Source organism: Rattus norvegicus, chromosome 20 (assembly GCF_021556685.1).
Source record: "Rattus norvegicus strain SHRSP/BbbUtx chromosome 20, alternate assembly SHRSP_T2T, whole genome shotgun sequence".
Classification (NCBI taxonomy): Eukaryota; Metazoa; Chordata; class Mammalia; order Rodentia; family Muridae; genus Rattus; species Rattus norvegicus.
The window spans coordinates 1953357-2014304 of NC_141553.1; the positions used below are offsets into that span (position 1 = coordinate 1953357).

Genomic DNA, 60948 nt, shown 5'->3' on the forward strand with positions numbered 1-60948 from the left:
TCTTTGACAGTTGAGTCAATGATTTCTATGGAATCTTCTGCTCCCGAGATTCTCTCTTCCATCTCTTGTATTCTGTTGGTGAAGCTTGTATCTACAGCTCCTTGTCTTTTCTTTTGATTTTCTATGTCCAGGGTTGTTTCCATGTGTTCTTTCTTGATTGCTTCTATTTCCATTTTTAATTCCTTTAACTGTTTGATTGTGTTTTCCTGGAATTCTTTCAGGGATTTTTGCGATTCCTCTCTGTAGGCTTCTACTTGTTCTCTAAGGGAGTTCTTTATGTCTTTCTTGAAGTCCTCCAGCATCATGATCAAATATGATTTTGAAACTAGATCTTGCTTTTCTGGTGTGTTTGGATATTCCGTGTTTGCTTTGGTGGGAGAATTGGGCTCCGATGATGCCATGTAGTCTTGGTTTCTGTTGCTTGGGTTCCTGCGCTTGCCTCCCGCCATCAGATTATCTCTAGTGTTACTTTGTTCTGCTATTTCTGACCGTGGCTAGACTGTCCTATAAGCCTGTGTGTCAAGAGTGCTGTAGACCTGTTTTCCTGTTTTCTTTCAGCCAGTTATGGGGACAGAGTGTTCTGCTTTCGGGCATGTAGTTTTTCCTCTCTACAGGTCTTCAGCTGTTCCTGTGGGCCTGTGTCTTGAGTTCACCAGGCAGGTTTCTTGCAGGGGAAAAGTTGGTCCTACCTGTGGTTCCAAGGCTCAAGTTTGCTCGTGGGGTACTGCCTAAGTCCTCTCCGCGGCGGCAGCCACCGGGAAGATCTGCGCCGCTCTTTCCGGGAGCCTCCATGCACCAGGGTTCCAGATGGCGTTTGGTGTTTTCCTCTGGCATCTGGATGTGCACAGAGTGCAGTCTCTTCTGGTTTCCCAGGCGTGTCTGCCTCTCTGAAGGTTCAGCTCTCCCTCCCACGGGATTTGGGTGCAGAGAACTGTTTATCCGGTCTGTTTCCTTCAGGTTCCGGCGGTGTCTCAGGCGCAGGGGTCCTGCCGCTCCTGGGCCCTCCCCTACGGGAACCCAGAGGCCTTATACAGTTTCCTCTTGGGCCAGGGATGTGGGCAGGGGTGGGCCGTGTTGGTGGTCTCCTCCGCTCTGCAGCCTCAGGAGTGCCCACCTGATCAGGCGGTGAGGTCTCTCTCCAACGGGGTTTGGCAGCAGAGAGCTGCTGCCAAGCACAGTGTTTTTAAGTCTTTCATCTCTACCCATTTAGAAAAAGAAATCCATATTCCTAGAGGGATATCCAGCATCTCTTCCTCTGTGCTGACTCACGCTGATTCTGGAACTTTCCAAGGAATAGACTACCCCATCCATATCCTGAGTTTAGCGTGCAATGTGCGGTAGGCACCTCTCCTTCAAGTTAACTCTCCTGACCATTCACACAAAGTTACATGAGCATCGATGAATGCCCAGGAAGAATGGCAAATGCCTTAAATTTCCAAGATTTTTTTCTCTCAGACACCCCTAAAATACATGTGACCTATAAAGTCAGACCTGACAAGAAAATCCCCCTGAAGTACTGGGAGAGTGTGGATTCCAGCAGATTTCCAGGACATGAAGGATTCTCCCAGCTAGGCTCCACATCAGGAAGTTTCATAACTCCCCCCCAAGTTCATGCAACTGCGTACAAATTGATCAAACACCTGAGCCTGTAGAGGACACATTTATTCAGACCATGCCATGCAGGTTGTTTGGTTTTGTCAATTTGACACCAGCTTTCTTTAAACAGGAAAATGGCTCCATCAGATCACCTCTAGGCTCTTTGATTATATATAAAATCAATCTGGTACATTCCAGATGTTTGGTACATTTCCAATCAATTGGAGATGCCTTTTTTAATCTGGAAGAAAGCATCTAATGCCATGGAGCTGGAATAACAGGAGGTTATGAGTGGCCCTTTGATGATGCATGGGAATGAACTCAGGTCCATTGCTCTTTTAAAAGCTAAGCCTTAATTCTAATCCTGGGGTAGTGATATTTACCTGCTTTCGTACACTACATTCCAGGGTTTGGAACAATTTGATTCCCCTGGCAGAATCCCAAATACCTGGGGAGTTATCTGAGAAGCGGTCTACTTAAACATGGACGAGGAAACATGGAATCTAAACATGGATTAGGAAAGGCAGGTTGCTTTTGGTTTAGATAGAGATCTTCTCAAGACCACAAGGTAACCAACCTTGAAGAAGTTGCCACGTGCAAATTTAGTGAAGTGCCAAATATAAAACACTACAAGGTGGCCAGTGTGCTGGGTCCTGCCATTTATCTTTAAGTTTTAACGTTTCTTACCATCCACATTTCTTACCTGTAGGACACCAATGAATACGAACCAAGCCTGCATGACGCCGGCCTCAGAGGTACCTGTATAGAACAGTATAGTTGGTAGAAGCCTAAAGCCAACATGTATTGGGACCCTCCTTGTTCCTGGAACATGACAAAGGTAACTTGGCTGGGTGGTGGATAGGGCACAGATATCTGGGCCTAGGAGATGTAGAAAGCCAGGCAGGGATAGCCTAAATGGAGATCCTTGATGGGCTGGCAAGGTTAGGAACAAGACTAGGTTTCCCTTGCCTATGATGGTGCTGTACATCGTCTTTCAACTTCAGAATAAAGTTCTTTTTCTGAAGAACTACACTCACCTGCCAGAGTCTGAAGCAAGGCCAGGGTGCCTGCCAGCAGAAAGAGGAGGGCTCGATGACATCTTCTTGATAGACGATGGTACTGATTTAGTCTAGAGTGGTTGTTATTCACAGTGCAAGTATAAGCTACCAGATGAGGCAGGCTGAATTCTCTAAAAATTCCCAGTGGGACGTACAGTGACCCAGTGTGTTGTGGAATGATTAACTACTAGGAGATAAGTCTCTAGAGCTGTTTCTCCAGCTTAAATTCAGCTCAGGGCCCTGGTATCCTGGGAGCATTGTCTGGGGACAATTTGCTTACCCTGATTCCTGTAAATCTCTGTTGACAAGATCCTTTCAAGTCTTAGACCAGGTGGTGATCTCGCTGACAGAATCAAGGTAAGAAAGAAAATCAAAGGCCCTATATCTCTCACTGTGTATCCAGTTCTGTTTCATCATCCTGTAGTTTCATTGTCTTACTGCTATGTGTTATAGGAGGTTCAGCCACCTATAGTAAGACTTGGCTTCCTGGTGCTTAGAGACTATAGATATTTGAAGAAATTTAGGAGAATGTATCTGCTCTGTCAGTGGCCATGTATATACCATGTTCCTAGGAGACCAAGTACAGAAGTGACAGAAGGTGAGAAATATAGTTTACTTCTCCTTCTCTGATCTCTGAAGATCTCCAACTCAAAAATCTCTTCAATGTCTCCCTTTGACAAAAGCCTGACCCTCTGTAGTCCTCAAGACTCAGAAATACAGCACATTCATTAAGAACCTTCTAAAATCATCAACCAAACATGTTATAGACATTTTAATTGCTGTAGAAACCAGGTGTTCTTGCCCTTATCCTTTTCTTGGTCCTATGTAGATGCACCCTTCTCTTGCCTTATCTTTGTTCACTTTGGCATCTCATATCTGATTTTATGTTGGTTCCTTAGTTTGGTATATGTCTTTGGGCAGATTCCTTGGCTTTATGGGTATTTCATGGCAATTTTCCATGGGTATAACAGTCTTAGTTGTCTAAATTTGCTCCCAAATTTAAAAGATGTTGGTTAAACAAAGTGGCTAAAGACAATTACTGGGAAGAATAGACGTGGGTAGGTTTTTGGAAACATGGGTGGGGGCCACATGGAGGGAACAGGAAGGAGAGGAGAGGGGAGAGAGAGAAAGGGAGAGAGAGAGAGAGAGAGAGAGAGAGAGAGAGAGAGAGAGAGAGAGAGAGAGAACAAGAAACAAGATGGAGAAAGGAGAAATTTGCCTTGAGGCCAGATGGATCCTGAGCATGTGTCCAGGAGAAGTGGAGCCTGAGCACAGGCTGATGGAGCAGACACAAACTGGGCAAAACTCAAGGAACAAGTATTTGGGCAGCGCAGCTGGGAGACTAACAGTCTAACACATAGAAAAATGGATTGGGGTGATTCACCCAGTAATTGTGCCAAGGCTGATTGAGTCATAAGACTCTACTTCAATTACCAAGGGGCCGTGGAGGTCATATTAACAACTAATAGAGTTTACTAAGATCCATTTACAACTTAGATTTCAAACTCTTCAGGCAAGGAAGTGACTCTCATGATTAATCTCAGACGCAACAACTGAACAGATTGGTTCTCAGCATGGGAGCAATAACAGAGGGTGACTAGAGCTGTCGCCAGAATTTACCCATGTGTCTGGAATTTAAGCTCTGATGGTAGAACCAGAGAGGTCTTTGAGACTAGTATGGTTATAAATCAGAAGCATCAGAATTCACAAACTCTGCATGTCCCCTTTAAAACTAACAAGTGTCCTTGGATCTGCAAGACCTATTTTGACCCTAGGTGGCCTTTACTACATATAGTCTTCAATGAAATGAGTCTCAAAATTCTGTTCCCGACATAGCCATTTTGGATGAATATAATACACAACACAAATTTACCTTGGAGATAAACAGAAATTTCAAATGTATACAGACATGTTGAAAGTGAAATGGTATAGAATGGCTAACTTATTGACTCCTGAGTTGAAACTCATTAGGAAGTTGTGACTCAGACCAAAAGCACATGGATGATGGTAAAGTAACTTGTTCCCAGACATTATTTCCTTGGGGATAGCAGGCCCAAGATCTTGGTTAGAGTGAAGCAGGAGCTTCTAGAGTTCCTGGATTCTAGAAGTTAATCCTTTCATTAGCAGAGTGGTTGTACGAGCTTGCAGTCCCACCAACAGTGGAGGAGTGTTCCTCTTTCTCCACATCCCCACCAGCATCTAATGTCATCTGTGCTTTTTATTTTAGCAGTTCTGACTGGTGTGAGGTAGAACCTCAGGGTTGTTTTGATTTGCATTTCCATGATGCCTAAGGATATTGAACATTTCTTTAGGTACTTCTCAGACACTCAATATTCCTGAGTTGAGGATTCTTTGTTTAGTTCTGTACCCTATTTTTAATAGGGCTATTTGATTCTCTCAAGTCTAACTTCTTGATTTTTTTTGTATATATTGGATATTAGCCCTCTATCAGATGTAGTATTGGTAAATATCTTTTCCCATTCTGTTGTTTGCTGTTTGGTCCTATTGACAGTGTCTTTTGCTTTGCAATTTTATGACATCCCATTTGTTGATTCTTGATCTTAGAGCATAAGTCATGGGTGCTCTGTTCAGGAAAATTTCCCCAGTGCCCATGTGTTCATGTGTTTGAGGCACTATCCTATTTTTTCTACTATTAGTTTAAATGTATCTGGTTTTATGTGTCAGTCCTTGGTCCACTTGAGCTTTTTAAAGGGTAATAAAGATGGATCGATTTGCATTCTCCTTTCAGATTGACCCAGGAGGATATTGTCGACATGACCAGGAGGACAAGCATCTAGGGTAAGCAACATGTCTTATCACACACTGCTCCTAGGTTCTAAGAGCAAGATCTGAGCTGGGGAGTCAGGGCCCTAGGGACTCCTCTTCCAGGAATTCATCTTTCCATGCCCCAAACTAAACACCCTTTATCACTACCATTGGGAATTCTTAAGAAGCCAATCAGACTCCTGCATATCATGAATATAAAGTAAACATTTATTAGCTTAGACTCAGTCTGCACTCTTGAGCAGGATGAAAACCTTTGTACACCAGGCTCTCCTCCTGCTGCTCATCGTCACTCTGGCTATCACAGGGCATCCAAAGGGTGAGTAATTTGAACTGAAAGTTTGAACAGAAAAGACATAACCAAGGGAATAAAAGGGACTCTATCCCTAAGGGTGCAGCACTTGGAAAGCATACCTTCTCCCTACCCCAGCAGGAACTTCTGTTCCCTTCTTCACTTTGCATGTAGCTCCCTGCCCCACTACCTTCTTTGTGAATTGGCTTGTGGACTGGCATTGCATCCCATGTGGAGAGTGGTGAACTAAAGACCCACTGTTCCTAGGTTTACACTCTCTGAATTATAAACAAACTCTCCTGGAATGGCCTGGCTTTTTGGAACTACAGTTTATCGCTGTTATCTATGCGGATGATATACAGTTCCTAGGACTCAACAGCATATGGGGGAGTTCGAGGGCAGAGAACAAAGTACCATGGATGGATGAGGATGAACCAGAGACTTCAGAGAAAGTAACACAGAGCATGCTGGATGAAAAAGATCTCTTGACAAAAATAATGAAGAAAGTGCTCCACATATACAATTACAGCATGACTGGTGAGTAACCCCCAAGCAGAAATCCCTAACATTAAGTTTCCTATGGGGTTGTCCCTATGTTCTGTATCAGGGCTTTATACTCAGATAATGTGACCCATGGTTACAAATCTATACACCTTGGAACTCTGACCCAGTTTTCTGCTCAGCTCAAATACAAATCTGGCCACAATGAAAGGCCTCATGATCTGGGTCAACCCACAGGAGAACCCCATCAAGGGACCTGGAATGGTGGAGGGACTGAGAGCAGGACTTTCTCCAGGTTATCACACAATCCAGAGGAGGCGTGGCTGTTATGTGGTGCCAGGAGGGCACTTCAGTCACGGATTCGTAGAATTAACCTTCAATAACCACGATTATATCATGCTGAATGAGGACCTGGAAACCTGGAGCGTGGTTGGCAAGGCCGCTGAGATGATCAGGCAAGACTTTGAGGAGGAAAATTTTGCAAAATACATGAGAGAATACCTGCGGGGTCCATGTGTGGAAGGGATCCTTGGACTCCTGCAATATGGTGAGAAGGCCTTGCTGAGAGCAGGTAAGTACAGAAACTGCCCCACTTTCCCTGAGATGAAGCTCCTATCCCATGAGGATTCCTCCTCTGCAGGGAGCAGCTGGACCACTAATCCATACAAAACAAGGTTATATGAGCATTGATAGATCACTAGGAAGAATGCAAAATGCCTTAAATATTTGATTGTTTACCTCAGGCACTCCTAAAACACATGTGACCCATAAGGTCACAGCTGATGGGAAAATAACCTTGAGGTGCTGGGCTTTGAACTTCTACCCTGCTGAAATCACCTTGATCTGGCAGAAGGATGGGAGCAACAAGACCCAGGATGTGGAGGTGATAGAGACCAGGCCTTCAGGGGATGGAAACTTCCAGAAGTGGGCAGCTGTGGTGGTGCCATCTGGGGAAGAGCAGAGATTCACATGTCATGTGGAGCATGAGCGTCTGCCTAAGCCCATCACCCTGAGATGGGGTAAGGACTGGGATTGAGCAAAAAGACCATTGAGAGAGAGAGAGAGAGAGAGAGAGAGAGAGAGAGAGAGAGAGAGAGAGAGAGAGAGACAGAGAGACAGAGAGACAGAGAGACAGAGAGAGACAGAGAGACAGAGAGACAGAGAGAAAGAGTTTTGGGAAGAATTGGATGTGGGTCTATACTAAGAGCTGGAGGTCAGAGTTCTCTTTCTTTTTTTTCTTTTTTCTTTTCTTTTTTTCGGAGCTGGGAACCGAACCCAGGGCCTTGCGCTTGCTAGGCAAGCGCTCTACCACTGAGCTAAATCCCCAACCCCTGAGGTCAGAGTTCTCACTGTTTCTCCCCTTCCTTTCCTTCTCAGAGTCTCCTCAGTCCATCAACTCTACCATGGCTATTGCTATTGCTGTGGTTCTTGGAGCTCTGCTTATGGGAGCAGTGTTGACTTTTTTTATATGGAAGAGGAGGACTAAAGGTAAGGAAAAGCAGAGTCTGAGTTCATGGCTTCATGGAAATATCAAGCCTAATCTGTAAGTTGCCCTCTCATATGCAAGCAGATTTTACCCAAACAGTTCCTAATTCAGCCTAAGGCTGATGTGCTGATTTCAGTTTATCGTGAAGCATAAAGAAAACAGTGAACCTATTCATCAAGGCAATGGCAGAGTTGACAGAGATCTGATTCTCAGCTCTCAGAGGTCACAGTGGAATTTCCTACTTAGATTAGAATTTCAGAAATCCTGCTAGCCCATTTCATGTGCAATCTTTCATCATGTTTTCTTGGATCTCCATTCAGGGTTCTGGACACTTATTTGAGATAAGTATCAAGATATTCCTCTAGAATCTGTACAGCCTGCTGCCTGCATGACCTATAGTAGGGTTTATTTTCAGGAATTTAAAAGGCAACTAGATTCAGTCTTGCCAGTAATAATAGTGGTGGTTCGTCCCTGAGAAACTTATAGTAATATGAAATGAAGCCTATGGAGGACTATCAGACATCCCGTATTTCTTTTTTAAATTTCATACTCAAAAACGTTGACCTGTTGTTGGTTTGCTTTCCACTGGGAGGTAAACTTCCTAGAATGCCTAGTGTTTTGTTACAACATTAAGAGTGACAACCTATAAGGCCTGATATGCAACAGGAAGGAGGTCACAGTATAGAACCCCATGGTGTGGGAATTCCTGGGATAGGGAGCATTTGAGTGAGTGGTGAGCTATTTATCATGTAATTATTAAAATGTGCATATCTAGGTTTATTCCTTGTTTTTTTTTGTATCTACAGGTTAAGCTAACCACCTTCATGTGGTATGGAGCCAGGGAGTATTTGGTATGGTTTCTCCTCTTACGGTACTTTCTCTTTCAACATCTATGATTATGTGTCTGTCTCCTCTAAGCACAATGTAAGCAGATTATGGGCAGCAGCAAAGTGCATGCCCTCTCTTACTGTGCCCAGTATCTCTCTTATTCCAACAGAGACATTGGAATTTAGCTTTCACTAACCTACCACTTCATGCTACTGTCCTTAACAGATCACTTGTATATGGTTTGTCAACATCTTGGCAGATTGTGTGATTGATTTATGTCCTAAAAATGAGTAAATCACAATGGAGAAAATTAAAGGATCAGAACCTTGTGAGATTTGTGTTTGTTATGCTAAATTCATTGCCTATCGGGAGGGCACTGGTTGCTCTATGAAGTCAAACGAGGCCTGGGCTGTGCACAGTTGTTGCTGGTCCACCTGTACTTTCACATGGTCCCTCACCACTGGAGTCCTATCTCCTCAATCTCATCCTTTCCATACACCTGTTCTTCTAGGTAATGGGATGAAAAGATGACAGGAATTCCATTGTCTGTGCTATTTTCTCATGTTGACAATCAGCCTGTTCAGACCTCTGTCTGATGATAAATGCAAGATATTTAGACCCATGTTACAGCAGAAATTATACTTGTTATCAGTTCTATATAAGAGTCTGGTGTCATTGTCCTCTGTTGTCAATTTCAGTGACAATATTTAAAAAATGATTTTGTCATTATCCCACAACCGATTCTGTACTATTCTATCAATGTTGTAAGAGTCAATGTATGGTTTCTTATAGCCCTGTATGTTATAACATGTCTGTCATACCATCACAGAAGAAGATTTGTTAACAGGATGTTTTAAAGTTCAAGAACAATCTGAGCTACACACGAAGGACTTGATCAAAAGTCAGACATTAGAAAAATAAATTAAATACTAAATGTTATATGTTTGAGAAAGCTCTACTATGCTAATGTCATTTTAAAGAAATTTCAAACAGTATTTGCTTTCCTTATAGAAAGTAGGTTTAATGCAAGGAAAGTCATGTGGAAGAAACCAATTGTGCAGTACTTGATGACAAAGTGCTTTAAATAGCTTAGGCATACATTGTAGTCACTAGGGTTTCCAAACACCTTTAATGAAATGAGAGGCACTTCAAAATGTGGTAAAATTATCCTGTGACAACCTAGGACTACAAATTGTGGCAAAGCAGATAGAAAAGAAGGAATGCTATAGCTGAAATCAAGAGCATTATCAGAAAACCTAACGTTGTGAACATATGTAGACTCTGTATGCAAAGTCTGCTGCTTAGAGATTCCAGTTCCCATAGAACATTCAGCAAGACAGTTCACACTTAAACACACTTGACTATTTTGTCTTTATTGGTTTGCTGTATTCCAGAAGTATGAATGGGGGACATGTACATGACAGCTCCTCTCACTTTTCTTAAGGAAAACATCCTAGGAGCAGAGAACTCTAAAGACCCAGGATTTTCTGAAGCATGTGATGTGTCCTACCAGCGTGGGTGTTAGTATGGACAATTTATCTGCCTCAGGCAAGGAACACATTTCCCTGTAAAACCTAGAGTTATGCAACAACAGGACACAGTAGCCATTCTTTACCCAAGAGATGACATGTGGTATCAGCTCTCCCATATTCCCTGATCTCAGTTGGGATGTCTTTGCTCTCCCTTCTCTACCCAAGGCCTCAGCCTACATAGCTCCATTCTCTATCCTGGTGCTTCTTTAAGTACCCATGCCTACCTAACCTCCTGGCCAGAGTACAACGTTGAGTATGACCAGGGTTCACATTCTCCCCGATTCACACCCCATGTGATATCTCCAAAACAATGTATTCCGGCATGCTGTCTGGGATGCCGTTTAGACATCAGGCACTTTAGTCAATAAAATGTCTCACAGGATGAAAATCAGATTCTATAAATGGGCCGTTTGTTCCTGAACTTGGGAGAAGTAACAGAGTTTTCCTTAGGGCTGTGGCCAGACTCTACCTATGTGCCTTGTATGCCAGCTCTGATATTAAAAAAAAAAAAAAGAAATGTCTTTGAAGAACTACTCACCCCTGAAAATCGTAAGTATAAAAATTCAAAAAACCATGCAAGTCCCCACTAATAGAGACAAGTGTCCTCAGATGCCAGATTATTTTGTTCCAGGTTGAGTTATTTTATAGTATTTTCATTAAAGGAAAGTCCTCAAAATACTGTTCTCGACATGTTCAGTATGAATGAACATAATCCATATAAGGAAATTCACCTTGGAGAAACACAAAGTTTAAGTATACACAGCAGTCTTTAGAATAAAATGACCTAGTATTGCTGACATATTGGTCCCTGTGGTTGGACTCAGAAGAACTTTGTTAGTCAGGACAAGATTGCATTGATCAGGGTAAAGCAACTTGTCCCCATACACTTCCCCCAGGATAGTATGCCTGAGAGTTAAGTTAAAGTCAAAGGGCAGGCTCTAGGTGGCCTAGTTCCCAGACTTAATCCTTCTGTTACTTGTCAGTGACACCTGTCACTCTATTGGTAATTCCTAGAGACACCAATCACCTAATGTACATGAAATTTATACAGTGAAGTCAGACCAGTCCTGACTCAGCCTGTACTCCTAAAGTAAAATTAGGACCCTTTCACCATAAACCCTTCTGATACCTGTACTTCACATCTAACCCTATGACTCAGTCCAGAGTATAGGAGGAAAGGAGCCTCACAGAGGACCCAACGCTCAGACTGGCTACAGTGCATTCTAGAAAACTACATTTCTTTAACTCATCTGGACTCACCCATTTCCCAATTGGAGGCTTGTGTTCTGCAGTGATCACCAAATCTAATTGGTATTTCCTGAGGTTTAGTATATGAGAATTAGGTGATGGTACCATGCAGAAATGACCAAAGAATTAGAAACAGGCTCAAAAGGCAAACTCAGTTTTGGTAGTATGAGTTGTGAGAAGAAGAAAGAGAAAGACATTCTTCATGGAGTCACAAGGGACAGCGTTCATTCGAGGGATGCAAGTAGTAGGTGAAATGTCATCTAGAATATGTGTGAAGGATAGACAATTCAGGCGATTCCTTATTAGGTGTATTAGCTTGTCCACAATGTGAGCTGTGCACTCTGAGAGAAGATTTGCAGGATGTGAAGGATTCCTCCAGTTAGTCTCCAGATCAAGAAGTTTCATAATTTTCCCCAAAGCCCTGTCAGCTGGAGATGAACTGAGGGAAGAACTGAGCCTATAGAGGACATTTATTATTCAGATTTTGTCTTTGGTGCTGTCTTGGTTTTGTAAATTTAACATAAGCTACATTTTTACAGGAAAAAAATTGTTGGAGAAAATACCTTCATCAGACTGCTTCTAGGCAAGTCTGTAAGGGCCAAAAGCACTGCTGGGAAGATGCTATAGGATTATACATGAAAGCAGGATGACCAAGCCAGTAAGCAGAAGTCCTCCATGGAGTACTCCTGCCTCTATTGTTCCTCCAATGAGTACCTAGGTTAACTACCTCATTGTAGAAATGTGACCTAGGACTTCTGAGGTGAAATAAACTCTTCCTCAGGTTATTTTTGGTCATGGTGCTTGTCACAGAAATAGAAAAGCAGACTAGAGCAATCAACCATTGGTCATGTATGGCAACTTTACAACAAACAAAACTTGGTTTTGGAAGTGCAATAGTTTAATAGTTAATTTCATTTTTTACTTCTCTCTCTCTCTCTCTCTCTCTGTGTGTGTGTGTGTGTGTGTGTGTGTGTGTGTGTGTGTGTGTGTGGTACATGCCAATTAGTTGGATAGGCCTTTGCAATCTAGAAGAGAGCATCTAGCAGGAAGTTTTGAGTGTCATTTTGATGATGCATGGAAATGAACTAAGGTCCTGCTCTTTTAAAAGTTAGGCCTTCCTTCCAATCCCAGGGTAATGATTTTTTTTGCCTGTTTTTCTTTGCTGGATTCCAGGGTCTGGAACAATTTGATTCCCCTGGAAAATTCTCAATCACTTACTGAGGACTAAATCTGAGAAGCAGACCTCCTAAACATGGCATTTAGATTAGGAAAGTCGGGGGAGAGGAGCTGATAACTAATTTCTATATTATGTCAATAAATGTGGCAGAAGCCAATCACTGGGTGAAGACAGAGAGGCAGGAGTTCTGGGTCTCAAGAGGAAGAGAAGACGTTAAGAGGGAGAAGAGACTCTATTGGCCAGGCTTTGGAGAGAGAGACATGGACACCATGTAGGACTAAGGGCTATAAGATAAATGATGAGTTTAGAACAGAAGATTCCTCACCCAGTAGTTGTACTATCTGGCTGGTTTTTAAATATTAAGGTTGTCTGGTGTTTCCCAGTGAAGGTGACTCAGATGGGCAGGAGAAAGGGTAGAGATGTGGGGTGATTGTTGGCAGTTGTTGAAGTCAGCTGGGACAGTTAGCCTGTAGCATGTGAACAGCAGCTCCCAACATTTCGGGGAAGGGCTGTTGGCATCTTAGCAAAGCCATCCTGAGAAACTGGTGGTCCTCTTGGGGAAATACTGGCAGGCAACACGGTGGTGGCGGTTGGTGAATCATAGCCAGGAAATTGGGGAGAGCTCTCAAGAAAGAGTGTGTTTTTAAAACTACATGCAACAAGGCTGCTTGTGGATTAGATAAAGAACTGTCTTATGTGTGTGTTGAGACGCCCTATCCATCCCCGTCCTGGAAGACTACCCTCAAACACAAGGGCAAGAACCCCACTATACCTGGGGTGCAGGATCAAGCTTCTGGCAAAAACATAAAATAAGAGCCACAGTTCAAATCAGAGAAAATCTTAGTTAGGGTTTCCATGGCTCTGAGGAGAAACCATGAGAAAGGTAACTTTTAGAAAGAGCAACATTCCATTGGGGTCGGCTTACATGTTCAGAGGTTCAGTCCATTATGTTCATGGTGGGAATCATGAGAGCACCCCAGTAGACATGATGCTGGACGATATGCTAGTTCTACCTCTGGATTTGAAAGCAAGCAGAGGGTTGGGGATTTAGCTCAGTGGTAGAGCGCTTGCCTAGCAAGCGCAAGGCCCTGGGTTCGGTCCCCAGCTCCGAAAAAAAAAAAAAAAAAAAAAAAAAAGAAAAGAAAAGAAAGCAAGCAGAAGAGACTGGTATCTTTAGGTGGCTAATAAGATGGTTCCATATCCTGTCCCACAAAGACAGTCTTACTCCTATAATTCAGCCATATCTACTGCATAAGGCCAAGCCTCCTAATAGTGTAATTCTCTGGGCCATGAATGTTCAAGCCACCATACAGAAATTGAGTTCAGCAGAGAGGGAACATGTGAGCTAGAAGAAGAATTCCTCATACTGCATGACCACTGCTATTCACTTCCCAATCTATCATCCAACAGCTACAGAGCCAAGGAAGCTGCCCCAAGAAACAGACACAAACTATGGCACCAAGATAAGATCAGGTGTATTAAATGACGGCTGTGAACACAGGTGTGCCAATGGGAGCCTACATCTGCATAGGGCCCATGAAAAGAATAATGGCAAGAACACCTGTGTTTTTAATCACATAAATGTTAAATGATGACCATAACATGGGTAGTTTGTGTTTTAAGAAATTTCTTCCATGGCTTCACTCCTTCTTTAAAAGGGGAACAAGAATACCCTTGGCAGGGAATAGGGAGGCAAAGATGAAAACAGACACAGAAGGAACACCCATTCAGAGCCTGCCCCACATGTGGCCCATGCATATACAGCCACCCAATTAGACAAGATGGATGAAGCAAAGAAGTGCAGGCTAACAGGAGCCGGATGTAGATCTCTCCCGAGAGACACAGCCAGAATACAGCAAACACAGAGGCGAATGCCAGCAGCAAACCACTGAACTGAGAACGGGACCCCCGTTGAAGGAATCAGAGAAAGAACTGGAAGAGCTTGAAGGGGCTCGAGACCCCATATGAACAACAATGCCAAGCAACCAGAGCTTCCAGGGACTAAGCCACTACCCAAAGACTATACATGGACTGACCCTGGGCTCCAACTGCATAGGTAGCAATGAATATTGTAGTAAGAGCACCAGTGGAAGGGGAAGCCCTGGGTCCTGTCAAGACTGAAGCCCCAGTGAATGTGATTGTTGGGGGCGGGCGGTAATGGGGGGAGGATGGGGAGGGGAACTCCCATATAGAAGGGGAAGGGGAGGGGTTAGGGGGATGTTGGCCTGGAAACCAGGAAAGGGAATAACAATCGAAAAAAATGAAAAAAAAAAAAAGAATGCATGAGTGTTTCTCTTGAATAAAGTATGGGCCATGTAGCAGAAAGAAAAAAAAAGAAATTTCTTCCATGAATATGAGGGTATTGAGCTGCTTGGTTATGTCTTGAGGGTCTCTGGAGGGTTGGACTAGTGAAATAGGGAGCCAATGGAGAGATATATGAACTGGAGATCATCATATATTTGTCAGTTGTAAGTTCTCATTCTCAGCTCCTGCCACATCTACACTTGACCTTCTCTAGGCCTGGTATGCATGGCCACTGACAGAGCAGCTGACTACATCCTGATATACTTCTTGATACCTCTTCAGTTCTCTAGTGATATCTGAATATTAGAAAGGCAAGGTTTAGTGCAGATGGCCTTAGCATACTGTGATGATTTGTATATGTTCGGTCCTGGGATTGGCACTCTTAGGAGGGATGGCCTTGTTGAGATAGGTGTGTCCCTATGGAAGTTTGGTTTTAGACCCTTTCCCTAGCTTCCTGGAATCTAGTATTCTTCTGATAGTCTTTGAAACAACATGCAGATCACTTACCTTTTCCTGCATCATGCACATGGTCAAATCATGCTCTCCTCTAAAAAGAACCTTTGTGGACACAACACATACTCAATGTACAAGACTGTCCTATAGAAATGGATGCAGCAAATTACAAAGGATTCAATGATGTCTCAAGTCCACAGGGTCACCATTTTTGAGGAAGAGCCACATGTGCAATTTTAATGAAGTACCAAATATAAACACTACAAAGCGGTCAATGTGGTGAATCCTCCCATATATTTTTAAATTTAATAATTTCCACAATCTGCATTTTTACATATAGCCCACCACTGAATATGAGCAAGGGCTTCAGGAGACCAGCCCCAGAGCAACTGGTCCAGAATAGCATATTTGGTAGCAGACTAAAGTCATCATATAATGGGACCCTTTCCTCCTCTGGGACCAGAGAGGCTACTTGGTGGACAAGGCACAGATCTCTGGACCTGGATGATGCAGAAAGCCAGGCATGGATAGCTTTCATGATCTTGCAAGGCTAGAGTCAAGGCTAGGCTTCCCTTGCCTGTGATGGTACTGAATATTTTCCTTGCAGCTTCAAGAATGAGGTTTCTCTAAGGACCTGCACTCCCCTACCAGAGTCTGAGGCAAGGTCAAGGTGCACTAGAAGAAAGATGAGGGCTAAGGGTGATGCCATCTTCCTCCTCAATGATGGTCCTGATTTAGTCCAGGATGGTTGTTATTCTCAATACAAGGATAAGCTACAGGATGAGGTTTCCTGGCTTCTCTAAGAATTCCCAATGGGAGATACAATGACCAGAAATGCTTTGGAAAGATTAACTACTAGGGGACAAATCTCAAGAGCCCTGCTTCCCCACCTCTAATTCAGCTCTGGGACCTTGTATACTTAGAGCAGTGTCTGGAGACAATTTGCCTACCCTAATTCCTGTAAATGTTTGTTTACACAATTCAGCTGAGTCCTATGCCAGATGATGATCTGACTGAAAGAATCAAGGTAGAGAAAGTGTAGGTGGCCTAGCCTCCTAGGAAAGACCATGGCATAACAGTGAGGCAATAAAACCCCAGGATCACCGTGGTCTTTCCTAGGAGGCTAGGCCACCTACACTAAGACTTGGCTTTATGGCGAATACAGATTATAGAGATTTGAAGAAATCAAGTTAGTGTACATGCACACCATGTCCTAGAATATCAAGTATAGAAGTTACAAAAGGTGAGAAATGTACTTACCTTTCTCTGATCTTTGATGATCTCCAACTCAAAAATCTCCCCAATGTCTCCCTTTGACATGAGCCTGATGTTCTGAAGTCCCTCAAGACCCACAAATACATCTCAATACTTTGCACATTCATTTAGAACCTCCTAAAATCATCACACAATCATGTTATAGACATTTTAATTAAGATGTAAGATAGAGGATCAAGGTTTGTCCTTTTATTGGGTTTTATGCAGAGGCAGAATCTTCTTGTTACTTTGTTCCCTTTGGCATCTTTTATTAGATATGATCTTATGTTGGTAACTTAGTTTGGTCATGTGTCCTCGGGCAGCTTCCTTTTTTTCTATAGGTATTACATGGCAAATTCCAGATATATCAGTTTTATTTGTAAAAATGTGCTCCCAAATTTAAAATACATTGGTTAAACAAAGTGACTACTGGTAATTACTGGGAAGAACAGAGTTGTGTAGGTTTTTCAAAACAGAGTTGGGGGTCACGTGGAGGGAACAGGAAAAGAGAGAGGTGGTGAAGGGAGGGAGAAAGGAAGATAAAGAGGATATTATAGGAATAAGAAGAGAACAAGAAAAAAGATGAAGAGAGGAGAAATTCTCCTTGAGGACACATGAATCCTGAGCATGTGGCCAGCAGAAATGGAAACTGAGGACAGGCTGATGGAGCAGACGTGAACTGGGCAAGACTCAAAGAACATAGCAGGGAGACTTATAGTCTAACACATAGAAAAATAGATAAGGGGTAATTTGCCCAGTAATTGTGCTAAAGCTGATTGAGAACTCCTTAAGACTCTGCCTCCATTATGGAGAGGCTGTCAAGGTCATATTAATAACTAATGTTGGAATGGGTGTGGTGAGATAAAATCTCTTCTCTGTATTTTTTTTTCGGAAGTGTTCTTTCTGCAAACTTCAAGAAGGAAAAATTCTTTGGTTTCACCAAACATTTTCTCTAAAGTATCTGCATGAGAACCAGCCAACAAAATATCATCCATACAAGATAAAAATATTTAAAGATCCTAGTGTACTGGCCCTGCATGTATGCCAGTATTGAGGAAGCGAAGTTTGTGCATGTCTGAGATTTCCTGGCGAGAATTTAAAAAATAAATAAATAAAATGATTTGCAGATGTTAATAAAAATTTTGCACTGTTGCTTAAGTGATAGCTATGCTCTGTAGATGACCAGAATTGGAGTCTTTCTGTCTGCCTGTCTGTCTCTCTGTAATTCTGTCTCCTCTCTCTTTCTCTTGACCGTGTCTCACTAGCTCTGCCTATCTTTGTCTCTGTCTCTTGTCTTTGTGTGTTTCTATCTCTGTCTATACGTAAGTATGTATGTACGTTTACCTAGAAACCTATCTATCATTCTATATTTCTCTCTCAATGAGAACTAGGGATGTAAGAGACCAGCTTCAGAGGAATTCACTTAGAATCAGCAGAACCAGACAGGATCCATGGAGATCCCTGTTTATGTTATAACTCTGATCTTTATCCTTCTTTAAGAATTCCCAGTAGGAGTGATAGAGACCTGGTACAACCACTCATGAAAAGATTAACTACTGGGTGAGGAATCCCTAGAGCCTTGCATGCCCACCTCAAATTCAGCTCTGGTCCTGGTATCCAGGGAGCCCTGTCTGAGGACAAGTTGTTTATCCTGATCCCTGTGCCTATCCTGTTGACATCTTTTAAGTCCTGGACCAGAAGTTGATGTGGCTGATGTAATCAATGAGAGAAAGAACAGCTAAGGCCTATGTCTCTTACCGAAGTGCCCAGCTTCATTTTTCACTTGCTGTTTCATTGTTTCTGTTAAGTCATGGTCCTTCCAAAGCCAACTGAGGCCACCAGTATTATCCTGATGCTCAGAAACCACATATACCTGAAGAAATTTAGGGTGGAGTTGGCTGCTCTACCAGTGGTCGTGCACACCATGTCCCTGGGAGGCCAATCAAAGTGGCCAGACCTGAGACAGACATGGTACTTCTGACAGATCCCTGATGATCTCCAACTCAAATATCTCTTTAGTGTCTCCCTAGGAAACGAGACTGATACCTCACAGACCCTCAAGACTGAGACACGCAGCACAACATTTTATGTTACAGCCACCATTTAAGATCTGTGAGATTCATAACCCAAATGCCCTTGCCCTAATCCGTGTCTTGGGTCCTATGAAGATGAAGGTACAGCCTCCTTCTGATACATCTATGTTCAAACTGGCAACTCTAACTAGGTTTCATCTTTCCTAGGTAACATAGTTTGGTTCCATGACCTGGGGAAGCATCTATGGTTCTCTAGCTGTCGCCTGGCAAGCTTGGAAATGGGAAGCAGTGGTCATGAAGAATGAGAAAGGCTTCCTCTACCTCAGTTGTTCCCTCCCTGCTGAGTTCAAGGAGTGTGATTCAGATGTTGCACAGCTTTTAGCTGATTGCCAGGAGTTATATGCTATGTCCCAGTTTTTGAGGGTCTCTGGCATTTTCTGGGGAAGGAAGGTCTCTAGTACTGGATGGACAAGATGTCTTAATATAGACATGAGAAAGAAGATCTCCATAAAATCCACTAGCAATCTGCCTTTTATTCAATAGACTCCACATTTAGGAGGGGTGATTTTCAGATTTATTCCTCAGTAAGTGGTAGAGAATTTTCCAGGTGAATCAAATTGTTCCAGTCCCTGAGATCTAGAAAAGGAGGGCAGGCAGAATTCATGACCCCAGGATTGGGAAGACGGCTTAGCTTTTAAACAGGCTTACTCTTCATGCAATCTACCTGAGTTAATTTCCAAGTTTCATCAAAATGGCCAGTCACAAATTCCTGTTACTACATCTCCATGGGACTATATGCTCTTTTCTGAATTTTACAATCATCTCCAATTTATTGGCATGCACCACACATGCACACAAAAGGGAAAACTAAAATTAACCATAAAAACTAGTACCTACTTCCCAAAACTATTTTGGGCTAGTTGTCAAAATGCTGTATATGCCCATTGGTTATTTGTATTTGTCTGGTTTACTATTGCTATGAAAAAAACCCACCATGACCAAAACTAACTTGTGAAAGACAGTGTTTATTTCATCTGACAAGTCCCAGGTCACATTTCATCAGTGAGTGAGTTAGCCCCGAATCTGAAGACATAGATATAGAGGTTGGAACACTCCATGGACAAGCCGGTTTAATAGTTCGATCTCACTGATTTCCTATATAATCCTGAAAAACCCGCCCATTAGGTGGTTGGGACCTCCCACATCAATCATTAATCTAGGAAACACCTTACTGCCTTGCCTTGAGACAATCTGATGGAGAAGGGTATGTTTTCTGTATAGAGGGAACTTTTGTCAAACAGAAAAAATTAAACCTCAGCCAGAACATGCTTTGTATGGTAAGTGTCCCCTAGAGGCTCAACTGCATGGTCACTTGGTTCATAGATGATGGGACTTTGGGGAAGTTGTGAAACTTTGTGATCCATAGCATAGCTGAAGGAATTCTTTCTGCCCTGCAAATACTTTCTTACCACTCTCAGCTCAACTTGACACTGAGACCAGGCCAAGCATTCTAGTATAGAGTGATCTGACCTATGCCTCTGAGTTTATGTCTCCCTGGGGATTTCAAGCCTGAGCTATGTACATTCCCTGCACCCTAAGTAGAAATAAATGTATCCTCAAATATCAGCTTTTTCAGCCTGAGTCTAATATGCCCATATTTACTCTCCTGTAAAGTGCATAGGAAATAATGGACAGATTCACTTCTGTGCTAATGGATGTGAGGGAGAACTAATTCCTAGTAGAGGACAAAGGATCACCTCTGAGAAAAGACTTCCATGGAGCTGGTTACTTCTTTCCACGCACTGTCTTCCATCATGTTTCCTCATCCACCGCTGTGTCAGCACTCACAGTTCTGCAGTGAACACTGGGCAAGAACTAACGTTTTCCTTCAGACCTTTCTGACCCTGCTTTCTTCCTAACCTCCACACAGGACAGAGTGGAGACCATGATGCCCTGACAATTAATATGGTCTAAGTTTGTCCCTGAGACCCCTGTGGTAAATTATGATTTATGAGCAAGCTCAACTATCTATCTCACAGCTCCTATTTTTTATCATCTCTAGTTTTCTTTCATTAGGTCCTATTTTGATTTCCTCCCAGTGTCAGATTGCTTTTGGAGCTTCTGTAACAGCTTTGAAAATTTTATATGCTACAAAGCCAGGTAGCAATTATTAGGGGAGCGTTAGACTGGGGAGGACAGAGGATAGGGTCCTAGGAGTTGAAGATTCTTGGATTGGAATATTTTGATTGTGTGAATGGCTGTGCAGTTAAAACTCACACACATTGATCTGAATCACTTCATATATCTTCTCTACTAAATGAACCAGCTGCCTCCTGTGATGTTGAGACATACGAGTATGGCCCTATTTCTGCTTCTCCTACAGTAACTCCAGTATCTGTTGAATTTACTGCCCATATCTGCCACCTGACTGTGACTTCACGTCTGCACATTATCCATATAGTGTCAAGAAGTGAGCAGATCAATCTTAACACCAAGCTCTCTCCCCACATTGACTTGAGTCTCTTCCACAATCATCTCTCTGGTTACAGCAGAGGCAGGAATAAAAATTCCCCCATCACTGACTGAACTTTTCTTGCTGCTGAGCTGCAAATTTAGGCTTCCTTCTTGTAACACATGTTGTATGTGTGAATTTGTTTTGCAATTTCTTGCATGGGAGTTGTAGTGATTTGAATAGGTTTGGATGGATAGACTCATGTGTTCAAGTGGGTGGCCCACTAAGAGTGATACTATTCAGAGATGTGCTTTTGTTGGAGTAGGTATGAACATGTTGTGTGTTCACTGTGATGGGTGGGCCTTTCTAGCCTTCTGTTTGTCTTCAGAACAAGATCTAAAAATCTTAGTTTCTCCATGGCCATCCATGCCTGCTGGGATGCTGCCATGTACCCCGCCATGATAATGGACTGAGCTTCTGAACCTGTAAGACAGGACCAATAAAATGTTGTCTTTTATAAGAGGTGTATTGGTCATGGTGTCCTTCATAGCAATGGAAAACCTAACTAAGACATCAGGAGGTTTATTAGTGTACTAAAAACTAGCCAAACTTAATGGAGAAAATAAGGTACAGGTCCTTATAGAATTTGGGTTTGCTGTGTTAATTCCATTGCTTCTGGAAACAGGAGGCTGTGGAAACAAGTGTAGCTAGGGCTGTGCTCCATTGTTCCTCTGTGAGACTGGGATTCTTCACAGTCACTCTCTGAGCTGTGTCAGTATCCTAGCTCAATCACTGTCCTTTCAGTAAAACTTGTTGCACCAAGACCTGTGATCACAAGGATTCAGATATGAGTATATCCCTGTCCATCATCAGAAGCAAGGCATTACACTCACCCTGTTCAGGCCAGTCTATGCTATAGGATAACACACAGAACTTATTTAGAGTTACCATTTTATTTTGAAAGATACTTTTGTTTTCATTTATGTGTTTCATATTATGAATGTTTTGCATGCATGTATTTCTGTGTACCCCATGAATACCACATTGACCTGAAATTCAGAGAAGCAAGAACACACCTGAGACCTCTGCAAGAGTACCAATAGTTCCTCAACACTGTCCTATCTCTAGAAAAATTAAAATTTCATATCTCCCTGTCTCTCTTTCTCTCCATCTCTCTCTCTCTCTCTCTCTCACACACACACACACACACACACACACACACACTTTTTGTTTCTAGTGAGTCCTTTCTGTTTCTGTTAGTCTATATGACTATCTGTATTCTCTCTCTCTCTCTCTCTCTCTCTCTCTCTCTCTCTCTCTCTCTCTGATTTCTTCTCTCCCAATGTTTTTCTTCCTTCCTTGCTCCCTCCTTCTTTCCTTCCTTTCTTTTTGTCTGTCTGACATTCTGCTCCTCGCTCTTTCTCTCTGTGTCTCACTGTTTTCTTCTCTGTCTCTTTTTCTCTCTGTCTCTGTGTGTTCCTATCTCTATCTGTCTTTCTGTGTGTCTGACTGATGTCTATGTGTCTAACTATCAGTTGATCATTCTATATTTCTCTCTCAATGAGAACTAGGGCAGCAGCAGTCCGACCTCAGAGGAAATCACTTAGAATCAGCAGACCAGGATAGGGTCCATACAGGTCCTTATTTATGTTATAACCCTGATCTTCAGCCTTCTCTAAGAATTCCCAGTGAGAGTGATAGAGGCCTGGTACAATCAGTCATGGAAAGACTAACTACTAGGTGAGGAATCCCTAGAGTCTTGCATCTCCACCTCAAATTCAGCTCTGGGCTTAGGGAGCCCTGTCTGGGGACAAGTTGTTTACCATGTCCCCTGCACCTGTCCTGTTGACAACATCCTTCAAATTCCTAGAACAGAAGCTGATGTGGCTGACAGAATCAAGGAAGGCGAGGAAAGAAAAATTATGTCTCTCACTGAGGTGTTCCACTCTGGTTTTTCACTTGTGCATTCATTGCCTACGTATTATGTCACAGTCCTTCCCAGGCCAGCTCAGTTGACCTGCATTAAGCCTTTATAGTCTGATGGTCAGAATTCACATATATCTGAAGAAATTTAGAATGGAGTTACCTGCTCTATCAGCGATCATGCACATCATGTCTCTGGGAGGCCAGTAAAAGTGCCAGACATGAGAAAGATAATGTACTACTGACAGATCTCTGATGATCTCCAACTGAAATATCAATCCAGTGTGTGACTCCCCACAAACCCTCAAGACTGAGACCTATAGCACAACACTCTATGTTATGACCACAGCTTAATATCTCTGAGATTACAAACCCAAGTGCCCTTGTTATTATCCATGTCTTGGGTACAGTAAAATGCAATCTCCATCTGACACATTTGTGTTCACACTGGTGTCTATTATTAGGTCTGATCCTTCCTAGGTGATATAGTTTGGGTCTGTGGTCTGGGGTAGCTTCCATGGCTCTATGGCTGTTTCATGGAAGGCATGGGATTGGAAAGAAGAGGTCATGCAGAAAGGGAAAAAATTTCGATACCTCAGTTGATCCCTCTCTGCTGAATCCAAGGGCTATGAGGTCAGATGTGGCTCGGATTCCAGCTGTTTGGCAGAGGTTAGGTGCTGCGTCTCAGTTTTTGAAGGTCTCTGGAATTTTCTGCAGAAGTAAATTATCTAGGACTGGGGTGGACATGATGTCTTAATACACACATGAGAGAGAAGATCTCCATCTAAGTCACAATCAATCTGCCTTTCCTTAACTAGACATGGAGTTTAGGAAGTTTTGCTTCTCAGATTTATTTTATTCTCACCAAATGGTTGAGAATCTGCCAGGTGAATCAAATTATTCTATTACTCTGAGATCCAGAAAAGAAAGGCAGGAAGAATTCATGACCCTGGGATTAGGAGGAAGGCTTAGCTTTTAAACCTACTTACTGATCATGCAGTTGGGCTGAGGTCATTTCCAAGCTTCATGAAGGGGCCACTCACAAATACCTGTTATTACAGCCCCATGGGATTAGATGCTCTCATGAATTCTACAGGCATCTCCAACTGATTGGCTTGTACCACGAACATACACTCAAATATACTCAGAAGGTAAAACTAAAGTTAACCATATAAATCAGTGCACATTCTCAAAAACAAGTTTAGGCTAATTGTGAAGACGCCGTAGGTGCCCAATGGTGATTTGTATAAGTCTGCTTTGCTATTGCTTTGACAGTACACCATGATAAAAGCTAACTTGTGGAAAACAGTGTTTATTACATCTGACAGTCCCAGGTCATATTTCATCAGTAAGATATTTATTCAGGAATCTGAAGACACAAACATGGAGGCAGGAGCACTCCATGGACACTGTGTGCTTAATGGCATGATGAACCCACTTCCATATCTAATCCTGCAACACCTGTCCTTCAGGTGGCTGGGCACACTTGTATCAATAATGAAACTAGAAAACAACTTACATGTACTCCTGCAGCCAATCTGATTGACATATTTTTCCAACTGAGGTTCCTTTTCCTGTACACTTGTAGTTTGTTGAAACTGACAAAATTAAACATCAGCTAGGACATGGTCTGAATAAAAATGTCGCATACAGACTCAATTGTTTGCTCACTTTGTGACTCGCTCCTGAGGTTTCGTGGGAAGTTATGATACTTCCGGGAGACTAGCCGAAGGAATCCCTCCTTCCTGTCTTTCACAGCTCACAGCTCAACTTATCTTTTCACCTATGGCGTGCTTTCCCAGCATGGACACTGTCTTTTGTGACTCTGAAAAGACAGTCTTCTCCCATTAGTCCGTACAACTCATACTACACAAGGTTGTTTTGCAGATTGAGCCTCTTTATGTTTCTCTGATGGTTCCCACATGGTCCCGTTTCCTAATTTTATTCAATAGCCCTCAACAAATGCCAGATAGATTTGGTGATCACTGAAGAGACCAGCTCTACAAAGGAGGAAAGGGAGAGTCAAGGCGAGTTAAGACAGAAATGCATATTACTGAATGACAAAGTCCAGCCAGTCTGACCCCTGGTTTCTCTGTGCAATGGCTCTTTCCCTTCTCAACTCTAGACTCATATATATGGTTCTGGGTCTAAGATATGGATCATAAAGGCTCAGGTTACCGGGGTCCTCATGTTGCTTTAGGAGGACAAATTGAGTCAGGACTGGTCTTCTTTCACTGTATAAACTTTATTTGCATTAGCTGACTGGTGTCTCTAGGAATTACTAACAGGAGGAACAGACATGGTGAGTTTGGTAACAAAAGGATTATCTCCTGGAACCTAGGAAGTCTTGAAACTGCTTCCTCCCTCTAACCAAGATCTTGGGCCTAGAATCCTGGGGAGTAATGACGGGGGACAAGGTGTTTTACCCTGATCCATGTGCTTTTGGTCTGAGTCACAACTTCCTAAAGAATTCCAACTCAGAGGCTATGAGTTAGTGATTCCAGACCATTTTCCTCTCAAGATGTCTGTATGTTTACATTTTCTGTGTATCTCCAAGGTAAATTTGCTTCTGTGGATTATGTCCATGTACAATGGCTGTGTTGAGAATGATTTTTTGAGACTCGTTTTATGGAAGATTATATGCAATAAAGGTCACCAGGGGTCAAAATAGAGCTTCTGGATCCAAGAACAATTGTTCATATTAGAGGGAACATGAAGGGCTTGCGAATTCTGATTCCTCTGATTTTTATCAGGCCAGTGGTTTCTCAGGGACCTCCTTTTGTTCTAACATCAGAGCTTGGATCACAGGCAAATGGGTAAAATCTGGTGATAGCCCTAGTTGACCCTTTGTTATTGCTCCCATGGGAAGAGCAAATCTGTGTATTCACTGCATCTGAGATTCATCCTGGGAGTAAATTCCTTGCCTGAAGGGCTTGAAGTTTGAGTTGTAAATGGATTTTAGCAAAATCAATTAGTTATTAATATGACCTCAACAGCCTCTCAATAATCCAGGCAAAGTCTTAAAGATTTCTAAATCAGTTTTAGCAAAATTACTGGGCAAATTACCCCTAATCTATTTTTCTATGTGTTAGGCTGTTAGTCTCCCAGCTGTGCTCCCAAAGTACTTGTTCTTTGAGTCTTGTCCTGTTTATGTCTGTTCCATCAGCCTGTCCTCAGGCTCCACTTCTCCTGGCCACATGCTTATGATCCATGTGGCCTCAAGTAAAATTCCTCCACTCTCCATCTTGTTTCTTCTCCTATTAGTCCTATCATCTCTCCCTCTCCCCTGCCCCTCTCATTTTCCTGGTCCCTCCATATGACCCCTAAACATTTTTCCAAAAACCTATAAAAGTCTATCCTTCTGAGTAATTGCCTGTAGCCACTCTGTTTAACCAGTGTCCTTTAAATTTGGAAGCAAGTTTATACAACTAAGACTGGTATACTGGGAATGTGCCATGTAATACCTATAGAATTATGCAAGATGCCCAAGGACACATACCCAAACTAAGGTACCAACATAAGATCAGATCTGATAACAGATGCCAAATCGAACAAAGCTATGGCAAGAAGAGGCTGCCTCAGCATAGGACTCAACAAGGATAAGGGCAAGGACACCTGGTTCTTCAATCCTACAGAAATTAAAATGTCTCTAACATGTTTGGTTGATGGTTTTAGAAGGTTCTTAGTGTCTGTGCAGAATATTGTGATGTATTTCTGGATCTTGAGGGACTGCAGAAGACCAGGCTGGTATCAACGGGAGACCGTGGAGAGATTTTTGAGATGGCGAACATCAGAGATCAGGAAAGATAAATACAATACATTCCTCACCTTCTGTAACTTCTGTACTTGATCTCCTAGGACATGGTATGCACACACAGTAGCAGAGCAGACAACCTCTTCATAAATTTCTTCAGATCTCTATAATCTCTAATCACCAGAAAGCCTAGTCTTAGTGTAGATGACCTGAGCATTCTAGGAAAGACCATAGCATAACTGTGAGACAGTGAAACCCCCAGAAACATGAACCAGAGCTGGACACTTCAGTGAAAGACATAAGGCCTTTGCATTTCTTTCCTACCTTGATTCTTTCGGCCAGATCAACTTCTGGCATAGGACTCAGAAGAATTGTGTCAACAAACATTTATAGGAATTAGGGTAAGATCATCTCCTAGGAAAGAATGGATTCCACAAAATAAAGCCCTCCAGGGAAGTGACCATGATAGAGGTTGGTTGGTAAATGAAAGATGAACTCCTGGGGTACTACATCTCTAGAGTCCTGTTTCTCACCACAGACCCATCTCTGAGGACTGGCATCCTGGAACCAGTGTCTGGGGACAAGTTATTTAACCTAATCCCTCTGCTGCTCCTGTTGATAAAGTACTTCTGAGTTCAGCTTGGGGGGAAGTAAGTCAGCAATTCCTAATCATTTTTATGTCAGGATCTCTGCACACTTAGAGAGTGATCGGACCTCAATGTAATTTCATATGTGCATTTTTATCCATTCATCATAACCATGCTATGACCTGAGATTTTGAGACACTTACTTTATTGAAGACATTGAAACAAATTTCATGGGATAATTATATTTTAAAAGAGAATGAAGTATTTTTTTTTGAAGCACAATTATGGTGGAAAGAAGAGACCTTTTTGGATGTTTACATTCTAGCAAGGCCCTTGCCCTTATCTTCTCCATCAAGAAATGGGGGGGGGGGTTATCTTTTAAAACATTCTTTTTAATTTATTAAAACACATTAAACAGACGAGTGTGGGTTATATATATATTTATTTGCGGCATTGTGTGTGTGTTTGTGTGTGTGCCTGCCTGTCTCTGTCTCTCTGTATTTGTGTGTGTTTGTGTGAGTTTCTATCTGTTGCTAATTCTCTCTTTGTCTATTTTTTCTCATTTCACTGTTTGTATGTGTCTGGGGAATCATAGGGTACTATTGCCTGTAAAGGCTAAAACAGGCCAGCACACACAATTGGAAGTGGTATTATAGAAGGGGTTGGGGATTTAGCTCAGTGGTAGAGCACTTGCCTAGCAAGCGCATGTCCCTGGGTTTGGTCCTCAGCTCTGAAAAAAAAAAAAAAAAAAGACCGTTGTGAGTGTCATAATGTCTATGCTGAGAATCCAGTTCTGGTCCTATGCAAGAACAGAACTGCTTTTCATTGCAGAGCCATCTCGGCAGCCACAGGAAGAATATTTTTATCAGTAATGAATAATTGCAATTATTTTGATAAACTTAAATTATTTTATATAATGATTAAATATTTTATTAATAGTATCAGAAAAGAGTTCTGGGAGATGGAGTGAAAGTATAAAAACTCCCCCACACTCCCACCCCCGGTTCTTGCTATGTAGATCATGCTGGTCTGGAACAAAAATATAGCATTTGCCTTCTGAATGCTAAGCTCAAAGTCAAAAGGTGTGAACCGGAGAGGTATCTCAGCAGTTGAGAGCACTGGCTGCTGCTCTTCCAGGGAAATTGTGTAGGATTCCTGTAGCTTAAGTTTTTCTCAATCCCAGTTGCAATAACTGTTCTTAAATGCTTTTACCTCTCTTCTGGCCTGCCACCGACTAGAGGTAGTGAAAATTAAAAGTCATTAGGATATGAGGGGAGTGAACTTATTTAGAATTTGTTCCTTATCGCTTCTCGGCATTTTGGCTAAGATCAAGTGTAGAATTTGTTCCTTAAAGCAAATCCCACCCGAAAATCACCTGAAATTGTCAGCAGTTCAGTTCACACAAAATAGCAGCAGCTAGATCCACTGGCAAATGCTTCACAAATAAACCAGCAGTAGGTTCAGTAGCACTGGGATAAAAAAAAATATGTATCAGCGGGGATGTCAAGACCTAGCAGAAACGGCTAGGCCTCAGCAGAATCAGCAGAAGTCAGCAGGAAGGACCTGGACCAGCATGAATGCCAGGGCAAGTTCCTTGCCTTGCCTCTCTCAATGAAGCAGAGATCAGCAAAGACACAAGACCAAGAAAAATTGCAAAGATAGCTGTGAAGGAATCCTAGATCCCCATCTCTGTCCTTGAATCCTATTTATACTCACTCCACACACCACATGTCCTCCATGGGTCTTCCCTCGGCATGTGTCTTGTCTCGGCAAGTGCGTCTGCCTTCGGAAAACTCCACGTGAGTCTGGATTAGCTGTCCTCAATCTGCCAATGGGCCCAAGTCCCTAAAGCAGTAAGAAGCCTCCAGAAAACCACCAGGAGTTTTTTGGTCTACCTCTCTATGAAGTCACCACAAATGGATCTCAGCTATGAAATGTAAGGTCAAAAAAAAAAAAAATACATGCTTGCCATTAGCAAAGCACTTCATCATGAGTCCTTTCACATGCTTGCTTTAGCAAAACATCCTTTCAACTGTGTCTGCTTCAGTGACATACTCCTTCACTTGTCTGTCCCAGCAAAATGCCATTTAACACAGCTGACTTTCAAAAACAAAACCAGATTGTCAACTTCAGACTCTTAGTATACAGAGGATCCACATCTGTATTAGTCAGGTGCTGACAGAGCCTCTTAAAGGACAGATATTCCAGTCTCCTGTCAGCAAGCAATTCTTGGCATCAACAATAGTGTTGGGGTGTCTGTGGATGAGATGGAACCCAAGGTGGGGCAATCTCTGGATGGCCTTTCCTTCAGCCTTGGCTCCATTTTTTTGTCTTAGCAGGGACTCCTAATACCTATATTTAAACCTGAAACCTAAGAATCTGAATGAGAAACCCAGAGCACCAGAGGGAGTCTCTTGCTTGCTGTTTTGTTCTTCTTTTTAATAAGGTCTTCATTTTTTTTTCTTTTCACTGTACTTGTATCTTTAATTGTCTTTTTTGTTTTAGAGGATCCTAGATTATCACAGCTGTCATAAAACAAGCTTAGACCCTAAAACTTAGGAAGACAGTAACAACATGGGGGGGTGGTCAACGGTCGATGGCTTTGTCGGGCAATGAAAGTCATATGCCTGTTGATATCAGAAACTGGGAACAACCTGAGGAGAAAGACAGCAGACTCGTACTCAGTACAGAAGACTGGTCTCATTCCATGGAGATACAAAAAAAAAAAGCACACAAGGCAGGGATGCCCAATCTCTGAGAATGGACCCCAACACGACACACAGGGATAGTTCACTAGATTATACAAGGGGAAAGACTCTGCAAATAAGCAATAGCTGTGTGAAGTGAGGAGAGGGCCATGAAGAACTCGAAAAATATTAGTAAAGTAGGAAATTTTACAAATCAAACAAAAAAAATAGTCCACAAATAGGGACTAGTGTGTCTATAAAGTACCCATCCCATGAGAAAGAGTTACCAGAGGCCTATTTAAGACAGGGAACTCCAGAGTGTTGGAAAAGTTTTAACAAAAAGGATTGGACTGGGGGTTGGGATAGGGCACTGGACAGATGGCCCAGTGATAGACGACTGACTGCTCCTCGAGGAGACCTGGGTTCAGTTCCTAGCACTTGTACATAGATAAATAACCATCTGACTCCAGTCACAAGGAATCTGAAGACCTTTCTTGATCTCCATGGGCACCAGACTGTCGAGCTTTTGTCATTTACTGTTTATTGTAATGGCAGTGCTGGCTACCAAGACATGGAGCCTTCGTGTAGCCGCTGGAACCCCGCCCCAATGTTAATTCTGATTGGTGAATAAAGATGCCAACAGCCAATAGCTCAACAGAAGAGATCAATGTGGGGTTGAGGATTTCCTGGCTTATGGGAGAGAGGACCATGGGGAAAGAGGTAAAGAGAAAAGACAGTTTGGAAGAAGAAGAACATGCAGGAAGGAAAATGAGAGCAGCCAGGGGCTAAAAGCCAGGAGAAAATGGCCCAGAGAGCTGGCCAACTGGGTTAAGAGCAGCCCATAAATAGTAAGTAGTAAGCGATAACCTGGGGTTATTAATAGGAAAGAAAATTCTAATAGCATGGAGGGTCAGTAGCTGCCTAGCTACTGTGCTGCATAAGGTATATTTGAAAATTATAAAATGGGTGTGTCTTTCCAAGAGCATAATCAAAGCCAAGAAGAAGCCCTGAGCCAGAATTTTCAAAACTTAATGCTACACAAACCGCTGAACTGAGAACGGGACCCCCATTGAAGGAAACTTAGAAAGAACTGAAAGAGCTCGAGACCCCATATGAGCAACAATGCCAACCAACCAGAGCTTCCAGGGACTAAACCACTACCCAAAGACTATACATGGACTGACCCTGGACTCTGACCTCATAGGTAGCAATGAGTAGCCCAGTAAGAGCACCAGTGAAAGGGGAAGCCCTTGGTCCTGCCAAGACTGAACCCCCAGTGAACGAGATTGTTGGGGGGAGGGCGGTAATGGGGGGAGGATGGGGAGGAAAACACCCATATAGACGGGAACAGGGAGGGGTTAGGGGGATGTTGGTCTGGAAACCGGGAAAGGGAATAACATTTGAAATGTTAATAAGAAATACTCAAGTTAATAAAGATGGGAAAAAAACGTAATGCTACAAAAGGCATAATCATGGTGTGTGTAAAAGAAGCTATACACATAGTAAAAGTGAAAAATTAGCTAAAGAGGGTGAAAAGAAGAGAACAAGAGATACAGATGTTGAAAACAACCACAGCAGAAGAGATTATAGAAAATGTTTCTCTCAGACTCGACCACATCAGTGGCCAAAGCTATTTTTCAATTACTACTGCTGAGATGGAAATTGTTATCCACCTGTTGATACTGACCCTCCCTGCTCAGCCTGTAGTGGGGGAGCAAGTCCAAATCTCAATTATTTCCCACAATTTGCATGTCTTTCACATAGCCTACAACAGAATATGAACCAGGAATGTAGGGCATAGAAATAGCAAAGTTGCTAAGTAAGAGCCTGAGGTCAAAGCAAAATGGGACCCTTCTCGTCTCCTGGGACCTGAAATTATTGACAAAGCTGGGTTGTAAACAGGACACAGAGCTCTGGACATGGATGATGCGGGAAGCCAGGCGGGGACAAATAGAATACAGAGCCTGGATGGTCTGGAAATCTAGGTCTAAGGCTAGGTTTCCTTGCATGCGGTGGTACTGCACAGAGTCCTTGCAGCTTCAAGAGGTTCTTTTTAGAAGACTAGCACTCACTTGCCAGAGTTTGAGTAAAGGCAAGGAATACTGCCAGCAGAAATTGGAGGGGTAGGAGGGACAAGTTCTTCCTCCTACATTATGGTAGAAATTTAGTACAGGATGGTTCTTATTCATAATACAAGTTTGAGCCTCTGTATGAGGCTGATTGACTTCTCTAAAAATACCTGTGAGAGACACAGAGACCTAAAGGGTCATGGAAATATTAACTACTAGGAGAGAAATCTCCAGAGTTCTGCTTGCCCACTGCAGATGCAGATGTTGGCCCTGGTATCCTGGCAGCAGTGTCTGGGGACAAGTCGCTTACCCTGATGCCTATACCTGTCCTGTTGACATCCTTCTGAGTCCTAGGCCAGATCTAGTTGACAAAATCAATGAAAGAAAGGAAATCCCATGCCTCTCACTGAAGTTTCCAGTTCTAGTTCCTCATCTAGGGTTTCATTGCCCTGCATCAATATCATGGACTGTAAGAGGCCACCTACACCAAGCCTTGGCTTCCTCTTATCAGAAATCACAGATATCTGAAGAAGCCTCAAGATATTTAGAATGGTGGCTGGAGAGATTGCTCAGTGGTTAAGAGCACTAACTTAACTGCTCTTCCAGAGGTCCTGAGTTCAAACCCCAGCAACCACATGGTGACTCACAATCATTTGTAATAAGATCTGATGCCCTCTTCTGCTGTGTCTGAAGACAACTACAGTGTACTCATATATAATAAATAAATAAATATTTTTAAAGAAAAGAAATTTAGGATGGAGTTAGCTGCACTGGCAGTGGCCTTTCCCACCATGTCCCTAAAAGGCCAAGAGTAGAAGTGTCAAGAGCTGAGAAAGATAATCTACTACTGACAGATTTCTGATAATCCCCAACTCAAAAATCTCTCGAGTGTCCCCCTATGACACTGGGCTAAACTTCCACAGACTCTCAAGACTCAGGCATGCAGCACAATACTCTGCACTTTCAAGGGGACCTTGTATAAATGTCAACCACCCATGGGATAAATACCATTTAATATCTTTTGAGATCAAGGTCCAAGGTGTACTTTTTCTTATCTTTTTATTGGGTCCTATGCAGAATCAGCATCCTTTTCGCCACATCTGTGTTCACATGGGCATCTATTACTAGGTCTGATTTTATCTTGTTGCCATAGTTTGGATATCTGACCTGTTGCAGCTTCCATGGCTCTTTAGCTGTGGCATGGTAGGCTGGGAAACAGGAAGCTATGGCCATGCAGAATGAGAAAGACTTCCTCTCCCTCAGTTATTCCCTCCCTGCTGAATCTAATGGCTATGAGGTCAGATGTAGCTCAGATTTCATGTTTCTGCCAGAGGCTTGGTGCTATGCCCCAAGTGTAGAGTGGGCTCTAAACATACTGGAGGAAGGTCTCCAAGCCTGAGCTGGAAAGGATGTTTCAACTACACACATGAAAGAGGTCTCCATCAAATCCACAAGCAACCTTCCTTTCTTCATCCAGACTCTACATTTAGGAAATCTGCTTCTCAGAGTTACTTCTCAGTAAGTGACAGAGGATCTGTCAGGTGAGTCAACATCTTCCGGTTCCTGGGACCCAGGAAAGGAAAGCAGGAAAAATGACAACCCTGGGATTGAAATGTTGACTTAGGTTTTAATAGTGCTTATTACTCGTGCAGTGGACATGAGTTCATTTCCTAGTCAAAGGTCCACTGTCAACCTCTTGTTATTACAAGTCCACGAGTACGAGATGATATCTTTTGGATCCCACAGACATCTCCAATCAATTGCCATGTACTAGACACACACAAAAATACACAGAAATAAAAAAATGAAAGTAAGCATAAAAACCAATGCCCTCTCTCAAAAACAAGTTTTCAGTAGTTGTGAAGTTGCCGTACATGCCTAATTATGTATTGTTTTAGTCTGCTTTTCTATTGCTGTGACAAAACACTATTGGGAAAACCACCTTGAGAAAAAAGGAGTTTATTTCATCTGACAAGTCCCAGGTTACATTTTATCATTGAGGAAGTTAGCCCAAGAATTCAAGGCAGGAACATGGAGGCAGAGAAAAGCCACTTACTGGCTTGTCCAACCTGCCTTCAGATGTAATCCAGGAACACTTGCCCACCAGTGAATTGGGCTCTCCCATATCAATAACAATCTAGTAAATACTTTACAGACTTGCATAAGGGTAATCTGTTGGCGGGATTTTCTTCTGTGAGGTTCCAGTTCTGTGTAAGAGTAGCTTATGTCAAATTGACAAGGACAGAGCAACAGACAGAGCAATGTCTGTATGATGAATACCCACTTAGGCTCAATTGTCTGTTCACTTGGTAGCCAGCGGAGGGTGCTTTGGGGGACGCCATGAAATTCCCAATTTGGAGCCAGCAGTAGGGATCCTTTATGTCCTCAAAACCTTCTCTCACAGTTCTCAGTTCACCTTGCCATTGAGGCAATGTGAAGGACCCTAGTTAACAGTCACCTGACTTCTCTTTCACCCATCCATAATCTTTATGAGCTTTCACCGCTGCTTGCTTCCACAGCATGAACACTGTTCCTTAGGACTCTGCAAAGAGTATAGTCTCTCTTTATTCCACAAAACCCATACTACCCCGGGTGGGTTTTCATATGGAGCCAGTTCGTAGTTTTTGTAATGTTAATGTACTGTACCATTTCTTATCATATAACATCCCTGAAGAAATAACAGATAGATTGGGTGGCCCCCCCCTTTTTTTTATTAACTTGAGTATTTCTTATTTACATTTCGAATGTTATTCCCTTTCCTGGTTTCCAGGCCAACATCCCCCTAACCCCTCCCACTCCCCTTCTTTATGGCTGTTCCCCTCCCCATCCTCCCCCCATTACCGCCCTCCCCCCAACAATCACATTCACTGGGGGTTCAGTCTTGGCAGCACCAAGGGCTTCCCCTTCCACTGGTGATCTTACTAGGATATTCATTGCTACCTATGAGGTCAGAGTCCAGGGTCAGTCCATGTATAGTCTTTGGGTAGTGGCTTAGTCCCTGGAAGCTCTGGTTGCTTGGCATTGTTGTTCATATGGGGTCCTGAGCCCCTTCAAGCTCTTCCAATCCTTTCTCTGATTGGGTGGCCACTTCTTATTTCTGCTCTCCAATGGGTGAACATGGAGACACCATGTGAGTTAAAGCCGAAATACAGATTCCTGGGCAATGCACCCCAACAAGTGTGAGCACTGGCTCCTCAGTCCAGAGGCTCTTTATTTCCTGAACACATACGATTATGAATCTGAGACTTGCGTCAGGTGGGTCCAGGATTCATGGATCCTCATTTTAATATATATATTCTGTGTATCTCCAAAGCAAAGGTGCTTATGTAGACTACATCACTCCATACTCTCACTATATTAGGAACTGAATTTTGAGAGATCCTTATTTCATCGAAGATAATATAAAGTAACTGCTATCTGGGGTAAAAATAGATCTAGTAAATCCAAGGACACTTGCTCCTATAAGAGGGGACTTGCAGGGTTTCTGAATTCTGCTCCTTGTGATTTTCATTAAGCCTGTGGGTGTTGATGACCTCTATTTGGTTCGAGTGTCCTACCTGGGATTCCAGGCACATGGGTAGATTCTGGCCATAGTCCTAGCGCCCCAGTTGCTGCTGTTATGCTCAGGACCAATCAGTCTATACATTGAATCTGAGATCCATCCTGGGAGTCACATTCTTGCCTGAAGTGCTTGAGGTTTATATTGTAAATGGATTTTGATAAACTCTATTATTTATTAATATGACCTGGCAAGCCCCTTAATAATTGAGGGATTACTGAGTGAATTACCTTTACCTATTTTTCTATATGTTAGGATGCCTAGTTTCCCAGCTGTGCTCCACAAGTCCTTGCTATCTGAGTCTTCCCCAGGGTATTTCTGCTTCATCAGCCTGTCCTCGGGGTCCAGTTCTCCTGCTCATAACTCATCTAGCCTCACGGCTTCTTCTTCTCTATTTTCCTTCTCAATTCTCTCTTTTCCTTCCTTTCCGGTCTACTCATGGTCTGACCCTGAGAATCCCAGTTCTGTAGCTCAAAATCTGCCTACCCCTATTCTGTCCAGTAATTAGCTATAATGCCTTTTATTTAACCAATATCTTTAATTTTTGGAGCACCGTTTACACAACAAAGACAGATATACCTGAAAATTCACTCTTAACTGGGCAAAGAGGTCTTGTTTAGTATCTGAACTGAATATATAGCAGCAACAGACCATCCTCAATACTGGGTGTCACATCAGAGCTCAGTCCTGGATATCTTATTATATAAATAGCACATGGAATATGAATCTGGAGCAGTGAGAGGTGACCCCTGATCATGTTCAAGGTTGGACCCTGGTCCTCTATGTGTGGGCCAGGAGAATAGGTTAATGTGGATACCAAAAAGGAGCAGCAGGTAGAAAAGGGAGCTATGGAGGCTGTGTCCTCCTGTAGAAATGTAAGGACAAGGTTAGCCCTAGTGACACCAGGGTATATGGAGAAGGTAAATCCACATATCCTCTCTTGAATAGAGAATGGCCGTTGTGCCCTGTTGTTGAAGGTCTATAGGGTTTGCAGAGAAATGTGCTTCTTGCCTGAGGCAGGAATCCTGTCCCAGAGACACACACGCAGGAAAAACCCATCATATGCTTTAGAAACCTAATTTCCCTGCCTCTTTAGTGGGGTCCGCTACTAGGATGTTCTCCTTATGGAAAGTGAGGGGAGTTTTCATGTGCATGAGTCTTTCTCAGGACTCTCAGATCCACAACACCAAGCAAGAGAAAATGAATGCTGACACGTGCTTTTAGACCCCCAAAACGTTCTTTCTTGCTGAATGTTCTACGGGAACTAGAGCGGAATCTCTGTGCAGCAGATACAGCACACAGATTCTAAACATGTTAACAATGTTCGTTTTTCTGAAAATGATACTGTTTTCAGCAAGAGCATCCCTTATTTGCTGTCTGCCGTGCCCTGTTGAATAGACTGGAGTTAACGTAAGGAATGGAGCAATGTGAAAGAAAGCCCAGATGGACCTAGCAACAACAGTGCCAGCTAAGGCCTCACCTGAATCTATTCAACAGCCAGTACCCTATAGGCAAAGTATTAACAAAGCAAACACAAATTTCATAAAGTTCTGAGTCTTTGTTTTCTCCATCAATATTTACTGATCTTTAGGACATCAATCACACAATCGGGTAAGAAGTTTCACGCCCATGTACAAATGCTTAATTATAAAAAAAGAAGCAAAGAGTTGTGATTCAGTGAAAGCTAATTCCAATCAGGATGGAGGTTTCCCAGCCTTGCCTGTGTTGGAGCATGAGAGATGGCTGGGGAATACACAAAATCAGGGTGGGGATGGGGCTTTCTGCTGCCCAGGACCTCTTACATTGTGCTCAGAGTAAACACACCATTGCAGTTAGATGTAGAAAGAGAAGGCTCAAGGTCTTGAAGCCATGACGGAGGAGAAAGCAGAAAAAAATATTGAATAGCTCAGTACCACATTAAGGCATCTATCTTATCCTGTAAATAAAAAAATAACAAGAAGTAAGTGCAGATATGTATTGTTAAATGGTGACATACTGAAAAGTCCTTCACATTTTCAACCTATCCCAATTCCAAGCATTCCCAACCCTCCGGGTTCTATCCTCTGTTCCTCTCCCTACTGCATACCAGGCCCTTTAGGTTATCAATGTTTAATGCCGAAACAGAAGGCTGAACATGCTAGAAAAATTACCTCTCCGTGGAAAGCAAATTAAGACCACGCCAAACTTTTGAAGACAGAAATAAATGAAGAGTTACAGGATAGTTGAGATTCCTCATGGTCTCCTTTCTGTGTCAATATAAGATCGTTACAGATGAGCCACAGCTATTATTACTTAAAGAGTGAACATAGCTGTCTCCTATTTAAAACCGTTTTTATTAGAGGTCATGGAGTCAACATGATTTAGAGGGGCTAGAGGAATCTTCTGGTCCTTAAGCCAGGTAAGTGTCTAGAACTGTGACTGTAGATCCAGATGAAAAATAGGGAAGGGCTATCTGTACTCCTGGTTGTCTGTTCTAAATAGAAAATTTCCCTCTGATGTCTGAGAGCTGAGGATAAAGTCTGTGCCATCTTTGTCATTGTAGTTATGATTATATTTATTATTTTCTTTATAATTCACCATGGAGGTATCTTCAATACATCTGGCATGTATGAATTGCAGTTGTGTGGATAAAATTTGCCGTCAAGTGACAGGGCACCCTCACAGCTTAAGTTTGTTGTTCCCATGGAGACACAAACTAAAACCATGCCCTTTCCTTACCTCTAGTCATCTTCCATATCAGAAAAGTCATCACAGCTCCCACAACCAGAGCTCCGAGAACTACAGCAATAACAATAGTAGTAATTGGGATGATAGGCTCAGGAGGCTCTGGGAAGGAAAAGAAGGGAAGAAGAGTGAGTGTTTGACTTCCAGCTCCTGGTCTTGACCATTTTGCAGTTGTCCCTGAGGACTCCCACCCTCTCAGATTGACTGCTGTGTTTGTTCCCAGTCCTTACCCCACCTCATGGTGATGACCTCAGGTAGCCCCTTATGATTCACATGACATGTGTATCTTTGCTCTTCCCCAGAAGAAACCACCACAGCTGCCCATTTCTGGAAAGTTCCGTCCCCTGCAGGCCTGGTCTCTACCACCTCCATGTCCTGCATCTGATTGCATCCATCTCTCTGCCAGGTCAGGGTAATTTCAGGAGGGTAGAAACTCAGGGCCCAGCACATCAGGGTAATTTTCCTGTTAAGTCTGACCTTGCGGATCACTTGTACTTTAGGGGGATCTGAGGGAAACAATTGAAATTTTAATGCATCAGACATTCTTCCTGGGTATTTATCAATGCTCATCTAACTTTGTGTGAATGGACCAGAAATTACCTTTAAGGAAATGTGATAAGCCCACATATCACCCTAAACTCAGGTTATGGATAAGTTAATCTATTCCTTGGAAAGTCGCAGAATCAGTATGATCTAGCATGGAGTAGGAAATACTGTATCACCATCTAGGAATATGGGATTCTGCTTCTGACTGAGTATAGATGAAAGACTCAGAAACACTGGGGTCAGACTCAAAGTCATTATGCATGGACAGTAAACAAGCCTGAGAGAGGTCATGGTTCACAATGCAAGTAGAAGGAACTGCTTAATTAACAGATTGAACTGTCCTGAGAGAAGGTTTAGCTCTCTGAAGAGTCCCTCTCTCGTGTTGATTCAGGGAACTCACAAACACTCTTTCCCCTTTGATACAAGACAGAGTTAGTAGAGCAGCTGCTCCCTGCTGAGGAAAAATACTCAAGGGACAGGAGCTACAGTCTAAGAATAGATGTGGCAGTTTCTGTCCTTACCTATTCTCAGCAAAATCTCCTTCCCATAAGCCAGCTCTGTGAGAAATGAGTCCACACATGAAACCTCCAAATAAATCTTCATGGCTTGTGCAAAACTGTGTTTCTCCCACTCTTTCCTGAGAATCTCAGCTGCCTTGCCAACTGTGGTCCAAGTCCTCAGGTCTTCATTCAGCATGATGTAATCGTGGCCATTGAAGGCTAATTCTAAGAATCCATGACTGAAGTACCCTCTAGGCAAGACATGGCAGCCAATCCTTCTCTGGATTGTGTGATATCCTGGACAAGCCCACATTCTCAGTCATTCCAACAGGCCTTAACCCATAATAGTGCCCTTGTTTGGATTGGCCCCCTCCCATATGCCCTTTCTAAGTAGCCTGATTTGTAGCCTGATTTGATCCTAAAGTGAACAAAATAATCAGTCCCATTGCTCTATCAAGTCATGGGTCACATTTTCCAGGGGAAAACTTTGGACATGGAGAACTGGGTTAAGTGCATGTAGAGCATTAAATTTGGGCTTTCTAATTGGGACACACTCACCAGTTGCACTGTAGTTGTAGGTGTGGATCATTAATTTCAGTGCTTGTCTCATAAACCGAATATCTTTCAGGGCCCTCTGTGTGTGCTCCTTCCAATACTCTGGACTCCGATGATCTATCCATGGTGCGCAGTGCTCCATCCCAGGAAAATCTGATCTGTTGTTGAACCTCTCAAACTGTATATTATCCATAAAGCCAGCACTGATAAATAGGGGCTCAGAATGTCCAGGCCGGGTCAAGAGAGTTTGGAAAAGGCCAAAAAGATGTGAACCTAGGTACAGTGAGCCTTTAAATATTAACCCCACACTAGGAACCTATGATGCTCCACAATACAACCGCTAAGGATAGCTGGGAGCAGGAAATAAGGGACAGTCACAGGATACACAGTAGAGAGGGGAACAGAGGTTTTCCCTGGCTAGGGAGAAGACAGATTTCATGGTGCTACACCCATAAGGATGGAGTTCTTTGTTTCTCTAGTAAGAGGGTACTTTCCCTATAAAGACCCACACTCACCTTCTGGATGGCTGGCCAGGGCCAGCACTGCTAGGAGCAGCAGCAGGAGAGCCTCAGTAACAAAGGTCTTCATTCTGTTTGTAGAGTAGAGACAGAGTGTTGCGTGTTTATTTTATAATCTTGAATGGAAGAAGCTGATTGGTTTCTCTTTTTAAAAAATCCCAAAGGGAGTAATAGTGATAGAGAATGTTTGTGTTGGGTAATGAAAAGGTGAATGCCTGAGAGTGACATCTCTAGAGCCCTGCTTTCCCAGCTTAGATCTACCACAGATGTGTTGCCTCAAGCATATTTCAATCATGGACTCTTAGAATTAGCCTTCAATGGCCATGATTACATCACACTTCATGAGGTCCTGAAGACTTGGTCCACAGTTGGTAAGAGAGCTGAGATGCTCAGATAATTGTGGAAGAAGTCCAGTTATGCACAAACTGTAAGGATACACATGCAGGGTCAATGCATTGATTGACTCCTCACAGAGCTGGAGTATAGGAAAGAGATTTTGCTGAGAAATTTAAGGATAGAAACTGCCCCATCTGTTCTGAGACGAAAGCTCCTGTCTCTTGAGGTTTTATCTTCAGCACGGAGCAGTTGGACTACTAACTCTGTCTTACATCCAAGGGGAAAGAGCATTTGTGAGTTTCCTGAATCAATATAAGAGGGGCTTTCCAGAGGGTCAAGTCTTCTCTCAGGAAAGTTCAGTCTTTCAGTTAAGCAGCAGGGTTTTTTTTCTATTTGTTTTGTGAACCATGACCTCTGTTCTGTTCACTGTCCATGTACAATGACTTTGTTGTCTGACCACAATGTTTCTGAGTCTTTCATCTCCACCACCTCAGAAGCAGAAGTCCATAATTCTAGAGGGAGATCCAGCATCCCCTACTTTGTGCTGGTTCATGCTGACTTTGAAACATTCCAAAGAATACATTATCTCATCCATATCTGAATTTGGGCTGCTGTGTTGAGTTGGCACCACTCCTTCTCTCCAAGTATCTCTTCCATTAATAAAAATGAAATGAGCATTTTTAATCCCCAGGAAGAATGCAAAATGCCTTAAGTTTTTAATTATTTCCCACGGATACCCTAAAATACATGTGATCAATAAGGCCAGACCTGAAAGGAAAATCATCCTGAGCTTCTAGGCCCTGAACTTCTACTCTTCTGTAATCACCCTGACCTTGGAGAGGAATGGGAGAAAGAAAACCCAGGACATAGTTGTAGAGATCAGGCATAAACGGAATGAAAACTTCTAGAAGTAGGCAGCTGTGGTTGTGCCTCCTAGTGAAGAGCAGAAGTACAGGATTCATGTGTCTGCTATCCTGAGATGAGGTAAGAACTGTGAGTGAGCACAAAGACTATGCAGAGAGAGTGGGCGTCCTTTGGGACAACTGGATCTGGGTCAACACTAAGAGCTGGAGGTAAGATGCCTTGCTGTTGCTTCATTCCCTTTCCTTTCCTTTCCTTTCCTCTCCTCTCCTCTCCTCTCCTCTCCTCTCCTCTCCTCTCCTCTCCTCTCCTCTCCCTTCCCTTCCCTTCCCTTCCCTTCCCTTCCCTTCCCTTCTTCTCCTCTCCTCTCCTCTCCTCTCCTCTCCCTTCCCTTCCCTTCCCTTTCTTTCCTCTCCTCTCCTCTCCTCTCCTCTCCTCTCCTCTCCTCTCCTCTCCTCTCCTCTCCTTTCCTTTCCTTTCCCTTCCCTTCCCAGAGCCTCCTGTGCCCATTATCCTCATCATAACTACTGTTACTGCTCTTGTTCTTGGATTCTTGCTCATGGAAACTCTGGTGACTTTTCTGATGTAGAAGAGAAGGACTAGAGTTAATGAAGGCTTGGGATTTCAGTTCATGTTTTCATTAGAATATCAAGCCCAAGCTGTGAGTGTGCCCTGCCACATGACAACAGATTTTCCTCCACACAGTTGCTAATTCAGCTTAGACATGCTGTGCTGGCCTTAAGTCTATTGTGAGGCATAAAGAAAATAAAGGACAGATTCATAGCTGCAATGGCAGAGGTTGCAGCAACTGGATGCACAGTTCTCAGAGGTTAAAGGGAAATTTCTTTCTTAGAATAAATACACAGTAGTCCAGTTAGCCCTCTTTGTGTTCAGTCTTCTATTATCTTTCTTGGATCTGCAGTCACATTCTGGAAACTATTTAAGACAAGTACCAGGTGATTCTTGATGTACTCTAGATCCTGTTGCCTCTAGGACCTCTAATAAAAGGATTTCCAGGAGTTAACAAAGAGACAGCTATGGTCAGCCTTGCATGAAGTAATATTGGTGACTTACTCTGAGAAACTTACATTAATATAAAAAGGATCCATGGGAAATCAGCCAGCCCATAACTCCTCATTTAGTTCTGTCATAAAGAGCTTGGACCTTGGGGTTGAGGCCTTAGCTCAGTGGTAGAGCGCAAGGCCCTGGGTTCAGTCCTCAGCTCCGGAAAAAAAAAAAAAAAAAAAAAAAAAAAAAAAAGCTTGGACCAGGTCTTCCTTTGCTTTTCACTGGGAGTTAAATTTCCTAGGATATCCAGTCTTCTGTTACACCTTTTAAAAAGTGACACCTTAAACAGTGAGAGGACCAGAGGACCAGAGGACCAGAAGACCAGAGGACTAGAGGATAGAATTCTGTGTAATGGAACCTCTTGGGACTGAGATGGTTCGAATGTGTGATGAGCTACTCTGTAAGACACCATTTAAATAAATTCATCTGAATTTCTTTCTTGTACTTTTTATCTACAGGATAAGACAGATACCTTAGCGTGGTACTGAGCCATCCAATATTTGTCCTGGCTTCTCTTCCATTGTGGCTTCAAAACCTGGTGACTTCTCTTTCTACATCTGGCTATGACTATGTATATCTAGCAGGTCATGGGCAGCAACAAAATTCATCCCTACCCTGACCATCTATATTGCCCTGTCATTTCTCATGCTGCTCCAACACAGGCAATGCTGAGAAATCTCCATCACTGATTGGAATTTAGGTTTCATTAAACTATCACATGTTTATGTCTTTGTTTAAGCATTTATATATGGTTATGCAACTTCTTTCCAGTTTGAGTGATTGGGCTGTACAGGGGGCCCAGTGTAGTGAATCCTGCCATTTATCATTAAACTTTAGTGACTTTGAGTGCATGGATATTTTGTCATTATATATGTCTCTGTAACTCAAGCTTTCTAGAGAAGAGGTTGGAGTACCGGTAGACTGGAGTCATAGAGAGTTCTAAGTAGCCATGTGGATACTAGAAATTCAACAGATTTCTTGGAAGACCAGACAGTATTCTTACCTGCTGAGCTATCTCTCTAGCTTATATCTTTTTACATTAAGCTCAGCATTCAGAATGCAGATGCAAAGGGATCTTAGTTCTAGACCAGTTTGATCTACATAACAAGTCCCAGGCAAGGGCAGTTTATATACGTATTCCCCATCCCTCCAAAAATAGTCTGATGCTTTTAAGAAAAACATTTAGTTAGATTATAAAATAGTTAAAATTTCTTAAAATAAATTATTACAATTAGTTATTACTAATAAAAATATTCTCTGGTGGCTGCTGAGATGGCACAAAATGGAGAGAAACTTAAAGCAATCCCACTAAAATCAGGGACTAGACAAGGCTGCCCATTCTCTCCCTACTTATTCAATATAGTACTCAAAGTCCTATCCAGAGCAATCAGACAGAGAAATTGGAAGGGAAGAAATCAAAATATCACTATTTGCAGATGATATAATAGTGTACTTAAGTGACCCCAAAAGTTCCACCAGACAACTACTTAACCTGATAAACAACTTCAGCAAAGTGTCGGGGCATAAAATTAACTCAAACAAATCAGTAGCCTTCCTCTACTCAAAGGATAAACAGGCTGAGAAAGAAATTAAGGAAATGACACCCTTCACAATAGTCCCAAATAATATAAAATATTTGGTGTGACTTTAACCAAGCAAGTGAAAGATCAGTATGACAAGAAATTTAAGTCTCTGAAGAAAGAAATTGAGCAAGATCTCAGAAGATAGAAAGATCTTCCACACTCATGGATTGGCAGGATTAATATAGTAAAGATAGCCATTTTGCCAAAAGCAATCTACAGGTTCAATGAATCCCAACCAAAATTCCTACTCAATTCTTTATGGAGATAAAAAAAAGCAATTTGCAAACTCATTTGGAATAACAAAAAACCCAGGATAGCAAAAACTAAACTCAACAATAAAAGAACTTCTGGGAGAATCACCATCCCTGACTTCAAACAGTATTACAGAGCAATAGTCATAAAAAACTGTAAGGTATTTGTACAGAGACAGGCAGATAGATCAGTAAAACAGAATTGAAGACCCAGAAATGAACCCACACACCTATAGTAACTTGATCTTTGAAAAAGGAGCTAAAACCATCCAATGGAAGAAAGATAGCATTTTCAACAAATGGTGCTGGTTCAACTGGAGGTTGGCATGTAGAAGAATGCAAATCCATCCATTCTTATCGCCATATACAAAGCTTAAGTCCAAGTGGATCAAGGACCTCCACATCAAACCAGATATACTCAAACTAATAGAAGAAAAAGTGGAGAAGAGTCTCAAATACATGGGCACTGGGGAAAATTACCTGAACAAAACACCAATGGCTCATGCTTTAAGATCAGGAATCGACAAATGGGACCTCATAAAACTGCAAAGCTTTTGTAAAGCAAAAGACACTGTCATTAGGACAAAACGGCAACCAACAGATTGGGAAAAGATCTTTACCAATACTACATCTAATGTCCAAAACATACAAAGAACTCAAGAAGTTAGACTCCAGAGAGTCAAATAACCCTATTAAAAATGGGGTACAAAGCTAAACAAAACATTTTCAGCTGAGGATTATCGAATGGCTAAAAAGCACCCAAAGAAATGTTCAACATCCTTAGTTATCAGGGAAATGCAAATCAAAACAACCCTGAGATTTCACCTCATACCAGTCAGAATGGCTAAGATAAAAACCTCAGGTGACAGCAGATGCTGAAGAGGATGTGGAGAAAGAGCAACACTCCTCCATTGTTGGTGGGATTGCAGACTGGTACAACCAACTCTGGAAATCAGTCTGGAGGTTCCTCAGAAAATTGGACATTGAACAACCTGAGGACCCAGCTAAACCTACCTCTCCTGGGCATACACTCAAAAAATGCACCAACATATAACAAGGACACATGCTCCACTCTGTTCATACCAGACTTATTTATAATGGCCAGAAGCTGGAAAGAACCCAGATGCCCTTCAACAGAGGAATGAATTAAAAAAATGTGGTACATCTACACAATGGAGTACTACTCAGCTATCAAAAACAATGACTTCGTGAAATTCATAGGCAAATGGAATGAACTAGAAAATATCATCCTGAGTGAGGTTACTAAATCACAGAAAAACACACTTGGTATGCACTCATTGATAAGTGGATATTAGCCAAAAAGCTCGAATTTCCCAAGATGCAATCCACAGACCCCTGGAAGCTCAAGAAGAAGGATGACCAAAATGCGGATGTTCCCACTCCTTCTTAAAAGGGGGGAAAATATCCATAGGATGGGGATATGGAAGCAAAATTTAGAGCAGCGACTCAAGGAATGGCCATTCAGAGCCTGACCCACATGTGGCCCATATATATAATTATATCCACCAAAACTAGATTATATTGATGAAGCTAGAAAATGCTGAAAGGGACCGGATATAGATCTCTCCTGAGAGACACATCCAGAGCAGAGCATGTCCAATATAGAGGTCAATGCTAGCAGCAAACCACTAAACTGAGAACAGGACCCCCTTGGGGGAATTAGAGGAAGTATTGAGAGAGTTGAAGGAGCTTGCAACCCCATAAAAACAACAATGCCAACCAACCAGAGCTTCCGGGGATTAAACCACTATACATGGACTGACCCAGGGCTCCAACTGCATATGTAGCAGAGAATAGCCTTGTGGGGTCACCAGGGGAAGGGGAAGCCCTTGGTCCTGCCAATGTTGGACCCCCAGTGCAGGGGAATATGGGGGGCAATAAGGGGGATGTATAGGGAGAATATCCATATGGGAGAGGGAGAAGGGAGGGAATGGGGGCTTATGGACAGGAAACCGGGGAGGGGAATAATGTTTGAAATATAAGTAAAGAAATAAGTCTAATAAAAATTTTAAAAAATAAAGACACTCTAATAAAAAGATCATTAGAGTCCAATGAAGGGTGTATAAACCTCTTTCCTTTACTTTTTGCACATGCTACATCCCATGTATGGAGGGGTTTAAGTGCAATGAAATTATATTCAGAAGACCTCTCCTGCTGCTTCCCAGGCTCAGAGGCGAGCGGTTGGCAGAATTCTATAACCATTCCTTCCTCAAGTCATTGCATGCCCTCCTGTCATCCTCACAGACTATTCATTAGACTCTCAGAGAGACCCAGCCAACCTTCAAGTCCAGGAATACCATCTGTCTCAGGCAGGTAACTAAAGGGACGTTAGAGACAACTTTGAAATGATACTTTAGGGTCACTCTCTCCATTCCTATGGTTGTGAAGGTAACTGGCATTTCACCATTCATTATCACCACACTCAACTCAGGAAAGTAGAAACCACAAATAGACTGTCTCCTGGGCTATGGACACATCAAAGTTGAGGTTTCATGGGGCATTTCTACTCGTTGCCCCGCTGCCTCCTTCTGAGTCTAATGTTTGGTCTAAATACGGGATCACAGTACAATCCCCACCACCCTCAAGCATGGACCTAGGAAGACAGGTTATAGCTTATGGTGGCTACACACCAGCAATCAATATTTCATCTTACTCTTTGCACATTGATACTCACTTTAAGTGTCTGTCTGTGTTGAGAAAGGAAAGGTTTTGGAACTTCTTTTCTAAGTTAGAAACAGAGTTTGAAATTCAATACATGACTTGAGGCTGGGCCTCCTACCTACCCGGGACAGGGAACCTTCCAATGATCAAGCTTGTTATTCTGAGGCTTCCTAAAAAAATTCCTTAAAAGATTGTTTTGGAGGTAGGAAAAAAACCTGAAAAACCGGACTCTATGACACAAAAGAGATCCTAAGAATAAAGTAAATCCAAAAAAGCCATAAATCAGACAGGATTGCTGGCTATGTTTAGGTATGCTTCCCCTATACTGCATAGGGATAGGAACTCCCCGGAGTATCAGCCCACTGGCTGACAAAACACAGCATGACTGAGAAAGGCTCAAATTAACATGAGAAGACTTGACCTAGGCACTTCCTATTCTATTACCTGCTCTACTGCCTTAGGGATAATTAATCTAGATAACAACGATATTACTAAACCCTGAGACTACCTAATGGGTATGTACTCATGGCCTGATGAAAATGCCTATTCTGATCTTTTCCAAACTCAGTAGTCAGGTCAATCAAGATTCTACTTCTGAATTAAAATAAAGGTTGCCTTGCAGAAATTGTCCTATATACATGAGATAAATGAAAACTGTATTATTAGAGGGAAACCTGTTGTTTCTATAATAATTAATCAGGAGTAATTTCAAAAACATTTCCATAATTGGGAGAGAGAGAGAGAGAGAGAGAGAGAGAGAGAGAGAGAGAGAGAGAGAGAGAGAGAGAGAGAGAGAGAACTGGTAGCATCTCTGTTCCTTTGGTCCCCCCAGCTAACTCTCTGTACTGTATGCACCTTTAAATCTCATTCTGATTGGAACAGCAGTACTCTTTATTGCAACTATACAAGACATTTTAGAGCAGAATGTGTCCATGATTAGACTCATCCACGTAGATAAATTGGGAAAGTAACAGTGGCCTGGATTTTAAAAGGTCCCCATTCCTTAGCACAGCTGACTACATGATGGATGTGCTATTCACAATGTAAAATTAAGTACACAGACAGCACCACCTGCCAAAACAAATGCCTAATCCATCAAACTCCACAATTCTGGGAAAGTATCTTGCTTTTTGTCTTTTGCAATTCTGCTTCTGGCTAACTGTTCCTGTCAACTGAAGTACGTCAACCCAGAACATGAGTTTTGTGTTTAAAAGCTCATCTTAAGAAAGGCTTGGTACTGCATTGGGCTTTTAAATAAAAACTGTAAACATGAGCCAAGTAATACAAACTTGCTATTGGCTTAAACCCATGTATGAACACTCTTCTCTGATCAATGTATGACAGCAACATGAATAAAAAAATAAAAACAAATCCTAATAATATTCTTCCTGAACTGTAAAGTAATGGTAAACACCTGTAATCAGCACTTGAGAAGCAGAGGTGGCCGATTCTATGAGTTCAAAGCCAGCCTCCTCTACAGATTGACTTCCAGAACAGTAAGTACTACACAGAGAATCCCTGTCTCGAATATATATATTCACAAATATATATATATATTTGTGTTTGTATATACATGCATATAAGGTGTTTTCTGTTTATAATATATATAGTATCAAATACTTATCGATGACATTTAATATAATATAAATACAATATATTATAATAAATTCTAGGTAATATATTACATATATTCTTGCTGTTATTTCAATGAAACTCTATTTTCTACACCGGATATGAAACTAAAAGTTTAAAAAACAGGATCAAAGTCCAAAGAATCTCTAATGGGAGAGAAAAGGGTGTAACAAGTAGAAATGTTCACATCTATTATTTTTGCCATCTCACTGTATTTTGGAAGCAGTTGTTGCTTTTTTTAAAAACTTTCTGCTTTTGTGCCTACATACACTCATTACTTATGTGTTCAATGCATCAAATGTCTGAAATCTCATACTTCAGTACACAGTAAACATGGACTGGTACAATGTCCATAATCATGAGATACTTAAGTGCAGATCAATTTCTAAAACTTTGTGGATATCTTGACAACACAACGTTTGAGAATTGCTGATTTATTGGCTTCTGGGATGGGTTCAGAGGATTCTGTGACCAAGATGAGGGGAACAATGATCAGGGTAAGCAACTTGTCCTCAGACATTGTTCCTATGATCCCAGTCCCTAACAAAGGATCTGAGCTGGGGAGGCAGGGCTCTAGAGCTTCCTCTTCCAGGAGTTCATCTTTCCATGATCAAGCCCAGTGGATCAGCATCACTACCTTTGGGGATTCTTAGAGAACCAATCAGCATCCTTCAAATAGATTTATTATATACTGATTAGCAGAAGGTCTCCACTTTTCAAGCAGGGTGAAGATCTTTGTGCCCGAGGCTCTCCTCTTGATACTCTTGGTTGTGATGTCTCTGAATCAGCATCCAGAGGGCGAGTGTATGTGTCAGGAGAGAAAAGGACCTCACCTGGGAGAGCAAAAGGAATGTATCTTCCCTGGGGAAGCGTCAGAGAAACCTAGCCCAGTCATCATCTTATGCTCCATTCCCATTCTGCATTAGGAGCTTCTTCCCTGCTCCCTTCCAAATCTATCCACATCCCACACTTAATTGGGATCCTGGGAAAAGAGTTGAAATTTCACCTTGGGCTGCCTCTCTGCTCTATGTCCAAACCCTCCTTACCTGGCCTGATACCTGTACTCCATATCATCTTTCCTGCTATGTGGAGCAGAACAGCTCCTAGGATATAACAGCAGAAGAAAAAGCCCAGTTTGGATAACTGCGTACCATGGTTAGAATAGCAAGCAACAAAGTATTTGGAGAGGCAGACAGAGAGAACTCTGAGACTCACAGAGAGCTTCACAGAAGAACTGAAGAAAGGTATCCACCTCGACAGCATTTCTACAGCCTTAATGCAAGTGGTGAGTGAACTCCACCAGAAATCCTAACTTTACAGGTCAGTGAAGGGGTTGCCCCTAGGTACCATGTCTGAGCTTTATTCTAGAAAATGCTATCCATGGAGACTATAGGATCCACTGAGCCACTGTCCTGATTTAAGTCCAAATCTGGAGGTTAGAAAGGTACCTAGGTGGGGTACACTCATTGGAGGGTCCTATCAATGACTAAGCCAAGTGAGAATCGCTAAGAGAGGGGTCTTGGCTAGGCTATCACACAACCTGAATGTGGTCTGTGGTAGGTACTACAACCAAGGATACTATGAACCAACCTATATAACCAAGCCATAGTTACATCACCCTGTAAAGGCAATTGGACCAGTCTGAAAGGCAGCTGAGACCCTCAGGAATGAGTGGGAGGAGGACAGTTGGTGAGGGAGCTGAAGTCTTCCCTAAAAGGCACTAGCATAGAGTTGATTCTCATACAAATGAACTATGGGAAGGAGATTTTGCTGAGAACGGGTAAGAATGAAAATGCCTCCATCTGCTCCAAGACTCCCAGGTAATCTGATAAGGTCTTCAGAATTGTGTGGAACCTCTTTCCTTACATGAGCACCCTCTCTGTATTGAAACAGATATAGGATTCTGTGTGACCACCAGAACCAAACTAAAATGCTGAAAAGTTGACCCGCAGTCGTGTATTCTCTGCATTGAGGAAGTGGGACAGGGTTCCTATAGGTGGCTGGCCAACAAGTCTAGGGCACTTGGTAAGTTCCACGAGACAGATTTGTTTGAAAGTATGTGAACAGCATGCTAAATGATTAAATGCCAGTAAACCTCTGACACCTTCCTACACCAACACACCAACACACACATACACACGCACGCACACACACACACACACACACACACACACAGCAGGCAGACAGAAAGACAGACAGACACACACACAGATATCACTGACAGTTCTCAAATCACAATTGTTCATATTAACACAAATTTCAGGGGAATAATTTATGAATGCCACTAGTGGTGGCACATGCCCTTTAATCTGAGCACTTTTTAAGGTCCCTAGTAGTCATATCTCTACGAGTTCAAGGACAACCTGGTTAAGGCAGTGAGGTTCAGGCCCCAGCCAAGACACATAACGAGAGAGACCTTGTCTCAAAAGTCAAGATGCATGCAAGAAACCACACAAACAAAAAACAAAAAAGTAGTTGTTAAGTATATTGTAAAAAATTCAAATGCTCAAATAATACTCATGTTTTCCTGGGGGTGGGGGAGGAAAGGCTGGTGTGCAACCCATCCATCCGCTCACATTTTATATCTGAGGAGAAAGAGAATATAGCCCTCCAGTGTGCTTTGTCACCTGATCTGGTCTGAGTCAAAAGTAGGGCAGCTGCCAGTAGCAGGAAATAGGCAAGAGGCTCTCAACTTCGGGAGTGGTGAGAGGGAATGATAACTTTTCCCTGTCATTCACCCTAAACGGTATACAGTAGCTCATGCTACTCTAGGACAAGGGAGATGAATTCCAGCTTCAAATCATCACTGTCCAGGCAAGAGCATGCCACACAGGTTAGGAAAGTGACAATGTAAATAGGGATGTGAAAATTCCCAGTGCTGGCCTTCAGAGCAGAAGCTTCTGCCTGAGGTCTCCAGCTGGAAAGTCCAACCTGAGAATTTGCCTGCACCCTCTTCTTCTGGCATCAAGACCCATAAAAAATTTATTTTCACTCTTTTTTCTGTCACTGGGAATATTCCAGCATTTTCATTTTCTCTCTTTTTTTGTGTGTGTGTGAAATAGTGATTGAGGTAGCCTGGTGTGCACAGGAACCTGATAAGTAGCGGAGGAGTCTCTTGAAGTTCTAGGTGCTGGTCTACAAGCTTTGCCACTGTAACTAATTACACCATTTTGTTTGTTGTGTTTCTGTGAGGGTCTGAGGATGATGGTGCTCAAGGCATTCTGTGTGTTTTGCAAGGACTCAACTGAGCAACATCCCTCGCTCTCAGTTGTTTGTTTTGAGTTGTTTTGTGTGGATTTGCAGAGGTACCTATATTTATGTGCATGAATACACTCTATAATTAAGATATTACTAACTGAGACCTCATTGATGTATTAGAGTTACTTACAATACTCATCATTCCCTGTTGATAGCGTGATAGCGTAGTCCTTTAAAAGACAAGAGTCTATGTAATAATATGATAAAAGGCTTTCTTTAAAGTTTAAATTTTATCTTTTGAGAGATACATTTGGGTTTTTTTTCATGCATAGAGTTTTGCATGCAGGTATGTCTGTGTACCTCCATAAATACCATATTGTCCTGAAAGCCAGAGAAGCATGAATATGTTTGGATCTCTTCAGAAGTACCAACAATTTGTACTCATGGAACTATCTCTATAAACACTACAATCATCCCCCCTCCTCTCTCTTAATACAAACCACATGTTACATTAGACCAACCTTAGAGAAAACCACATAGAAATTAGAAATAGCACAGCTGGCCAGGGTCCACACTTGTCCTTAGTTATATAACACTGATCTTCAAGGTGAAGTTGCCTGACTTCTCTAAGAATTCGTAATGGGAGTGACAAAGACCTGACAAGATCAGTCAGAGGAAGATTAACTCCTGGGTGAGAAATCTCTAGAGCCCTGCTACCTAGCCTTGGATCCAGATATGGGCGCTGGTATCCTAGGAGCAGTGTCTAGGGACAAGTTGCTTACCCTGATCAATGCGCCTGTCCTGTTGACAGCATCCCCCTGAGTCCTTTCCCAGATGCTGATCTGGCTGACAGAATCAAGGAAGGAAAGGAAAGCAAAGGCCCACATGTCTCACTGAAGGGTCCAGCAATCGTTCCTGATTTGGGGTTTCATTGCCTCACTGTTATATCAGGGTCCTTTCCTGGCAAGCTCAGGCCACCTGTACTAATCCTTGGCTTCATGTCAATTGCGGATCAGAGAGAACTGAAGAAGGATCAAAAATTTAGGATAGAGTTAGCTGCTCTGTCAGTGGTCATGCACACAATGTCCATAGAAGTCCAAGAGTAGAAGCGTCAAGAGATGTGAAAGATAATGTACTACTGACAGATCTCTGATGAAATCCAACTCAAAAAACTTTCCGTTGTCAACTTATGACACCAGGCTGACCCTCCACAGACCTTGAAGACACAGTCCTGCTCCACAACACTCTGCACATTCATGGTGGATCTTCTAAAAATATCAATCACCCACATTATGGCCACCATTTAATATCTCTGAGATTAAAGACCCGGGTGTCCTTTTTCCCAAATCCTATGGAGATGCAGCCACCTCCTGCTACATTTGGGTTCACATGGTCATTTTTTTAGATCTGATCTTATCTTGCTGCCACAATGTGGGATTGTGGGTTGGGGCAGCCTCAGTGGCTCTATGGCTGTTGCATAGCAGACTGGAAAACAAGAACCAGTGAAATAGAACGAACTCCTCAACCCCATTTGTTCCCTCCCTGCTGAATCCAATTGCTGTGAGGTCAGCTGTGGCTTAGATTTTATTGTTTTGCCAGAGGCTTGGTTCTGTGTCCTAGGTGTAGACTAAGCTGTGGGACATAGAAGGAGGATGGTCTCCAGGACTGGACAGGATCGGATGTCTCAATAAACACAGTGGAGAAGATCTCTATAAAATCTGCAAACAACCTGGCTTTCCTTATCTAGACCCGTGTTTTGGAGGTCTGCTTCTCTGATTTACTCCTCAGTAAGTGACGGAGAATCTTCCAGGTGAATGAACTTGTTCTAGGCCCTGGGATATAGCAAGGAAAAGGACATAAAAATCACTACCATGGGATTGGAAAGGTGACTTAGTTTTTTAAACATGATTGCTGCTTGTACAGGAGACCTGAGTTCATTTTTCAGTATGATTAAAGGGCCACATACAACCTCCCACTATTACAGCTAATCCGTGGGATTAGATGGCTTCCTCTGGATTCCACAGGCATATCTAATCCACTGTCATGTACTACACACACATACACACACACACACACACACACACACACACACAATATCTACAGGAGTCAAAAGTAAAATTACCATAAAGCAAGTGCCCTCTCTCAAATACAAGTTTGGAATAGTTTTGAAGTTGCCATACCTGTTCAATGGTGAATTATATTAGTCTGATTTTCTATTGCTCTGACAAAACACTAAAACCAAAACCTAACTTGAGGAGGAAAGACTTTACTTCATCCGACAAGTTCCAGGTCACATTTTATCAGTGAGGAAGTTAGCACAGGAACCCAAGGAAGGAATGTGGAGTCAGGAGCATTCCTTGAAGAACTGATGTTTACTGCCTGCTCAGCCTGCTTTCATATATAATCTAGAAGCACCTGCCTAGCAGTGAATTTGCCCTCCCATATCAACGAAAATCTAGAAAATGACTTACTGTCTTGGTTATGGACAATCTGCTGGTGGTACTTTCTTTATTGAGCTTCCTTTTCCTCAATATATAAAGGTCGTTTTTGTCAAATTGACAAAAATAAAACAACAGCCAAGACAACACAATGGTCTAGAATTGCTGATATACAACCCATTTACCTCTATTCTCTCCAACATTGGGCTATAGTCACTTTTATTTAATGAATAGCTTTAAATTTAGGAACAAAGTCTACACAACAAACACAAGTTTACCTTAAAATTCACTCCTCAGTTGGCAATGAGACCTTGGGAACAAATATTTATCATTTAATACATAGTAGTATCAGACCAACCTCAACACTGACTAGCATCCCGGATGCCATGTCTAGATACGTTCTTATAGAAATACTACATGGAGTGTGAATCTTGGGGGGCAGTGAGATGGGAGCTACTGATCATGATCAAGATTTGATCCTGGTTCCCTATGTGTGGGCTGGGAGGATAGCATGGATACCTATAGTGAGCACCAGTATAGTGAAGGGAGCTATTTTTGCTGAGTCCTCAAGAGGAGAACTAAGAACCAGGATACTCCTCCTGTGGTCAGGGTGTATGGTAATGTTCTCTACTGGATAGAGGATTGCTGTTGTGTCATGTTGTGAAGGTCTATACGGGTTGCATAGAATATGCTTCTTGCATGAGGCAGGAATCCTGTCCCACAGAAATTCACGAGGCACCCATCGCATGCTTCAGAAACCTGACTTTCCTGCCTTTTATGAAGGCAATGCTACTAATATGTTGTCCTTAAGTAAAGCAGGAAGGGCTGTCATGTGCATGAACCTCTTCAGGCCCCTGGGATCCAGAAAACCAGGCAAGAGGAAGTGCTGACATGTACTTTAGGGTCCCAAATGTAGTCTGTCTTGATGAATAATATATGGGAACTAGAGCAAAATCCCTACACATCAGGCATTACATACAGTCTATCTACAAAACAATGTTAGCTTTTCTGATAATGCTATTGATTTCAGTTACAGCACCCCTTGTTTTCTGTCTGATATGCTCCATTCTGTAGACTACAGTTAAGAAAGGATAACATGATATCTTAACTTCATTTTGAATAGCTTCCCATTTCGTAACAGGTAAGTAGATATTCTAATGACTAGTCTGAAATTTAAGGATTTAATCACTCATGGTCAATGATTGCCCAATTTGTTTATTCCACACATCTTTCCTTACATCAACCTACATTCTATATGAAATGCAAGTACTACTTGGCATTAATTTGGATAAGTCATAGAATAGTGGAGGAATGTCTGCCATATACCATTAAGTTTTAAGTTTGTTCATTTATATTTTTAATATCTTAGTTTGGAACAGGTCCTCAGTTATGTAGCCTACGTTGATTGAGAAGTTGCAAACATCCTCTTGAAAAAGGATCCTCTGTACTGATATTACAGACATTATATAAGACACAGAACTGTCAGAAGCAATATTTTTTTGACTCAACTGTGGTATAATAGCACAGAGATCTTTTGTGGGACTATGAGAGAAACAGTTTCTACTAGTGACAGTGACAGTTGACAGTAGAAGACAATGACATCAGATTCATACACAGAACTGAGAATAAGTATAATTCATGCTAAAACATGAATGTAAACATGACCCAATTTAACATCAGATTCAGGCCTGAACAGGCTAAGTACCCACATGAAAGAACAGCACAGACATGGGACAAGGTCCTAAAATTGCCTGAGATCTTTTGATCACATGACCTATTGAAAGAATAGGGATGAAGAGTACCAAAAAGGCAGAGGTGGAAAGAGACGGTGTGAAAGCCCAGGTGGACCCAGCAACAACTGTGCACAGCCCAGACCTCACTTGACTTCACACAGCAAACAAAGCCACATAGGCAAGAGATTTATCACAGCAAACACTAATTTCATAAGGTGCTGAGCCTTTATTTCCTCCATCAAGTTTACTCACTTTTAGGACATGAATGAATCACACAATCTGGCCAGAAGTTGCACAACCATATACAAATGCTTAATTAAAGACAGAAGCATGAAATTGTATGTAGGTCAGAGAAAGCTAAGTTCAATCAGGAATGGAGATTTCCCAATCCTGACTGTGGTAAATACACAGAATAAGGGTAGGAATGGGATTTGTTGGTGCCCATGACAAGCTTACATTGTGGCTAGAGGGAACAGACACATGGCTAAAGTCAGATGTAGAATGAGAAGCCATCAGGTCCTGAAGTCACAGTGGGAGAAGAAACCAGAACAAATACTGTATGACTCAGAACCACATTAGGGCATCTGTCTTATCCTGTAGAGAAAAAAGTTCTGATCAGTGTCTTTAGCTGGTGACATACTGAACAGTCAGTCCATGACACATTCAAACTGTCCCAATTCCCAGACTTCCAATCCCCCAGGGGTCTATCCTTTGATTCTCTCCTTGTTAGGTACCTTAACGTGTTATTTTTTAATGCTGTAACTGAAGGATGGACATCATAGGGATTTTGCCTCCTAGTGGAAAGCAAATTAAGACTAGGTCAAAGCCTTTGAAGATAGACGTAAATGAGGCATTGTGGGCCGGCTCAGATTCCCTCATGGGTTCCTTTCTATATTACTATAAGTTCCTCGGGAATGAGCCACCAGCATTATTACTGGCAAGGTTGAACCTAGGGGGTTTCTCTTTAACTCCTGGAGGAAAAACACTTTTATTAGAGTTCATGGAGGCAGTAGGGTCCAGAGGGCCTAGAAGAATCTCCTTGCCCTCATCTCAGATAATTTCCATAACTGTGACTGCAAGTTCAGAGAAAGCTGAGGAAACGTGATAGAAGAATGTACAGGAAACCAGCTAACTGGAATCCTGGGTACCTATTCTAAATAGGAGAATTCCCTCTGACCTCTGAGAGCTGAGACACAGGTCTGTGTCTCCTCCATCACTGCACTTATGGATCTGTCCGTTGTTTTCTTTATGCTTCACAATGCAGTTGATATCACCACACCATCCCCAGGCTGAAACCTGCTGTCATGTGACAGGGCACACTCACAGCTTGTCCTGATCTTCCCATGAAGACACAAACTAAGACCCTGCCCTGTCTTTACCTTTAATCTTCCTCTTCCATATCAGAGAAGTCACCACTGCTCCTGTAAGCAGAGCTCCAAGAACCAGACAAAGAACAATAGCCATGACGGGGATGGTGGACTGAGGAGACTCTGAGGAGGAAGGGAAGGGAAGCAAGAGTGAGGCCCCCGACCTCCAGCTCTCAGTCCTGACCCAGTTCCAGTTGTCCCAAAGACCCCCCTCCAACTCTCTCTGAACAGTCTTTGTGCTGGCTCCCAGTCCTTACCCCATCTCAGGGTGATGGGCTCTGGCAGCCCCTCATGCTCCACACGGCATGTGTATTTCTGCTCTTCCCCAGAAGGCACCACCACAGCTGCCCACTTCTGGAAGGTTCCATCCCCTGCAGGCCTCGTCTCTATCACTTCCACATCCTGAGTCTGGTTCCTCCCATCTCTCTGCCAGGTTATAGTGATTTCAGCAGGGTAGAAGTTCAGGGCCCAGCACCTCAGGATGATTTTTCTGTCAGGTCTGACTTTGTGGATCACGTGTGTTCTGGGGGTGTCTGAGGGAATCAATTAAAATTTAAGGCATTTTGCACTCTCCTAGGAATCCATCAAGGCTCACGGAACCTTGTTTTGAATGGCTGGGAGAGTGGGCCTGAAGGAGAGGTGCCACACCACACAGCAGCCTAAACTCGGGATATGGATGAGGAAGTCTATTCCTTGGAAAGTTTGAGAATCGACATGAGCCAGCATAGAGTTGAAAATACTGGATTTCTTTCTAGGAATATGGACCTCTTGTTCTGACTGGGTGGATATGAGAGACTCGGAAACACTAGTGTCAGACCTTAAGGCCATTGTTTATGTACAGTGAGCAAGTCGAAGATAGGCCGTGGTTCACAATGCAAGTGGAAGGAACTGTTGCTTAGTTTGTTTACTGAACTCTCTTGATAGAAGGCTCAGAGGGTTCCTATCTCTAGATTAATGAAGAAACCCATTAGCCCTCTTTCCCCTTTAATGCAAGACCAAGTTGGTATCCCAGCTGCTCCCTGCAAAGGAGAGGTACTCAGGGCCAGGAACTCTAGTCAGATGAGATGGGGCAATTTTTGTCCTTACCTGTTCTCAGCAAATAATCTTTCCCAAGGTCCAGCTCTGTAAGGAGTTCATCCACACATGATCCCTTCAGGTAATTCTTCACAATTTGTGCATAATGCGTGTCCTCCCACTCCTGCTTGAGCATCTCAGCTGCCTTGCCATCTATTATCCAGTTGTGCAGTTCATCATTCAGTATGATGTAATCCTGGCTATCAAAATTCAATTCTAGGATTCCATGACTGAAGTAACCTCCAGGCAGCACGTCACAGCCATACCTCATCTGGATTGTGTGATTACCTGGAGAAGGACCCACTCTCAGCCCCTTCCTTGGGCCAGAGTTCTTGGTGACATTCTACAGTGGGTTACCCCAGCTAATGAGGCCATTTTTAGTGGCCAGATTTGGATTTGAATTGTTCAGAAACCCAAGTCAGTGTCCCAAGCTTTGTGGAGTCGAATAACCAGGGCTCACATTTTCTGGGTTTAAAGCCCAGGTGTGGCAAACTCGGGCAGCTCCCTGGGAAGCGTGAAGTTTGGGGTTCCCGATTTGGGTTTACTTACCAGTCGTGCTGTTAGGGTAGATGTGAAGCATTTTCTCCATTACTTCTTTCAAGTTCCGTTTTTCACTCAGGACTTCCTGTATTGTCTTCTCCCAATACTCTGGAGTCTGTTGATCTTTCCACGGTGCTCTGTGCAACGACCACTGACTCTGTGATCTGCTGTTGAATCCTATGAACTGTGTATTGCCCACATAGCCAACAAAGATGAACTGGGGCTCCGCAAGGCCAGGCCATGACAGGAGTGTTTGTAAATATCTCAGAGAGTGTGAACCTAGGAACAGTTGGCCTTTAGATTTTCACTCTCCACCTAGGGCATTGCCAGTCCACAGGCCTATACCCAGGGAAGGTAGGAAGCAAGGGGCAGGATGCAAATGGAGAAGGAAACAGAAGTTCTGACTGGGCTAGGGAGGAGATATGCTTTCCAGGTGCTGCTCCCCTAGGGGTGGAGTCCCTTTGCTTCCCCAGGTTAGGCCCCTTTCTTTCAGATTCCCACACTCACCTTTTGGATTCTTGGTGATGACAAGGGTGACCATAAGCAGCAGGACAGCCAGAACTAAAAGGACCTTCATCTGGCTGCTGAGCGCAGACTGAGCCTCTGCTAGTATATGTTCACTTTATGATCTTGATATGGAGGATGCTATTTGGCTTCTCTAAAAAATTCCCAATGGTAGTGATAAAGGGTGTTTGGTTTGGGGCATGGAAAGATTAAGTCCTGGAGGAGAAGTCTCTTGGGCCCTGCCTCCACAGTTCAGATCTAGCTCTGAGGCCTGCAGGAGCAGTGTGTAATAAGACATGTTGCTTACACTGATGCTTGTCCTCCTGGTTATGGTCACAATGTCCCCGTGTCAATCTAAAAGGCCATCGAGTCAACAAGTCTCAACAATTGAGAAGTCAGGGTGTCTGCACAGGCTCGAAAAGACGTCGGACCTCAAAGCAAATCATGATTGTGTGGATTACGTCGATCAATGTTCACCACATTAAAAACCCATTTGAGCCATTTGCTTCGTTGAACATATTATTAAAGTGCATATGCACAGAATTTTTATAAAAAGTAACAACTGTTTTCCAAAATAAAATGTTAAGGTGAAAATAATTTCTGCTGTTTTTATTCTCATAGTTCCCATTAGAATTTCTTTGGGTTTCTACAGCATCTTTTTTTGTTCAGTTCACATCCTGATTGTAGTCTGCCTTGGTCCTCCTCACACAGTCCCTCCTCTACGCCCCTTCTCTTCTCTGAGATGGTGGAGTCTCTTGTTGGCATAACCCCACCCTGGCACATCACATCTCTGCAAGGCTAAGTGCATCTTCTCTCACTGAGGCCAGACGAGGCAGCTGAGCTAGGGGAACATACTCAACAGACAGGCAACAGCTTTAGGGTTAACCTCTGCTCCAGTTGTTGGGGCATCCGCATGAGAACCAAGACACACATCTGCTACATATGTGCAGGGACTAGGTCCAGCTCATATGTGCTGTTTGGTTCAATCCCTGCCATCCCCCAAGGGTCCAGGTTATTTGATGCCGGTCTTCCTGTGGAGTTCCTATTCCCTTTAGGGCCCCCCGTTTTTTCCCCAACTCTTCTATAACAGTCCTAAAGCCCCATCCGTTGTTTGGCTGTGGGTCTCTGCATCTGTTTCAGTCAGCTTCTGGGTGGAGCCTCACAGAGGACAGTTATTCTAGGCTCCTGTCTGTAAGCCTAACAGTGTATTATGAACAGTGTCAGGGTTTGGTGCTTGACTATGGAATGAATCTCAAGTTGA

The 60948-nt window shown here is 42.6% G+C and overlaps 3 protein-coding genes and 2 pseudogenes across 8 annotated transcripts; 2 read left to right on the forward strand and 3 right to left on the reverse strand.

The window, feature by feature from the left end:
• The first annotated feature begins 5684 nt into the window (after positions 1 to 5684).
• On the forward strand, positions 5685 to 7778 carry RT1-M1-5 (RT1 class I, M1, gene 5). The gene is made up of 5 exons (NM_001168332.1): positions 5685 to 5757; positions 5998 to 6267; positions 6527 to 6802; positions 6975 to 7250; positions 7609 to 7778. Exons 1-5 carry the CDS (start codon positions 5685 to 5687, stop codon positions 7776 to 7778), a joined length of 1065 nt encoding a protein of 354 aa, NP_001161804.1.
• A 29342-nt stretch (positions 7779 to 37120) lies between these two features.
• RT1-M1-4 (RT1 class I, locus M1, gene 4) lies at positions 37121 to 40504 on the reverse strand. 5 transcript variants are annotated; one of them, XR_015644551.1, is made up of 7 exons: positions 40418 to 40504; positions 39906 to 40060; positions 39369 to 39644; positions 38532 to 38807; positions 38296 to 38403; positions 37728 to 37823; positions 37121 to 37513 (listed from the first exon to the last, which is right to left on the reverse strand). XR_015644551.1 is itself a non-coding variant. In NM_001008850.1 (5 exon segments), coding segments are annotated over 5 exon segments (1026 nt in total).
• Positions 40682 to 42231, reverse strand: RT1-M1-3-ps (RT1 class I, locus M1, gene 3, pseudogene; annotated as a pseudogene).
• On the forward strand, positions 48633 to 48727 carry Trim39-ps (Trim39 pseudogene; annotated as a pseudogene).
• RT1-M1-2 (RT1 class I, locus M1, gene 2) lies at positions 56409 to 60326 on the reverse strand. 2 transcript variants are annotated; one of them, NM_001008849.2, is given in 6 exon segments: positions 56409 to 56796; positions 57582 to 57692; positions 57827 to 58102; positions 58656 to 58931; positions 59193 to 59462; positions 59691 to 60326. In NM_001008849.2, coding segments are annotated over 6 exon segments (1008 nt in total). In that variant the 5' UTR covers positions 59761 to 60326; the 3' UTR covers positions 56409 to 56791.
• Positions 60327 to 60948: the final 622 nt, after the last annotated feature.

What these genes read in the sequence shown, in the direction of transcription:
- RT1-M1-5 (NM_001168332.1), top strand. Translation starts at nt 5,685, where the DNA reads ATGAAAACCTTTGTACACCAGGCTCTCCTCCTGCTGCTCATCGTCACT. An exon ending in ATACAATTACAGCATGACTG is followed by an intron (nt 6,268 to 6,526) that starts GTGAGTAACCCC and finishes GACTTTCTCCAG; the next exon opens with GTTATCACACAATCCAGAGG. An exon ending in GCCCATCACCCTGAGATGGG is followed by an intron (nt 7,251 to 7,608) that starts GTAAGGACTGGG and finishes TTTCCTTCTCAG; the next exon opens with AGTCTCCTCAGTCCATCAAC.
- RT1-M1-2 (XM_087598056.1), bottom strand. Translation starts at nt 59,760, where the DNA reads ATGAAGGTCCTTTTAGTTCTGGCTGTCCTGCTGCTTATGGTCACCCTT. An exon ending in CTACCCTAACAGCACGACTG is followed by an intron (nt 58,932 to 59,192) that starts GTAAGTAAACCC and finishes GTCCTTCTCCAG; the next exon opens with GTAATCACACAATCCAGATG. An exon ending in GCCCATCACCCTGAGATGGG is followed by an intron (nt 57,693 to 57,826) that starts GTAAGGACTGGG and finishes CTTCCTCCTCAG; the next exon opens with AGTCTCCTCAGTCCACCATC.